This window comes from Plecotus auritus (assembly GCF_963455305.1).
Source record: "Plecotus auritus genome assembly, chromosome: X".
Classification (NCBI taxonomy): domain Eukaryota; kingdom Metazoa; phylum Chordata; class Mammalia; order Chiroptera; family Vespertilionidae; genus Plecotus; species Plecotus auritus.
Window position 1 is genome coordinate 139,512,500 of NC_137784.1, and position 65,594 is coordinate 139,578,093.

The 65,594-nt window shown below is 46.0% G+C and overlaps 2 protein-coding genes across 2 annotated transcripts; both read left to right on the forward strand.

The window, feature by feature from the left end:
* The first annotated feature begins 35,166 nt into the window (after positions 1 to 35,166).
* Positions 35,167 to 43,818, forward strand: UXT (ubiquitously expressed prefoldin like chaperone). The gene is made up of 7 exons (XM_080652940.1): positions 35,167 to 35,273; positions 35,462 to 35,568; positions 36,972 to 37,053; positions 37,188 to 37,255; positions 37,722 to 37,829; positions 43,444 to 43,507; positions 43,715 to 43,818. The coding sequence occupies exons 2-7, from the start codon at positions 35,471 to 35,473 to the stop codon at positions 43,766 to 43,768; spliced, it is 474 nt and encodes a 157-aa protein (XP_080509066.1). The 5' UTR covers positions 35,167 to 35,273; positions 35,462 to 35,470; the 3' UTR covers positions 43,769 to 43,818.
* A 1,154-nt stretch (positions 43,819 to 44,972) lies between these two features.
* On the forward strand, positions 44,973 to 60,705 carry ELK1 (ETS transcription factor ELK1). The gene is made up of 6 exons (XM_080652216.1): positions 44,973 to 45,190; positions 54,517 to 54,760; positions 56,660 to 57,109; positions 57,987 to 58,433; positions 59,122 to 59,223; positions 59,308 to 60,705. The coding sequence occupies exons 2-6, from the start codon at positions 54,551 to 54,553 to the stop codon at positions 59,404 to 59,406; spliced, it is 1,308 nt and encodes a 435-aa protein (XP_080508342.1). The 5' UTR covers positions 44,973 to 45,190; positions 54,517 to 54,550; the 3' UTR covers positions 59,407 to 60,705.
* Positions 60,706 to 65,594: the final 4,889 nt, after the last annotated feature.

Sequence of the window (65,594 nt, forward strand, 5' to 3'; positions counted from 1 at the left end):
TGGAGGATGATCAGGCAGGTGTGATGAGAGGAATAGGGGAATGGAGGGCAGTTGGGCAGGAAGGAGAGAAATGAGGAGTGAGCCAGAAGGGAGGAAGAGAGGAATTCAGTGATTAGGTAGAAAAGAGGAAGCAAAAGGGGATGATCAAGCATGGAGGATGGAAGAAGTTAATAAGCAGGGATGGAGGAATGGAGGTGATCAGACAGGAAGGATAGCAGAACAAAGAGATCAAACAGGAAGAAGAGGAGGGTGGAGGGAAGATCTGACAAGGGAAAGTAGGTGAATGAGTATTGACAAGGCATGGAGGAGGTGAGTAATGAGGCAGGGAAGGTGGGACAAATGGAAGAATGGAGGATGGTTATACAGGGAGGAAAGGCTCTAGGAGATGACAGGCAGGGAAAAGATTGTTGGGGGCAGTTAGGCATGGAAAATAAAGAATGAGGGGAAGTCAGAAAGTGAGGGAGAGAAGAATTGAGGGCAGCCATGCAAAGAGGAAAGGAGGAATGAGGGTGGTTGGGCAGGGGATGGGAAAGGAATGGAGGATGGTCAAGCAAGGAAAAGAGAATGGGAATGGCTATGCAGTGGGGAGCAGAGGAATAGATGGTGGTAAGGCAGAGAGAGAGAGAGAGAGAGAGAGAGAGAGAGAGAGAGAGAGAGAGAGAGAGAGAGTTGGTAAGGTCAGGAAACGCAGGTATGAATAAACAGCAGTCAGGCAGAGAGAAAAGTAAGAACAGGATGTGTTCGGGCTGTGAGGAGGAGGGAAAGTGGGATAGTCTTGAAGGGAAGAGGGTGCATAATGGTTGGTCAGGAAGTTTGAAATCAGTAAAGCAGAATGAAAGGAATAGAGTGGTCAGGCAGGGAGGAGGGAAGGAATGGAGGGTGAGGAAGAATGAGCCTCACCTTGGGGTCCTTTGAGTGCTCAGGGCATAGCACCTGGAGCCGTTTACAGTAATTTTTACTCTTTGGGTCATAAGCATCACAGAAGAGCCTTGTGGCCCTGGGGGGATGTTAAAAGTGAGGTGTTAAAGATCAGGAGGAAGAAGGTCCTATCCTGAACCCTGTCCACACTTTATCCCCATCTTCGCCCATATACCCTGCACCTCTGCCTCTGAGCCCACCAACATCCTGCCCATGATCTTGCCCACCCTGTTCCTGACCCCATCCACATCATGTCTTTGACCCTGACCAGCACCCACACTCACCCCTCAATGCAAGCGGGGTACAAGGACCCGAAGGACGATTTGCATTCATACTGAGAAGCAAGATTACAAATGTGAAGAACTGTAGATGTACATTGCATGCCCTCCCATGACAAAGCCCCAAAGAATACATTTGTCCCCTGTGGACCCTGTGCTACTGTCTGCCCAGCCAATGGCCCCCCGCTTCACTGGCTGATACTCAATCTTCATCCTCATACTGGGGATGGAAGAAAAGCACAAATGAGTAGAACCATGGATGTATGTTGTAGTCCCTTCTACAACAAACACCCAGGCACCAAACCTGCCCCCCCTCCCCATGAACACCACCAAGACAAAAACACCGTTGCCCCCTCAGCCCCCAGCCAATACCCCAACCTTGGCAAAGCAGTGCTCCATGTGGCGGAGAGCGGCTTGCATACTGATGGATTTCCCACAGGAGACACAGAAGATCCGTTGGACTTTTGTGATAACTTTTGTGCTCTGCGCAGGAGAATGGAGGAGCCCATGAAGCAGTGCAGAGTGGGGATGGGAAGGGCAAGATATCAGGTACCTTTCTACCGCATCCTACCTATTTCCACTCACCTCCTCATCCTTGCATATAGCCTGCTGCTTGCCACGTAGAATGATGGCCTCAAGTTCATGGTACTGATGCTCCAGGTACTTCAGGTGGGTGTGGACATCCTGCTGCTCATGGATGATGTTCTCGAGCATTTTCTTGCCATGCTCCTCAGCAATGCAGGGGCTGTTATGCCACTGCTGGAGGCGCTGGGGCAGGATATCATAGATGCGTCTGGAAGGGGTAACAGCAAGAAATGGAATGAGTAGATAGGGGCAATAAAGGAAGAAGAAATGGCTACAGAGGTAAACACGGTACTCTCATCCTCCCACAACCACCTCAAAATTACAACTAAAATACAGAACAACCATTATTCAGAACTACTAGAAACAGAGTTCAAATATAAATATGGTTGAATGGAAGTCCTACAACTGGAGAATTAAAGAAGAAAGCACTTTGAAATGTGTAGGAGGGGCAGAGGCGTGGAATGGGCAGGTCCGACACCCACGTGTGGTGTTTTTTAAATCGGGAGGGATATCTTGGCTTCAGAGGCCACTGATGAGGAGCAAGGGATCCCAGCCCCACAACAGACCCCTCAACCCAGGATCCCAGTGCTGTGAAGATAAGTCCCCATAACTTTGGGTTATAAAATCCAGCAGGGATTGTGGCTGAGTGTCACAGGCTGCTGGAGATTCAGACAGTCCCTCTTAAAGGGCTGGTGCACGGACTTACTTGGACTCCCTCCCTCTGAGCTCCAGCACTGGGGCAGCAGCTCGAAAGGATCCAGGGACATTGGGGGAGGAACTAAATTGTCTGGCATCAGGGCAAGAACATGGGGGCAGCTTTCTCCCAGACAAAAGTGCTCTCAGAAGTCATTGTTCCTATGCTGAAACCTTCACTGCCACTGAGCTGACTGGCAGGTGCCATATCTGAGTCTCCATCAACATGGCTCATACTGTTTGACCCACCCTGGTGATTCCCTGAGACCCAATCCCACCCAATTTGCAGCCCCATCCAAACTGTTTGTAGCAGCTTTTCCATATGAATGGCCTGTCCTGGCTCAGGATTCAGACTTTCCTAAAATCTCTCAAACAAGTAGCGGCTAGACTCAGTGTGCCCCATACTGCTCAATAAGTGTCCCCAGGCCCTGCACTAGCAGCAGCGTGCCTTGGTTCACAGCCTGCCCTAGTTCATAGCTTGGTCTCTCCTGGGTACCTCCAAGCCCAACACAAGTAGCAGCCATCTACAGCTCACTCTCAAGCTTATGCCAGGTGGCCCCAGACAGAGCACAGGCAGTGGCTGACTTTGCTCCTCTCAGGAGGCCCCAAAGCCAGTGCACCAAGTGGACAGCTTCAGATCACACCAGATTACAACTCTACATATTCACCAGCAGCACACTCAAGGGGCAGACTCTGTGAACACCAAAGCCCCACTGAAGCAAATCCTGTTCCACAGAGGTATCTCCTGCACAGAAGCTCTTCCACTGTAGTCCCAGCTGGTCCTCACAGCCAATTGGCCTGGGGGTCTATTCCTCCCAGTGACAGTAACAGCAATCAAGGCTCAACTACAACAAGACTGTGCACACTGCCCACACAGGGCAGCACCTAGAGTACCCAACTCAGGTGACAGGAGAGGCTGAGTCACTGGGCCCTACAGGACACCTACTACATAAGGCTACTCTACCAAGTCCAGGAGACATAGCAGCTCTACCTAATACATAGAAACAAACACAGGGAAGCAGCCAAAGTGTGGAGACAAAGCAACATGCCACAAATAAAAGAACAGAAGAAATCTCCAGAAAAAGTACTGAATGAATCGGAAGCAAGCAAACTACTAGATACAGAGTTCAAAACAATGGTTATAAGGATGCTCAAGGAACTTAATGAGAGCTTCAAGGGACTTAATGACAATTTCAAGGAAATTAGTGAGACTATCCAAGACATGAAAAAGGACCACTCAGAAATGAAGGATACACTAACTGAAATGAAGAATAATTTACAGGGAATCAACATAGAGAAGAGGAAGCCAAGAATTAAATCAGAGCTTTGGAATATGAGGAAGCAAAAACACCAATTAGAAGAACAAAAAGAAAAAAGAATCCAAAAATATTAAGATAGTGTATGGAGCCTCTGGGACATCTTCAAATGTACCAAAATTTGCATTATGGGGGTGCCAGGAGGAGAAGAGAGAGTGCAAGATATTGAAAACCTATTTGAAGAAATAATGACAGAAAACTTCCCCTACCTGATGAAAGAAATAGACTTACAAGTCCAGGAAGCATAGAGCGTCCCCAACAAGAGGAACCCAAAGAGGTACACACCAAGACATGTCATAATTAAAATGCCAAGGGCTAAAGACAGTGAATCTTAAAAGCAGCAAGAGAAAAGCAGTTAGTTACCTACAAGGGAACACCCATAGAACTGTCAGCTGATTTCTCAACAGAAACTTTCAGTCCAGTAGAGAGTGGCAAGAAATATTCTAAGTGATGAATAAAGAGCTTCACAGGTGCCGAAACCGGTTTGGCTCAGTGGCTAGAGCGTCAGCCTGCGGACTGAAGGGTCCCAGGTTCGATTCCGGTCAAGGGCATGTGCCTTGGTTGCGGGCACAACCCCAGTGGGGGGTGTGCAGGAGGCAGCTGATTGATGTTTCTCTCTCATCCATGTTTCTAACTCTCTATCCCTCTCCCTTCCTCTCTGTAAAAAATCAATAAAATATATTTAAAAAATAAAAAAAATAAAATAAAATAAAGAGCTTCACAGGCAAGAAAAAGCTAAAGGAGTTCAATAACACCAAACAGGTATTATAGGAAATGATGAAGGGTATTATAGAAGAAGAAGGAGAAGAAGAAGAAGAAGAAGAAGAAGAAGAAGAAGAAGAAGAAGAAGAAGGAATAATAAAATGGCAATAATACATATCTACCAATAATTGAATCTAAAAATCAAAATAAAGGAACAAGGAATCTAATGAATACAATAAACTGATGAATAAAATAGAAAACATGGAACAGACTGACGAATCTCAGAGGGAAGGGGAACAGGAAGAGATTAACCATATATGCATTACCTATAGACACAGACAATAGGGTGGTGAAGGCCTGGGGCAGGGTGAGAACTAGGTTGAGGGGGCAAAAGAGGGCAGGAAGGGGGACACTGAAATACTCTCAACAATAAAGATTTTAAAAAATAATAACATAAAATAAACTTTAAAAAGAAGAAATGGATGAGTGACCAAATGGTGACTATATAGGATGATAAATGGTAGATGAGTGAATGCTGATGAATAAGTGATTAAATGGTGGATGGATGGGTGGGTAGTACATGGCTGGTTGGGTAAATGACTATAAGGGTGGATGAGTGGGTTGGTGGATGAAATGCGGATGGATGGTTCACTGGGTGTGTGGCTGTAAGGGTGAGTGGTTGGGTGGATGAATGGTGGATACATGGGTAGAGAGTGGATGGACTTACAGATGGCATAGATCATGCCCTACCCCAGGTTGCTTAACCTCCAGGTGCACTCACTCAGCTGCCAGATTCATGCCACAGTCATCTGAGCAGTACTTAGAGCCTGGCCGGCTTGGATTCACACAGCCATGTCCCAGGCACTGCCGCAGCAGGGCTGGGTCCTTGATGTCCATCGGCTCTGGATGTTTCTGCTTTTTCATGAGCTTCTGCTTCTCCTCCTTCTGTGGGACAACCATGGTCAGGACAGGGGTAGGAAGGTTCCCTAACCCTTTACCCCTGCCTTCCATTCTGCTTCCAACCTCTGCCCCATGCCCCCCTCCACCATTTCTGTCACCTTCCAATCCACCTTTTTCTTTGGTTTCTCCATTTTCTTCATATTCACTGCCTGCTTTTGCATGCAGGATCCAGGAGCAGGAACTCCTAAAAAAAAATATATATATATATATATATACACACACACACACACACACACACACACACACACACACACACACACACACACTTTGCTGTGTAACAAGCCACTCTTCAAATCAATAGATAAAACAATGGTCATTTATTAATTCAAGATTCCATAGGTTGACAACTGGGATAGGCTCAGCTGGACAGTTTTGCTGGTTTTGCCTGGGTTTCTCCATATGGTTGTAGTCAGCTAGTGGCTGTTTGGTCCTAGATAGCCTCATTAATATGTTTGGAGGTTGACGGGTCAAAAGAAGTAATGGAGCCATGAGTTTCTTTTTTTAAAAATAAATCTTTATTGTTCAGATTATTACAGTTGTTCCTCTTTTTTCCTCCCATAGCTCCCCTCCACCTGGTTCCCACCCCCCCTGCCCTTATCTCCCCCTGTCCTTGTCCATAGGTGTACAATTTTTGTTCAGTCTCTTCCCGCACCCCCACACCCCCTTCCCCACCGAGAATTGTCAGTGCACTCCCTTTTTATGCCCCTGATTCTATTATATTCACCAGTTTATTCTGTTCTTTAGATTTTTATTCACTTGATTTTTAGATTCACTTGTTGATAGATATGTATTTGTTGATCATAATTTTTATCGTTACCTATTTCTTCTTCTTCCTCTTCTTAAAGAATACCTTGCAGCATTTCATATAATACTGGTTTGGCGGTGATGAACTCCTTTAGCTTTTTCTTATCTGTGAAGCTCTTTATCTGCCCTTCAATTCTGAATGATAGCTTTGCTGGGTAGAGTAATCTTGGTTGTAAGAGCCATGAGTTTCTATCAACTGGCAGGCTAGCCTGTGTTTTTACACATGGTGACTGGATTCCAACAGCACCAAAAAAGCAGAAGCCCCGATGTTTAAATGTACAGTAAACCCTGGATTTTGTAGACTTCAATTTAACGGACTTCTGATTTAAAAGACAAGATTTATGGTCTGTATGTCATATGTGAAAATTAACACTTTGTTAATTTTAAAATGCTTTTAACCAAGATTTTCTTATAATTAAATTAACAGGTTTTTTTTTTTTGTTTTTAATTCACTGGATTTTTTTTTCTTTTGTTAATCCTCACCTGAGAACTTTTTTTCCATTGATTTTTAAAGACAGTGGAAGAGAGGGGAGAGACAAAGAGAGAAACATCGATGTGAGAGGAACACATCGATTGGTTGCCTCCCACATGCACCCCAACTGGGGCCTGGGATGGAGCCTGCAATCGAGGTATGTGCCGTTGACTGGAATTGAACCTGTGAACCTTCAGTCCATGGGCGATGCTCTAACCACTGAGCAAAATCAGCTAGGGCAATTCACTGTTATTTTTTAAAAATATGTTTTTAGCCCTAGCCGGTTTGGATCAGTGGATAGAGCGTCGGCCTGTGGACTGAAGGGTCCCAGGTTCGATTCTGGTCAAGGGCATGTACTTTGGTTGCGGGCACATCCCCAGTGGGAGGTGTGCAGGAGGCAGCTGATGGATGTTTCTCTCTCATCGATGTTTCTGACTCTCTATCCCTCTCCCTTCCTCTCTGTAAAAAATCAATAAAATATATTTAAAAATATATGTTTTTATTGATTTTAGAGAGGAAAGGAGAGGAAGAGGGAGAGAGATAGAAACATCAATGATGAGAGAGAATCATTGATCAGCTACCTTCTGAACACCCTCTGTGCCCTGACTGGTAATCCAACTGACCTCTTGGTTCAGAGGTTGATGTTCAACATATAAATGTGTTTACATAAGTAAAAACAGGTAAACTAATTTGTCCATTTCTTAACACATGCATTTGGAAAACCTACTTTATTATATAGCGAACTTTCTGCTTTAACGGACACCCCCTCTTCCAGGTTAGTCCATTATATTGGGGTTTTACTGTATTTTAAGCCTCTGAGTGCATCATGTTTGCTAGCACCCCAAAGGACATGTCACTCATCCAGAGCTATAGGCCAGGAAAATGCTGACAGATCTCCCCAACTTGTTTCTTAATTGATCTTTGGATACTCCCTGCCTCCTCTCTCTTCATTGCTGACCCTTTCTGCTTTTATTGTTCACATCCTTCTACGCAAGGCTCTGCCAATGCTCATCAGATGTTGATTGTCAAAAGTCCCTTATAAACAGACTGTCAAACTACAGCGGGAACGCTGGGAGGGTTGTGGGGGTGGGAGGAGGTAAGAGATCAACCGAAGGACTTGTATGCATGCATATAAGCATAACCAATGGACGCAAGACACTGAGGGGGGTGGCGAGGGCATGTGCTGGGCGGGTAGGGGAGGCTGGAGGAAGGTCAATGGGGAAAATAAAGGAGACATATGTACTACTATTTGTAATACCTTAAACAATAAAATAAAATTTAAAAAAAAAGTCCCTTATGAAAAAGTCCTGGTATAGTTTTCAGTCCTGAAGCATATCCTTTTCAGTTAACAGCTGGAGTGCGGCTGTTATCTGAGGTGCCTCCTTTACTGCCAATGCCACTGCCTGGTACTTCTGGGATAGCCTGGACTTCTACAGTTGAGGCAGCTGTGGTTGAGTGGGCAGTTGCCAGTGGGACCATGGCATGGTCTCTGAGGGTATTATAGGCAAGAGCTGAGGGGAAGACCCTCACACTAGCTCTACTCCCCCATCCACACTGTGTCCTGGACTCACCAGAGACCAAGGATTACAAGCAGGGCTTCTGTATTTGTGGGACAAAGGCTCTGGATCAGCATTAAGTGGAGGGGAACAGGGTTATCGTGCCCTAACACTCCTGACCTCACCTTCTGGGGAGGGGACCACTGGTTCTGACTGGATACACTGGTCTTGCCTGCCTGGGAATGACTGGCACTACCTGGCCTGCGTGGCCCACCTTATCCAGACACACCGGGCTGGTGTATCTGGCGCCACCTTGCCCACCTGAAAGCATAAGTACCTGCTTGCCTGCTCAGAAAAGCTAGACTCCACTGCCTTACACTTGCTCAGCTCAGCCTGCCCTGCCCCACCCTCCAGAACACACCTGCTATCCTGCTTGATGAGCACCCTAGTCCCAGACGAGCCACCTCTGCCCAGCCCACCCGAACGCACATGGCCCCGCCCCCTCAGAATGCTCCGCTCACTCGCATTTCACACTTAGTCCACCTAGTCTCTGCAGGCCCTCCCTGACCTAGCCCTAGCCTCTTGTACACACTCTGTCTTGCGTTATGCTACCAGCCCTAGGCGACCCGTACACGGCAACAAGGCATACCCAGCCCCGCCCCTTCCCAGATTATCTCTACCCCGTATGTCCCTGCCCCATTCCTGCGCATACCGAGTTCTGCCTTACCTTCCGCGTATTGAGCCATGCCAAGCCTTGTCCCCCTGCCCCACCTGCATGTGCGGGGCTGTGCTGTGTCGGCCCTGACTGACCTACCTAGAATAATTCGACAGTCTTTATTCTGAAATGTACTCCTACCTGTACCCAGTAACACCAAGTAAAATATATAAGAAATGTTTGTGTCTATATATGCACACAGGCGAATGAATCAGCACTCCCAGTGATTAATAGAGCAAGCGCACACACTGAAAGAATATACACATTTTCAATAAGACGATTGTCAATTGGCGAATTCATACTATTTTCAAGCTAGAGATACGATATTCATAAAAACTGACTCCGGTGGCCTTGAAGGAAGTCTAAATATATTCCAATGAATAAGGGGCACAGATAAGTTCCATTAGAAATTAATGAAAGGCTTAATTTTTGAAAATTGAAACAGCACTTCTAACTAACTTCTGATAAACAAAAAAGTAGCAGATTAAAAAACACTCAGAATATAACAAGAAGAAAAATAATGCATACCTAACTACGGTCTTAGATGGAACTTTAAGATGAGAATCTGAGGAAAGAAGAATGACGTAAATTACTGATCTGAGCATTCAACTCAAATTAAAACAAGTCCCCATCTTAACTTCAAAGACCCCCGTTATCAACCCCAAAATCCCCTCACCCACCCTTCCAATCACAAAACCCCAAGTCCCCGGTCAAAGCACTTAAAAATTACCTCAGCCAGCGCTAAACTGTGGAGAGCTTCGAGGTAGGCTACTCCCGCGTTTCGGAATTGACCTTTGCCCCGCCGCTTCTTCAATGTGTTGAGTGTGCGCATGCTCGAGACCCTCTGCAGAGCTGAGATGTGGTCCGAAGTTCTAATAGCGGGGAGCATAGAAACCGGAGAGGTCAAAAATGCACCATTCTGCAGAACACCTCGCCACAGGCGTACATAGATATATTGTCTATTTTGATGCCAGTACCTCATTGTTTTACAGCTGGAGTGACCGATCGTTGCGTTATTTTTTTTAAATATATTTTATTGATATTTTTACAGAGAGGAAGGGAGAAGGATAGAGAGCTAGAAACATCGATGAGACAGAAACATGGATCAGCTGCCTCCTGCACACCCCCCACTGGGGATGTGCCCACAACCAAGGTACATGCCCTTGACCAGAATCGAACCCGGGACCCTTCAGTCCGCAGGCCGACGCTCTATCCACTGAGCCAAACCGGTTTCGGCAATCGTTGCGTTATTTTATATGGCAGGAATATTGATCCCCTTATCCTTTCCAATTATTTCGAATAATTTTATATTATCACTATTTTATTATCTGCTATTATTTTAACGATGAAGTAGACAATGAGATAAACAAGCAAAAAGCCCCACATAAATCCATTTTTAAAAATCAAGAATAGAAAAATTACAGAAAGAGCAGAAATAGAAAGCAAAATGTAAGAAGATAGGAATAAGCTCATATTGAAGTTCATTAATGGAATAAACTCTGCCATTAAAGTCAAATACGGTCATTTCAGATGCAAATGAACAAATCTAACCACATGCTATTTATGTAAACCTAGAAAATCATAAAACTACAGAAATATTTAAAATAAAGGAATGGAAGAAAATTTGCTAGGCACATGTTAATCAAAATAAGCAAGATCAGTTACATTAATATCAAACTAAAAACACTATAACAAAAAATATTAATTGAGACTGAAAGGGCCATTCCATAGTTATTTGATTCACCATGAATACATAAAAATTTCAATCTTACACACAGTTAAATGGTGTAAAATAAATATAAAGAATAATATAACAAAAGCTAAAATAGAAAGATATATTCTCTTTATTTTTTTTATACGTTTTTATTGATTTCAGAGAGGAAGGGAGAGGGGAAGAGAGAGAAACATCCATGAGGAGAGAGAATCATGGATCGGCTGCCTCCTGCACGCCCCCGACTGGGGATCGAGCCCACAACCCAGGCGTGTGCCCTTGACCGGAATCGAACTCGGGACCCTTCAGTCCGCAGGCCGACGCTCTATCCACTGAGCCACACCGGTTAGGATATATTCTCTTTATAGATTACAATCACACTGCTCTTAATTCCCATTCACCCTTCAAGACACAGCTTTGTAATCATCTGGGAAGCCCTTTGCTTTCTTTCTATCTGGATGGTTAGCCTCTCTTCCGAATGACATAATTATAATAGCAAGGGTGTTCCTTTTATTTTAATCTTGAAATTGGGGAGGAAATGTGGATATTGCCTGAATCAATCACACTTATTTTGTGTCTGTCTTACTAGAAATAAGGGCAGGGACAATGACAATGTTGGTCCTGGTCACTGCTGGTTTCCAGTGCTCAGTTTACCTCCCAGCCCAGTGGAGTGTCCAGTAGCCACTGGTGATCAAAGGAATACATCAGGGACCCTCCCCTTATGGTGTTGTTGCAAAATGATAAATTTTACAGTAATCTATCTGGCTTCATATTATTCCTTGAAGATAAAGACAAATATATACTGTAATTTATACTGGAATTACATTTAACTAATCATTGACAAGAAAAGCAAAGTTCAAAAGCTGCTAACAACTTTCTATTAGGAGGCTATTTTCCCTGACTCAAACCTGGCATCTAATGACAGTGTCTCCAGATAAATCTTCACAGCTTATATCAAACCACATTTTGGGATTGAGGCAGTAGGTGAGAAGTCCAAGCTCAACTCAGAAGCAGTCTGTGAGCTCTAAAAAAAGCATAGCCATGAAAGTTTATAAGTACTACTTGTGGTGTTTAAGCTAATCTTTTAACAAAATTGACAAACCATTAGCTAGGTGGACTAAGAAAAAATGAAAGAAAATTTATTAAAATAACGAATGAAAGTGAGGACATTACCACAGAATAGAATAGAAAGTCAAGAAATAAATGTTTGTATATATTGTCATATGATTTTTGAGAAGGCTGTCAAGCCCATTCAATGGGACAAAACAGTCTTTTCAACAAATTGTGCTAGAAAACTAAATATCCACATGCAAAAGAATGAAATTGGTTCCTAACTTAGTGAAGGAAATAGACACACAAGTTTAGGAAGCACAGAGTCCCAAACAAGATGAACCCAATGAGGCCCACACCAAGACACATCATCATTAAAATGCCAGAGATTAAAGACAAAGAGAGTCTTAAAGGCACAAAGAAAAAGCAGTTGCCTATAAGGGCGCTCCCATAAGACTGTCAGTTGATTTCTCAATGGAAACTTTGCAGGCCAGAAGGGATTGGCATGAAATATTCAGTGATGAAAATCAAGAACCTACAACCAAGATTACTCTAGCCAGGAAAGAGATCATTTAGAATTGAAGGACATTTAAACAGCTTCCCAGAAAATAAAAAGCTAAAGAAGCTCATCACCACCAAATCAGTATTACATAAAATGTTAAAGGGTCTTCTTTAAGAATAAGAAGGAAAAAAGATTAACAATGAACAATTAAATGGCAAGAAATGCATATCTATCAACAATTACTTTAAACGCAAATGGATTAAATGCTTCAATCAAAAGACATAGGGGAGCTGAATAGATAACAAAACAAGACCCTTATATATACTGTCTACAAGAGACTCACTTCAAATAGGAAGACACACACAGATGGAAGGAAAGGGATGGAAAAAGATAAGTCAGACAAAGACAAATGCCAGATGATTTCATTTATACATGGAACCAAGCTGGGATAGCAATACTTGTACCAGACTAAATAGGCTTTAAAACAAATGTTATAACAAGACATAAATAAGGACCCAACAACTCCACTTCAGGGTATTTATCCAAAAACCACAAAACACTAAATCCAAAAAGCATATAGATCCATGTTGATTGCAGTATTATTTACAATAACCAAGATATGGAAGTAACCTAAGTGTCCATCAATAAATGAATGGATAAAGAAGTGGTGCATAAATACAATGAAATAGGATTCAGTCATTAAAAAATAGTGAAATCTTGCCATTTGCAACAACATGGATGGACCATCCTAGAGGGTATTAGGCAAAGTGAAATAAGTCAGATAAAGACAAATGCCAGACGATTTCATTTATGCGTGAAATCTAAAAAACAAAATAAACAAACAAGCTGAACAGAAACAGACTTGTAGATACAGAGAACATTTTGACAGTTGCCAGATGGGAGAGGGGTTGGGGGGATGGGTGAAAAAAGATGAAAGGATTTAGAAGTACAAATTGGTAGTTATAGAACAGTCATGGGGATATAAAGTTCAGCATTGGGAATATAATCCATGATATTGTAATAACTATATATCATGCCAGATGGATACTAGATTTATCAGGGTGATGACTTCGTAAGTTATATGACTGTCTAATCATGGGGGTGTACACCTGAAACTAATATATAATATTTTATGTTGTCCTAGCTGGTTTGGCTCAATGGATAGAGCGTCGGCCTGCGGACTGAGGGGTCCTGGGTTCGATTCCGGCCAAGGTCACATGCCTGGGTTGTGGGCTCGATCCACAGTGGGGGGTGTGCAGGAGGCAGCCAATCAATGATTCTCTCTCATCATTGATATTTCTATCTCTCTCTCTCTCCCTCTCCCTTCCTCTCTAAAATCAATAAAATATATTAAAAAAATAAATGAGTAATCATTAACATTAGATAATAAAACATTTTTTAAAAAATAATATTGTATGTCAACTGTAATTTAAAAATTAAAGCCATTTTAAAAAAATTAAGTTGGATCTTTACGTAATACCATATACAAAAATTAATGCAGAATGGATCCATAACCTAAATGTAAGATCTAAAACTGTAAGAAGGAAACATAGGGCAAAGGCTTCACGACATTGAATTAGCAATGATTTCTTGTATGTGACACCAAAAACACAGGCAACAAAAAAAATTAATGAATTAAACTTTATGAAAATAAAAATGTTTTGCATCAAAGGACACTATCAACAGAGTAAAAATAAAGGCAACTCACAGAATGGGAGAAAATATTAACAAATCATACATCTGATAAGGGATTAATATCCTAAATTTATAGAGGACTCCTAAAACTCAAAAACAAAACAAACAAAAAAACCAACCTGATTCAAAACTGGGCACAAACTTGAATAGACATTTTTCTGGAGAAGATATACAAATGGCTAATAAGCACATGAAAAAATGCTCAGTATCACTAATCACTAGAGAAATGTAAATCAAAACTACTATAAAATATCACCTCACACACATTAGGATGGCTACTATTAAAAAAAAACCCACAGCCCTAACCGGTTTGGCTCAGTGGATAGAGCGTCGGCCTGCGGACTGAAGGGTCCCAGGTTCGATTCCAGTCAAGGGCATGTGCCTTGGTTGCGGGCACATCTCCAGTGGGGAGTGTGCAGGAGGCAGCTGATGGATGTTTCTCTCTCATCGATGTTTCTAGCTCTCTCTTCCTCTCCCTTCCTCTCTGTAAGAAATCAATAAAATATATTTTAAAAAAAACCCACAATAAATAACTAGTGTTGGTAAAGGATGTGGAAAAATTGGAACCCTTGTGCACCACTGATGGGGATGTAAAATGTACAGCCGCTATGGAAAACAGTATAGCAATTTCTGAAAACATTAAAAATAAAATTACCATATCCTTTAGCAAAGGCTTCACAACATTTGGGTTTTGAATATATACTCAAAAGAATTGAAAGCATGGTCTCAAAGAGATATTGGTAATCCATGTTCACAGCAGCTCTTTGAAAGAGCAGTGACTTTGCCAAAACCGGTTTGGCTCAGTGGATAGAGCGTCGGCCTGTGAACTGAAGGGTCCCGGGTTCGATTCCGGTCAAGGGCATGTACCTTGGTTGCGGGCACATCCCCAGTGGGAGGTGTGCAGGAGGCAGCTGATCGATGTTTCTCTCTCATCGATGTTTCTAGCTCTCTATCCCTCTCCCTTCCTCTCTGTAAAATATCAATAAAATATATTTAAAAAAAAAAAAGAAAGAGCAATGACTTTGTTCTGCTCCCTCCAGTACCAGGAATGTGGCCTTTTCAAGTCTGCCACTGAACTGGGGACCAGGGGTGAGAGTAGAGTAAGTTAAAGTGCCACAGAGCCCACTGCTATCATTGAACTTCAGCAGATTTTCTTGTCTAACTGCTTCCCAGGTAACTGCAAACCGTTGGCTAATTTCCATAGTTGTGAAAAAGTTCATTTTGACAATATTTGCCAATTTTTTTCATTGCTTTTATGAAGGGACAGATTTTTAGAGGTCTTTACTCCTCCAGTTTTGTTGATATCTTTTTATCCTTTTTAACATCGTTAGTATCTGCAGTGATTTCACCTCTTGCATTTTTAATATTAGTGACTAGTGTCTTTTCTCTTTTTTTCCTGATCAGTCTGCCTACAGGTTTCACACTTTTATTGACCTCAAAAAACCAGCTTCTGGTTTCACTGATTTCCTCTATTGGTTTCCATTTCATTGATTTCCGCTCTGGTCTTTATTATTTTTTTAATGATTATTTTAGGTTTAATTTGCTTTTATGGCTTCATTTTGTTTGTTTTTTAAAAAGGAAGCTGAAATTGTTGTTTTAGGATCACTTTTATTTTCTAAAATAAATGTTTTTAGTACTATAAATTTTCTTTCTTCCTTTCTTTCTCCCTCCCTTTCTCTCTCTCTCTCCCTCTCTCTCTCTCTCTCTCTCTCTCTCTCTCTCTTTCTCTCTCTCTCTCCTTCCTCCCTTCCTTCCTTCCTTCCTTCCTTCCTTCCTTCCTTCCTTCCTTCCTTCCTTCCATTTCTTTTGTTAATCCTCACCCAAGGATATTTTTTTTTCTTTAGAGAGAAGGGAAGAAAAGGGGAGAGACAGAGAGAGAGAAACATGAATGTGAGAGAGACACATCCACTGGTTGCCTCCCACACTTGCCCCAACGGGGCTGGGAATTGAGCCTGTAACCAAAGTATGAGGTATCTGCCCTTGATCCCATGAACCTTCAGTCAACAAGTCAACGCTCTAACCACTGAGCAACCGGCTAGGGCTCTAAGTACTTCTTTAATTGCACCCCAAATTTTTTATATATTGTGCTCTCATTTTCATTTAGGTCAAAATACCTTCTAATTTTAATTGTTATTTCTTCCTTATTCTATAGATTATTTAGAAGTATGTAATTTGGTTTTAAAACATTTGGGGATTTTCCACAGATCTTTCTGTTATTGCTGTCTAATTTAATTCAATTGTGGTCATAGAACATACTTTTTGAGTACTTTGAAATTTATTTGATTGATTTCATGGCCCTGAATATGTTCTACCTGGGTAAACGGGTTACATGTGCTCTTTCTTGAAAAGGAAGTATATTGGTGGTTGGAGTGTTCTTGAAATGTCAATGAGGGCAAGTTGGTTTATTGTGTTACACAAGTCTTCCATATTCTTATCTTCTGCCTTCTTATTCTAGTGCTTATTGAGAGAGCAGTGTTAAAATATTCTATTGTGATTATAGATTAACTAGAGGCCCAGTGCACAAAATTTGTGCATGGGGGGTGTCCCTCAGCCCAGCCTGCACCCTCTCCAATCTGGGATCCCTCTCATAATCCAGGACTGTTGGATCCCAACTGCTCGCCTGCCTGCCTTCCTGATTGCCCCTAACCACTTCTGCCTGCCAGCCTGATCACCCCCTAACCACTTCCCTGCCAGCCTGATTGATGCCTAACTGCTCCCCTGCCAGCCTGATTGCCCCTAACTGCCTTCCCCTACCAGCCTGGTCACCCCTAACTGCCCTCCCCTGCAGGCCTGGTCACCCCTAACTGCCCTTCCCTGCAGGCCTGGTCCCCCTCCACCAACTGCTCTCCCCTGCAGGCCTGGTCCCTCCCAACTGCCCTCCCCTGCTGGCCTGATTGCCCACAACTGCCCTCCCCTGCTGAGCTGGTCCCTCCCAATGGCCCTCCCCTGCTGGCCTGGTCCCTCCCAACTGCCCTCCCCTGCTGGCCATCTTGGGGCAGCCATCTTGTGTCCACATGGGGGCAGCCATCTTGTGTGTTGGAGTGATGGTCAATTTGCATATTACTCTTTCATTATATAAGATTACAGTAGCATTAATGAAGTTCTACCAGGTTTTTCTTGAGATATTTTGAAGCTCTGCTATTAGGTCGCTAAACATTCAGGGTTGTTATATCCTTCTGAAGAATAAACCTCTATTATTACAGAATGACTTGTCAAAAGAAAAAATGTGACTCAAATAGTATTTAAAGATTTTATTCAACTTATGTGCATCAGTTAGAAATTTAAGAACAATTAACTCCCTAGACTGAAGCAGGATTAGTTTATATAGGGCAAGAAAAGGTGTAACTGTGGTCTGTCCCAGGTTGCAATTTTCCTTATCTGTAACTGCTAAAAATTTGTGGCTGGAACTGTTAAGAGACTGTTTCAGTTTTTCATGCCTTTTTCTAATGATCATTGCTGCAAACTCATGTCTACAGCTTTCAGAACAGTTCTTTGAGAGACATTTTTGTAATCCTTAAGGTTTTTCAACGTTTTGGAAAGGAGGAGATTGTGGAGGAAGAAGATTAAAAAGGAAAGGATGCAGAAGTTGAAACAAGAAAAACTGGAGTCTGTTTTAATTCTTTTAGAGCCCTTCCTCTTGGCCAAGATGGGGTCCTTTCTTCACTGGCCAAATCTGTTGGGAGAAAAAACAAAAGCACAGGATGAATAAGTTTTAAGAATCAAGTTAAGAAGGCCCCATAATAAGTTGGAGGGGCAGTATGTTGTTTGACATGTTCCTTAACCATGCTTAGATCATCTGTTTGGACAGGACAGTACTGCTGGTCTTAATTAGACATGACAGAATGCATGTGATTAGTGATACTTCTATCAGGAGATAAAGAAAGGAAGACCCGATAGAGGCACTCCCAGTAGGATTCCAGGGTGGTTTTTTATTGGAGTTTCTTGCTTGTAAGTCATGTAGAGGCTCAGAAGATGATTCCTTTGAAAAGGCAGCTTGAATCTGTTGGTAATGAGTCCTGGTATATGACTTTGGTCCTTTACAGTAGCAATTTTTAACTGGTATGCCATGAGAATTTTTACAACATGTGATACCTGACTATTCAGTCAGGGGCACTGACCTCTTTTCCCTTAGACTGTCAAATAAAAAAATCACAACAGCCAAAACCGGTTTGGCTCAGTGGATAGAGCGTCGGCCTACGGACTGAAGGGTCCCGGGTTCGATTCCGGTCAAGGGCATGTGACTTGGTTGCGGGCACATCCCCAGTAGGAGGTGTGCAGGAGGCAGCTGATCGATGTTTCTCTCTCATCGATGTTTCTGACTATCTATCCCTCTTCCTTCCTCTCTGTAAAAAAATCAATAAAATATATTTTTTTTAAAAATCACAACAGCCAACACAACAATAGTCGTCTGGTGTTAATGAATCAAAATTATACCTATTTTTTGTTAGATTGGCAAAAAATATAATATTTTTTTGGTGTGCTGCAGAATTTGAGTAATTACTTTGTGTGCCATGAGATGAAAAAGGTTGAAAATCGCTGCTTTACAGTATTGAGCCACATCTGCTTGCAACAAAGTGGAATCTAAAATAAGAGATGCAATGTCCAATTTCATTGACCTGGCTGTAACAAGTTCACTAGATGGAAATCCATGCTTGCCAGATGTCCATTAGGGCCAACTGGGGAAACTTAGGCCAAGGTAACTGTAAGTCTTCAGAGAGGTTAGCAAGTTTTAATTAATTTTAAAGCACCTTCCTGTTTTTTTTTCTGAGGATTAAGGATCATGAAGAGTGTCATTTTTGTATGACAGGCAATACCTCAAAAAGTTCCTTAATTATGGTCCCAGTAAATTGAGTACCTCTGTCAGTAGAGAAATAAGTATGGAATTCCCAAGTGACAAAGATAAAATCTACTATTTTTAGCCACAGTAAGAGCCTCTGCTTTTTAATAAGGGGAAGCTTTTGACCATCCAAAGAAAAGGCAGAAAACAATAATTATATATTCAAATCCCTGTAATGTTATTTAAAGTCCATTTATAAATATTCTGAAGATCCCTGAGACTATAGTCCTGGCCATGTCCCATCTTTATAGTTTTCCAGAGCTGTGAGTCTAGCAGGTGGAATGTTCACCAGAAACTTTCTCTACCACCTGATTAAAATTATTCACCAATGTTGTCTCAGAATAAAGTTTTCTTTGCTGTGATGAGTCATTGTGTGGAAATTTTTTCACCAAATTTCATTTTTAGATAGTCTGGGGAAATCAAGCAGTTACCTAGATGTCTTCATAACCCATCTGATTGGAAAGCATATCCAGCTTTCTCCCAATATGTTCAGGATCTTGTGCTTGTAACATCAGAGTGCACAAGATTTCATAGAAGTGATCTGGAGTGATCAGATATCTTTACTTTGTTGAACTAACTGTATTTGGGTGAGAGCCATTGCATGGAAAGGAGCAAGACACATAGTAAAGCTCAAATTTGCTCACTGTACTTAATGTACCAGCAGCAGTTAAGAAATTCTGTTGTTTTGACAGATACCATGTGGAAATCATGAACACACCAAAGCAATAGCTGTAGTTTGTGTATATGTTAACTCTTTTATCCCTGGCTAGCTGCCAGGTTTAAGTCATGCTTATAAGTTTTGCTGACTTGACTTTAGGAAAGGGATTGGATTTTATAATATCTTAGGAAGTAGTGACAGCATAGTCAGCTTGAAAATATTCTTGTTCAGTCGTAGATATGACCCATCTACAAAAAAATTCTAAGTCTGTGTCTTATAGAGTAGTTTCAAGGAGATCAGAGTGAAGCATAGAAAATTCTTCGGTTAAAGTTAAATGATCATGAAAGATAGCTAGATTGAGAGGGGTGATGCCTATGTATGGTGATATGAACTGGGAATAGAAGCAGCAATTCACAGGAAGTGAGGCCAATTTAAAATATGGAGAAAAGATTTGAATACATATTTCACCAAAGAAAATATACAGATGGTAAATAAACACATGAAAAGATGGTCAACATCATTAGTCGTTAGGGAAATACAATTTAAAACCATGATGAGATAACACGATTCACCTATTCAATTGGCTAAAATTAAAAAGACCAGCTATATACCAAGTGTTGACAAGAATGTAGAAGATCTGGAATTGCTAATGGAAATGTGAAATGGTACAACTACTTTGGAAAACATTTTAGCAATTTATTTCTTTTTTTTTCTTTTTCCTTTTCTTTTATTAATCCTCACCTGAGGATATTTTTTCCATTGATTTTTAGAGAAAGTGGAAGGGAGAGAGAGAGAAACATCGATGTGAGAGAGACACATCAATTGGTTGTCTCCCACATGCTCCCAACCAAGGCCTGGGGGCTGCAACCGAGGTATGTGCACTTGACTGAAATTGCACACGGGACCCTTCAGTCCACAGGCCAATACTCTGTCCATTGAACAAAACTGGCTAAGGCAGCAATTTCTTAAAATGTTTAACAAATACCTACCATATCATCTAGCCATTCTACTCCTAGATAGTTACTCAAGGTGAAAGGAAATATAGCCATACAAATAAATGTACACAAATGTTCAGAGCAGCATTATTTGGAATAGCCAAAAACTGGAAATAACTCAAATGCCAGGTGAACAGATGAATAAGCTGTAGTATATCTATACAACCAAATACTACTCAGCAATAAAAAGTAATAGATTATTAATATACACAACAACATTGATGAACCTTAAAATATGCTAAGTGAAAGAAGTCAGACTTAAAGGACTACATGATGTATGATGTCATTTATAGACATTTCTAGAAATTGCAAACTAATCCATAGGACAGAAAACAAGCGACTGGTTGCCCACATATGAGGTGGGGGAGATAGAAGGGATTACAAGAGTCAACCTGGAGGAACTCCTCCTGGAAATTTGGACAATGAAATAAACAATTATAGTATCCTATATAATAAAGATGTAATATGCAAATGGTTGTTACGCCATGAAGCGTAATGACCGACCATGCAATGACCGGATCACAGATCAGCAGGAGGGTGGGGCAGTGAGCTACAAGTGGCGGCGGAGAGCCACAGGAGGGGGCAGGGCAGCAAGCTATGAGGGGGGGGCAGGGAGAGGGGAGACGGGGGAGCTACAGGAGGGCGGGGCAGCAGGTGGAGAGCTACTGGAGTGAGGCAGTGAGCTACTGGCGAGCTACTGGTGCACGGATTCATGCACAGGGCTACTAGTTGGATTATAATTCATAGAATAAAATAAATATCCACCTGTTTACAAAAGGTACAATGAAAACCTAAGTTCCCAGAAAGATTGAAAATAAAAGAATGGAAAAATAAAATATGGTGAAAATGGTAAATGTTATGTTTTATATTTATACTAGAGGCCCAGTGCACAAAATTTGTGCAGGGGGGGGTGTCCCTCAGCCCAGCCTGCACCCTTTCCAATCTGGGACCCCTCAAGGGATTTCCGGCTGCCTGTTTAGGATCGGGCCTAAATGGGCAGTTGGACATCCCTCTCACAATCCAGGACTGCTGGCTCCCAACTGCTCGCCTGCCTGCCTTCCTGATTGCCCCTAACCACTTTTGCCTGCCAGCCAGATCACCCCCTAACCACTCCCCTGCCAGTCTGATTGCCCCTAACTGCCCTCCCCTGCAGGCCTGGTCACCCACAACTGCCCTCCCCTGCAGGCCTGGTCACCCCCAACTGCCCTCCCCTGCAGGCCTGGGTCCCCCCCAACTGCCCTCCCCTGCAGGCCCGGTTGTCCCCAACTTCCCTCCTCTGCAGGCCTGGTCACCCCTAACTGCCCTCCCCTGCAGGCTTGATTGCCCCCAACTGCCCTCCCTTGCAGGCCTGGGTCCCCCCCAACTGCCCTTCCCTGCAGGCCCGGTTGTCCCCAACTTCCCTCCTCTGCCGGCCTGGTCACCCCTAACTGCCCTCCCCTGCAGGCTTGATTGCCCCCAACTGCCCTCCCTTGCAGGCCTGGTCCCTCCCAACTACCCTCCCCTGCTGGCCTGATTGCCCCCAACTGCCCTCCCTTGCAGGCCTGGTCCCTCCCAACTGCCCTCCCCTGCTGGCCTGATCGCCCCCAACTGCCCTCCCTTGCAGGCCTGGTCCCTCCTAACTGCCCTCCCTTGCTGGCCATCTTGTGGTGGCCATCTTGTGTCCACATGGGGGCAGCCATCTTTGACCACATGGGGGCAGCCATCTTGTGTGTTGGAGTGGCAGTCAATTTGCATATTACTCTTTTATTATATAGGATTTAACCACAATAAAAAGAATGGAAAAAAAGATATTCTGATTTGCTCATGTCAGAAACATTTGGCCCCTTCTTTGTGCCATTCTTGACTGCTTTTTTTCTCTCACATGCTATATCTGACCCATCAGAAAATACTGTTGGGGGTCTACTTTGAAGATGAGACACTAACAAAAGCAATTCTATATTTATAACACTTACAAGGTCTCATTCCTATTTTAACTTACCTTGTGTACAGTAAGTGAAAGCATCCATAGTTTTTCTCTGGCATGAGTTCTCCCATGTTTCTTAAGGGAAAAGGAATCATCAAAGACTTTTCCACAAATCTTACATTCCTAGGGTTTCTCCCCAGTATGTATTATCCTGAGCCCTCAGACTGGAGTCTTTTTCCAATTGCTTATACTCACAAGGTTTTTCTCCAGTGTAAATCATCATGTGACTCCTAAGGGATGTAGGAAAACTAGAGGCATTTTCAGTCCAACGTTCATAGAGTTTCTCCCCATTACATATTCTCTTCTGCTTTTTAAGGTAAGAGTTTTTGCTGCAGGCTTTTCCACATTAATTTAATTCATAAGATTTTGCTCTATTGTGAATTCTCATGTATGCCTCATGGATATACTCACGCTAAAGGTCTTTCCACATTGAATACACCCAAATGATTTCTCCCCAATGTGAGTTTTCACATAATTATTAAGAGAAGGGTTATCCCTGAAGGCTGTCCCAAAGTTATTACAGTCAGAGGCCTTCACTCTGATGTGTATTCTCCTATGTTAAGGTTAGCCCTCATGTTAAAAATGTCAGAAGAAATATTATATTCATTGGGTTTCTCTCCAGAATAAAGTCTCCTCTGTTGATGAAGAGATGAATGATGACTGGACAAAGTTTTCTATTCAGTACCATCATGGAAATTGTCCCCTTCTGTTATATATCTGATAGACATTATAATCTATATATACGGTATGTAAGGTTAATATGCAAAGTGTCCCCTCAGGAGTTCAACCGGGAGACCAGGAGTTTGATCACTCGCTATGGCATGCGCTGACCACCAGGGGATGGCACAGAACGAAGGAAGGCCCTAGCTGGCAGCCGGAAGGCCCCGATTGGCCCTGATCCCTGGCCAGGCCTAGGGACCCTACCCATGCATGAATTTTGTGCACCAGGCCTCTAGTCTTTAATGATTTATTGTGCATGCATATGGTTCCTGCCTTAAGATTTTTTTCAAGTTGAAATGGTAACTCTTCTGCAATAAGGCTCTATCATGCAGAGATTTTCTGGTAATTTTTAAAGCTGAATAATTTTATAAAGGCTTAATATCAGATTCAAGTTAATGAAAATATTTATAAATAAATTTCCAGTGAAAAACATGTTTTGAGCTATTATAATATTCATAGTATCTTTCCTAAGACACTGCTTTCTCCCAAGTGAATTCCAGTTACCTAAATGGCTTTTCTAGTTCTTAGATGGTACATTAGTTTCCTGTTGCCTCTTTAACAAGTTACCACAAACGTAGTGGCTTAAAACAATAAATTTTTAAAATCTTATAGTTCTGGGAGTCATAAGTCTGAAATAAGTTTCACTGGCTAAAATCAAGGTGTTGGCAGGGCTGGTTCTTTCTAGAGGCTCTGAGGGGAGAATCTGTTTTCTTGCCTTTTCCAGCTTGTAATAGATGCCTGTATTCCTTGGCTGAGGGTACTTCCTCCATCTTCAAAGCTGCTTCTGTCATCACATCACTGTTTCCACTTCTGTGACCAAATCTCCCTCAGCTTCCCCACTGATAAGGACACTGGTGATTACACCTGCAGAATCCAGCATAACCTCCCCATCTCAAGATCCTTAACCTAATCACAGCTGCAAAATCCCTTGTTGCTATATAAGTGAACATTACAGAGACTGTAATATAACTTCTACCCACATTCCAACCTGGCAGCACAGTCTTTGCTTTCCCCAAAGACGTTTTCCCCAGAGAACGGCCTGGTCACCCCTAACTGCCCTCCCCTACAGGCCTGGTCCCCCCCAACTGCTCTCCCCTGCAGGCCTGGGTCCCCCCCAACTGCCCTTCCCTGCATCATTAGGGACCACTACTCAGCCTGTCACGCGTAACTTTTCTAATTCAGGGCCTTTCCAATATTAAGGCCACAGTATCATCCCTTGTGACTTTTACCATGTCCAGATAACTCCATAGTTGTTCCCCAAATATGTCCTGCTGAGAAGTTGACCATGGGTGTTTAAATAAACTCCCCACCTGGAAGAAATATGATAAATATTAAAAATGTAGAGCCCGGCTGGCATGCTCAGTGGTTAAGCATTGACCTATGAACCAAGAGGTCATGGTTTGATTCCCAATCAGGGCACATGCCTGGGTTTTGGGCTCAAACCCCAGTGGGAGGCGTGCAGGAGGCAGCTGATCAATGATTCTCTCTCATCATTGATGTTTCTATTTCTCTGCCTCTCCCTTCCTCTCTGAAATCAAATATATATATATATATATGTATATATATACTTTTTTTTTTAATGTGGAAAGCGCCTAGCCAGAGTGACTCAGTTGGTAGAGTATCGTCCCATGCACCAAAAAGTTGCTGGTTCAATTCCCAATTCCTGGTTAGGATACATACCTGGATTTTGTGTTGGATCCCTAGTCAGCGAGGGTACTGGAAACCAATCAATGTTTCTTCCTCACCTCTCTCTCTCTCTCTCTCTCTCTCTCTCTCTCTCTCTCTCTCTCTCTCTCTCTCTCTCTCCCTTGCCATGTCCTCCATGAGGATTTTTAAAAAAATTTAATGTGGACAAAGAAATGCCAAAATAAAGGTTTAATTTCCCCAAAGACATTTTCCTCCAGAATTTCAACAGTTCCCAAGAGGTTTCCACTTACCAGGTGGGTCTGCTCTGAGAACCTTCCCTCCTTCAGGGCCTGGGGAAAACACCAAACAGACCCCTCAGTCTCTCTCTTCCATCACCTTCCACCTGGCCTGGGGCAGAAAAGGGCAACTCCTAACAACCACTGCACCAACCACCGGTACAACAGCTTCTTGGTGCCTCAGTTTCCCATCTGTAAAATGGGTACCCATGGCCATTGGTGGGATTCTTTGGAATGTCAAGGGGCAGAGGTATAGAGCACAAGTCACAGCAGAAACTGTTTTTTATACATTTTTTAGAAGGACCACTTTGGAAACAGGCGTATTTCCTCCAGTTGGTTTTAATGAGTGGCAATATTGCATCACATGCCACACAGTTCAAGGTGAGAATTTTCTAATAAACCTTTTTTAAAAAATGAAGAATCTTGAGCCATAACCCCGGCCTCCTGAATAAAAATGAGCATTATCCTAAACAAGATCCTCAGGAATTTCAGGTACATGGTTAACTTGCATAAGCATTAGGCGGGAACTCTGCCTAGCAAATGAATTGTTCCCGCCCATTCAGATATCCTGGAGCTCCTCCTGCTGGCAAAATACCCATGTTTCAAGCCACAATGCCTGCATTCAGGCCATTACTGCAATTTATGAAATCCATCCAGCTACCTATACAGAACTTGCTACATAAAGGTACTGAAGATTCATCAGTGAAGAGTCCCAATATAGCACATATGGAGAACTTACATTCTACTGGTGGAAGTCATCAATTAAACTAATAATAAGTTATATACCAAGTGGTGTTAAGTTGTTTTGGAAAAACAAAGCAGGCTGGGAAAGCATGAAGTGACAAAGACATGCACACATCCAAGAGTATTTGTATTGAGAGGCAGGACTGATTCGGAGTCAGATAGGAGAAATAGATCATTATCTTTCTGAGAAGAAAGATAAATAACCATTTCACAGAGCATTATAAATTGAAACCTTGCTTGCTCAAAAAATTGTTATTGAAACCCCAAAGCATTAGAAAGAACTAGAATGTCATGGCTTTGCAAAATCTCAGGAAATATTGCTGATATTGGTTTACTTCAACTTACCCTAACCAGGAGGTGCTGGACTCAAATAGTTCTTGGCCTTCTCCACCTGCAGAGGGCAGGACTTGGGTCTTCTCCCAAGATGAAGAGAGGCAGGACAATGAGTATCTAAAGAGCCCCCATACCAAACATACTTTCTACTGTCACCCGCTCGCTCCTACCTGTACTCCAGTCTAATCAGAAAAACCATCAGAAAATAACCCAGATTGGGTGACATTCTACAGGTGGCCTGGCTAATACTCCTTAAGACTGTCAAGATCATTAAAAACACGGAGGGAGGGAGAAATTGTTGAAGACAATAGGAGACTGGTAACTAAATGAGACATGATAACTAAATGCAATGTAATGCCTGGATTGGATTCTAGACCAGAAAAAAATAGCATTAATGGAAAAAAAAAACCTGGCGAAATTAAAATAAAGTTTGGAATTTTAGTTAATAACAATATATTACTGTTGGTTTTTTCATTTTGACTAAGATACTGTAACAGTGAGAATTATAACCCCCCCCCATTCATTTGACATTGTTTTTGTAAATACTGTTGATTCTCTTCCAGGAATAGATTAAACTGTTTGGAACACATTAAGCTGTTTGACATCAGAGAGATTTTCATACAGACCCTGGGAAGCTGAAGGACTTGTTACAAGAAGGAGAGCAGGCCCTGAAGATAAGGCAGCCTTAAGCCCAGATCAAGGACAGAACCTATCTGAAGGGACAGAGTGTTCAGGGCTAATCTTTGCAGCATTCCAGGGCCAATTTTTGCAAGGGTAATGAAAGAAGGCAGACCCTGGGAACTCACTAACTTTATATTTTTTCCCATCTACTAACCCTATATAAGAATTTGTGGCTCAATGGTTGAGCGTTGACCTATGAACCAGGAGGTCACGGTTTGATTCCCAGTCAGGGCACATGCCCAGGTTGTGAGCTCTATCCCCAATAGGGGACAGGCAGGAGGCAACCAATCAATGATTCTCTCTCATCATTGATGTTTCTCCCTCTCCCTCTTCCTGCCTCTCTGAAATCAATAAAAAATATATGTTTTTTAAAAAGAAACTAGACATCACAGGGGTCTACTATTTGAGCAAACATCTGATTATGTCAATGCATTAACCACAGATGCCCATGGAAAGGAGGCAATATTTCATCTGTTATGAGGGATATTAAAGGAGAAAAACGATTTTTTCCTGGAAGTGAGAAAAGAATGTTAAACAGAAGTAACATGTGAAAAAAAACCAACAACAAAGAAACTAGTCCCTTAAATAAAGGCACCATTAATAAGGGAGAGTAATAATATACTCATTTATTAAAGCTTTAAACTATTATCTTCCATTGTTTGGAATAATACAATATCACTTCGTTCTTACGCATCACAATCATCACCTACACAGTATATATTAATACATATAAAATACAGACACTGCATGGAGACTGTATTTTTGGAACAAAACAAGAGTCAAAGCAACAGTATATATAAGTCATTCATATTTAAACTGTTTATACTGGCATAAATTTTCATTAAGCATACTAACATTTTTAAATGATGCAATCAAAAATCTACTTGCAGGAAGGAAAATACTTTCTTTGTTGTTGTTAGCCCACCATTTTTATTGAGCACCCAGTATGCTCAGTACCTTGGGAACACAGACGTGTACTCATCCCTGGCCTTGCCCTCCAGAAGCTTACAGTCCAGCCAGCTGGGCCAAAAGAGGGGGGTAGGACAGGACACCTGGCTGGGGGCTCACCCTGTTGTCTTAGCAGTGTCTTCTTCAATAACACCCACAGCTTCCCACATGGTGCCACCCAAATCAGTGCCCAGGTCATCATGGGTTTAGTGACACCCTCCCCCGCCATCAGCTCTGTCTTCTTGCCCCTAGTGCCCTGGTCCCTCGCACAGGCTCTTGGACTAGGCACTGGGGGGAGGACTCGCACCTTGGAGAGGATGCTCAGCAAATCCTCATGAAATGGTGGGAACGTGACTGAATGTGGGGCTCCCGCCCTGTCTTGGGCAACCACTCCTGGGATCCGTGGACCCCTCCCTGAATCTTTGCAGGCTCTTGCTACTTTCATGGGGATGAAAGAAAGTCTTAAGAACAAGTTGTTTTCAGTAACCAAACCTGAAGAGCAACAAGAAGCAGTTTGCAAGAGAAAATGAGGAAAGGGGTTTCTTGGTCCTTAATCTGCTGTCATGCCTTGATTTCTGCTGCTGAGACATGCGCCGTGCTCACCTCCCATTGGCACTGTCTCTGCGCTGGGCATCCTGGAGGCCACTGGGCACCCTCATCCTTGCCCCACCCTTTCCTCACACCTGGCACATAAAGCAGATTAGATTAATGCTCGGGGAAATAAATCTTCCACAAGCCCACCTAGTGAAGCTCCCTCCCCTAACAGCACGGAGCTCTGGCTGCATCCAGTCCCTGTAATTGGAGGCTTTGGAGATGAGAGCCCAGGAGTGGAGGCGATGGCTCCCTCCCTGGCCTGCAGAGCCCTCAGGTCATTGCTTCTATCTGCCCAGAGGTTCCCAGGCAGAGCTGGCAAGGAGGCAGGCCAAGGAGGGCTGGGAAGGCAGTGACCAGTCAGAGCAGATGACTGCACCTGGCTCAGGTGAGCTCTCAATGCTGAGACAGGTGTGTTGGCTGCCTGGGCATCTGGGGCTGGCCCAGGCCTAGAGCTACTTCCACCAGTGGGGGTGGGGGACTTCACTCTCCTCTGCAGCCACCCACCCCTTCTCCTCCAGCCCAGACACCCTCAAGTTGGGGGTGAGGCAGGGCTTCTTCCCTCATTTCCTCAAGCTGAGCTTCCCTGGCCTTCAGTCAGCCACACAGATCACAAACATCCAGGCTGCGCCCTGGCTGTGGGTGCTAAGTTGGATGCTCAAGACAAGGCGGGAGCCCCACTGTTGGTCGTGTTCCCACCATTTCATGAGGATTTGCTGTGGTAGGAACAGCAGTTGCCACCAAAGCTTCCTCAGTCCTCAGGGGCAGTCAACAGGATCCATGGACCGGCCAGGGGCCTACCAGGGCCATCAGAGGCACAGACATCCAGGGTAGGGGGATCCGGGGACAAAGGGGGAGGTGGATGGTGGAGAGGGCAAGGGTGGGCTGCCAGGAGTGCCGCAGTGCATCCGCCACAGGTGCTCCAACTGGCCAGCGCTCAGGGTGGGCTCCAGGGCATGGTGGGCGGGCAGCATGTGAGTCAGTTGCTGCCACCAGGCAGGAGGACACAGGTAGCCCCTGTAGGAAGTGCACGGTCATTTCCAGGATATCCGGCTTCTAGCTTCTAGCACCTGGAGCTCTCCCTGTCCAGCAGGATGAGCCCCTTGAGCTGCCTCAGGCTCTCACCGATGCACTTCTCCAGCAGCAGCTCCAGGCTGGTGCGAGGGAGACCCATGTGGAGCAGAGATCGAGACCCTGAGGAAGTCCCCTGAGTACGCTGCCTGAGCCGGTACCAGTGGGCAAGGAAGAGGCTTCTTGAATGGCTAGATGAGGAGCTTGGCAAATCCTCTCCCCAAAGAGAAATTACAAAAGTGGACAAAAATGTCCAAACAACCAGTTAAAGACTTGAAATTGACCAAAGTCATACAACAAATTGAGAAGTGCTTATTCAAGAAAGTCTACTGAATCTCAGTGAGAATGGTGAGAATCTGTTTTGTTTTAACCTGGAGCTTTTCCTGTCTCTCCCCCTCCCCCAGCTCTGAGACACAGACGTTTCACCTGGAATGAGCAGGCCCAAAGGACAAGCATCTCTTCTGCAGGAGGCGCCTGACTTTGTTTAGAGCAGTGGTCGGCAAACTGCGCATGTGGCTCACGAGCTGTGGTTTGCCGCTCTGTTGACTAATGAGTTTGCCGACCACTGGGATAGGGGCTTAATCACAAGGAACAACAACAGCCTGTAATTATTGGAATCGAGAGTCTAGGTCAGTGGTTGGCAAACTCATTGGTCAACAGAGCGGCAAACCGTGGCTCGTGAGCCGCAGTTTGCCGACCACTGGTTTAGAGCAAAGTAAGGAATTCCATGCTAAGGGCATTATCAAATACAATGATTTGAGTGGCTAACATTCAGGAAAGGCCAAGATCACAGCTAGCTGATCTCTCAATACTGATTGGGGCAAGCAATAAACCAACATGTCAGTCATAAATTCAACAAGACCCAGGGAATGGAACAGACAAGAAAGACTTTGATGAGTTCCTACTTATCACCAGAGGTCTTGAAGATTGTGCACACACGACTAAAGAACACAAAGAGACATTCCAACAAAGAGGATGTTAGGGATAGTGGAAAGAGGAGGAGTCCGCAGTGACTATAAAAGGGTAGCAGATAATCACAGTGAAAGAATATTTCTGTATTGTGGTAGAGGATACTTGAATCTACACATGTGATAAATAGCAGAGACCTATATACATACTGTGGTGAGCCAGCACAGCCATGGCATACTCAGCCCCACATTGGGTGCCTTATGTGACAAGCCAGCTCAGCCAGGTTCGATGAGCCTGAGAGGGGGCAGTGAAGGATTGAGAAAAGACAGACAAGAGAATAAAAGCTGGGTCTGGGTCGGACGCTGTCCTCTCTGATGGAGAGCTAGTGACAGCGCCATGAACTACAAGCTGTGCCTTTATTTTATAGCCAGATTCCAAAGTAAGGATGTGGTCAAGATGTTTACAACATTCTTGTGGGTTTCGATCCTACTCAATTACATGCACCTGAACTCTATCAAGACCACATCACTCAGGCACGTGGGGCCACGTGTTCAGACCATAGGTTCAAGCTTACAACTATAGCTGTGGGCTATAATTGTGCTGGGAGGGCTCTGCCCTCCAACCTGGCACTTGAACAAGGCAATGAGAGGACTGTGCCCTCTCATTAGTCCAAGGCTTGAACCTGTCCAAACACTGTGGCAGTTCTCCACAACATACATTGCACTGATGTCAATTTCCTTTGACATCATACTAAGTAACATAAGATTTAACCATTTTAGCAAACTTGGTGAATGGTATACTGAACCCTTCTGTGCTATTTTTTAAAATTCTAGTGAATAAGCAATTGTTTTAAAATTTTTATTTTTTACATATATTTTTACTAGAGGCCCAGTGCATGAATTCATGCACTTTGAAAGGAACTGTGGGCTGGGAGGCTGCAGTGGGCACAGGGGCAGGTCTCAGTCCTGCCCGTGCCCTCCCACCACAGCCCCCACCCCCTGTCTGCTGGCATCCCCGCTCCTGTCACTGCTCCCACAAAGCACAGAGCAATTGGGGCTGGCACCAGCAGTCACAGAGCAATTGGGGCTGGCACCAGCAGTGGGTGTGAGCAGGGCGGGCGCTGTCAGCATTTGCAAGTGGTGGCTGCTGCCCTGATTATCCCTCAGGAGCAGGGGGAGGTGGAGAAGCCCTCAGGGGTGTTTGGGGCCGGCAGTCACCGCTCACACCCCCTGACGGTGCCAAGTGATTGGGACCAGCCCTGGGCACCGGCAGCAGGTGCGAGCGGTGGCTCTAATGCCAGCTGCAGGTGCAAGCAGGGCTGGCCCCAGCAGTGGGTGCAAGCAGCAGCTCCAGCACTGGCAGCTGGTGCAGGCGGGGCCATTGCTGGCAATGGGTACAAGAGGCAGCTGCCAGCCCTGATCACCCCTCAGGAGCAGCGGGAGGTAGAGAAGCCCTGAGCGGTGATCGGGGCCGGCAGCCACCACTCACAGTGCTAACAGTGCCGAGCAATCAGGGCTGGTGCTGGGCACTGGCAGCAGGTGCAAGCTGGGCCAGTGCTGGCAGCAGGTGCGAGTGCCTGGCGGACTGCGGCACACAGGAGCATAGAATTTTCAGTAACCACCAGAGGCTCACCCCCATGACAGCAACCAGCGTCCCACCTTGGTCTGGCACCCCCCCTCACCTGCTCCACCATCCCGCCACGGCTGATGACCGCCATGTTCTGTGTTCTGCCGTCTGCTGCCGACACCCACCATGCTCTGCGCGCGTCCCCTGGTGGTCAGTGCACGTCATAGCGACTGATTGTTTGGTTGTTCCGCCGTTTTGTCTATTTGCATATTAGGGTTTTATATATAGAGATTATTGACAGTATTACAGATATCTCCCAACCTCCCTTCCCCCGCTTTCCCAACCCCTACCCTTCCCCCTGCCCCCCAACTATACATATAAGTATGTAAGTTCTTTTGTTTATCTCTTCTCGTCCCCCCGCCCCCACATTGAGGTATGTCAGTCTGTTCCATGCCTCCCTGCTTCAGGTCTTATTTTGTTGTTCAACTCATTTTGTTCATTAGATTCCACAAATAGTGAGATCATGTGATCTTTGTCTTTCTCAGTTTGGTTTATTTCACTTAGCATAATATTTTCCAGGTCTAATAACATTTTTTAAAATTTAATGAAGGCAAAATACATTCCTAGAGAACCAGAGACAGAATTTTTTGCTGGGTTACCTGGTTTACAAAAAAAAATATTAAAAGACGTTTTAGAATTTTATTTTTTAAGATTTTATTCTTTTCAGGCCATGTTCTTAGGTACATACAGGTCCTGGATTATAACTCCTGATGCACTGTTCATGTTCTGTTGTAATGACGTACCTTTCTTAATTAGAGACATCCATTATTAATGGGTATTTTGGTTATTTCTAATGTTTTGCTGTAACACGAAATGCTGCCAGTCAGAAAGCGCCTCTGCTTTCTCTCGGGTAGTTGAGTCCCTCTGCTCGACCTTGGTCCACCTAAGTTTCAATCACTGTCACTTCAGTCAAGGAGCTCGTTATGCTGGCAGCATTTCCTCCTGCTGCGGACGTGACTCCCCAGGGTGCTGGTGCTGCCACACCGCCAGCATGCTTCTCCAGGCTGTCGGGACGAGCTTGTCCTCGGAACTCTCGCGTGGGTTACTTTTGGGGTGGAAGTTGTGAACTCATGATAACTGTGCTCTTACGTTTGGTAATATAAAAAACAATGGTGCTAATATGTTTTATTGAGTTGTACACTTGAAAGCTGTATGATTCTGTGAACCAATCTCACCCCAATAAATTAAATTAAAAAACACACACAGGCCATCCAAAAGCTGGAATGCTATTGTCATTATATGTCATAATGTCAACATGATATGTCAACAATTATCCTGTGGTCTCGAAAGAAAGTACATGTGGTCAAATATTAACAACTGGTGAGTCTAAGTGAAGGCTGTATGGCTGTTCACTGCCAACTTTTCTGTAGGTTTGAAATGTAAAAATTGTTCCTGTGAAAAAGGATATTAACATTTATTATCTTTATGTAACAGGGAGAACAGAGTTCTGGTGAGCTGGAGATGGGTCTAAGTCTATTAACTTGCATTTCATAAAAATAATTTTTACTTTAAAAAATTTTATTTATTCTCTTTTAATCTTCACCCAAGGATATTTTTTTCCATTGCTTTTTACAGAGAGTAGAAGGCAAGAAGGCAGGAAGGGAGGGAGAGAGAGAGAAACATCTATATGAGAGAGACACATGGGTTGGCTGCCTCCCGCACGAGCCCTGACTGGGGGCCCAGGATTGAATATGCAACCCAGGTATGTGCCCTTGACCGGGAATCGAACCCACCACCCTTTGGTGCACAGGCCGGCGCTCTAACCTCTGAGCACACTGGCCAGAGCAACAATTTTTACTTTTTTTTAAAATATATTTTATTGCTTCTTTACAGAGAGGAAGGGAGAGGGATAGAGTTAGAAACATCGATGAGAGAGAAACATCGATCAGCTGCCTCCTGCACACCTCCCACTGGCGATGTGCCCGCAACCCAGGTACATGCCCTTGACCGGAATCGAACCTGGGACCTTTCAGTCCCCAGGCCGATGCTCTATCCACTGAGCCAAACGGGCTAGGGCCAATTTTTAATTTTTAAGACCATGTTACCAACTTTATTTTTACATTTCAAACCTACAATGTCTGTTTCAATCACTCTAAATATAATTTAAATTATATGTAGCATGAAAAGATTTACCCCCAAAATGTTTAAATCTCAATGTTTCTTTACAATCATTTTGTTCTAAGGGCAAAGAAAAGCTTGACTTGCTCTGGCCCTACAGGTGGGAATAGCATGTGGGGAATCCCTGCCTCTGGATTCTCCTCCAGGCTCAGGCCTGGACTTGCTGGGTTAAATGCTATTATTTAAAAATCGAACTTGGGAAATACATTCATTCAGTAACCTGAATGCAAAAAGAAATTAATAAAAGCTTACATATATAAAAAATATATGGAAACTATTTCTAAATACAAGATAGCCAATCTTGGACAGAGGACTTCTGCAACCCTCTATTTGATGCTTCTATTAAATGAGGTGATTAAACAGTGTGTTGTCAATTTCTGCTTGAACCCCAGTTATGCACTGGGAGCCACAGAGCTGGAATTATCAAGGGTGAATTTTTGAAAAACTGTCTCCGTTTAAAACTTTTTAAATGCTCACATTCATTCCCATTACCAACAGCCAAACTCCCCGTGTAAAAAAATAAAAACCCAGGGCGATAGATCACAGGGTTGTACTCCCCTTTTACAGATCAGAACCATAATCCACTCTTGCACTCCCGCTTCCAAGGCTCTGGCTTTTCTTTTTTCTTTCTTTCTTTTATTTTTATTTTTTGGTGTTTTGGGGGGGCCTGGGGTGGGGGATATTGTGATTGATAGCACATTCTTTAACCAAGAGCAAACATTACTTGCGTTGGCTAGTGGGTGGACTATTTCAATTCACATTGTTTCTAAAAAGTGATGCTCAACAGGTTTGTTATCAGATTGCATAATGAGTCAATTTTCAATTATCCACGTAAATAAAAACGGCTGTCAGTACAGAGAACAGAAAAATGACAGATTCTACCATCGTGGTTAACCATCGGGCAGAGTTGCAAGGCTCTGGCTTTTAGATACAAAATGCTTTTTATTCCCTTTGTCTCATGTGCGTCCCGGCGGCTCCAGAACCCGCCAAATCCCACTAAGGCCCGCCCCCAGCCACGCAACGGTCCCCAGAGGCTCCGCGCGCGCGCAGGCTGGGTTCCCACGCTCGGCCACTTCCGCTATCTCCCGGGATTCCGCTAGCCCCGCCCCTCTCTTCTCCGCCGCTCTTTTTTCTTCCGCTTCGGACAGCCCCGCCCCGCCTGGCTATTTGGTTGGCCCGCGCCCTCTTCGTACGTCATTCAACCGCGCCACCCGGAAGCCATGGTTCTTACCAACCTTTCCTATTGCCGGCGGCTCTAAGGTGAGGGCTGCGTTTGGGTATCCCTGGGTCGCGGGCCCCCGAGTTGGAAGGGAAAGGAGGCGGACGCCCCCCCACCACCACCAGCGTTAGCCGGACGTGCCCACTCCTGACGTGGAGAGGGGGCCGATGTACTGTGTCTGAGGACACACTGAGTGTTCAACGTGGTCTTCCCCCTCCCTGTTCCTCAGGAGCCCATCATGGCGACGCCCCCTAAGCGGCGGGCCCTGGATGCCACGGGGGAGAAAGTGCTGCGCTATGAAGCCTTCATCTCTGACGTGCTGCAGCGGGACCTGCAGTGAGTGGCAGTGGGGGGCGGGGGCGGGGCGTAAGGAACTTGCCACGTGGTGAGCTGGGCGGTAGGAGTCAGGGCCTAGCCTTCTGATTGGTGGGCAAGGTTTTTGGAGCCCGGCCCTACGCGCCATTCAAGAGGGAAGGAGGGGCGACAGTTGGGGTGCTGCTTGACTGGGACTTGGCGTCTTACTTGAGGATGTGTCCGCGCACGCGCGGCCTTCGATGTCACTGAACAGTTAAGAGCTGGATTTCCTAGGCCAGAGTTCTCGGGTTCGAAGCCAGTTTGGGCCATTTAGCCATCAGTGGGAACACGTGCCTCGCCTGGCCTTTATGGTCCTCAGTTTTCTCATCTGTGAAATGGGGAAGTTGATGGATCCTTCCATTTTACTCTTGTCCCATCAGTGGTTTTGGGCAGTTCTTGTAAAGGATTTAATGTGGATACTAGAGGTTCAATGAGTATGAAAAATTATTATTACAATCTGAGCAGGAAATAGAGTGTTCAGAACTAGTATTAAGAGCATCCTAGCCTCACCGGTGTGGTTCAGTGGTTGAGTGTGGACCTATGAACCAGGAGGTCGCGATTTTCAATTCCCCCTCAGGGCACATGCCTGGGTTTTGGGCTCAGTCCCCACTAGGGGGCATGCGGGAGGCAGCCTATCAATGATTCTCATCATTGATGTTTCTATCTCTTCCCTCACCTAACCTCCCTGAAATCAATAAACAATTTTTTGAAAGAGCATCCTAAAAGGGATGGAGGATTTTTCTAGGGTGAGAATAAGACATTCTGATTGGAGGGAGGTATTGGGAGTAATATAATAATACTAATAAATAATAGCTAACACATATATGGAGCTTACTATTTGACAGGCACTATTCTAAGTACTTTATAGTAAACACTCATTCAATCCATCTAACGACTCTAGGACAGCCGTGGGCAAACTACGTCCCGTTCGGCTGTTCTATCCGGCCGTGGAGCCGAAAGAGCGGAGGGTTCTCTTGCTCTCCCCTCCGCTCCTTTACTTTGAATTTATATTAGTTCACACAAACACTCCATCCATGCTTTTGTTCCGGCCCTCCGGTCCAGTTTAAGAACCCATTGTGGCCCTCGAGTCAAAAAGTTTGCCCACCCCTGCTCTAGGAGGTAATGCTTGTCATCCCTATTTTATAGATGGGGAAATTGAATCCCAAAGGGGTTATTTACTTGCCAAAGCCACACAGCTAGTAAAAGGAGAGCCTGGATTCAAACCCAGGCAATCTGACCCAGAGTCCAAATCTTAACTTCTGCCCTAAAGCCCCTCTTTAGGGCACGGTGACTTGAGGGTCTCAGAGGGTCATAATATGAGGTATTCCAGGGACAGGACTTCCTGTTGGTCACCATTTTACTCTTGTCCCATCATGTCCCATCAGAAAGGTACTGGACCATCGTGACAAGGTATATGAGCAGCTGTCCAAATACCTTCAACTGAGAAATGTGATTGAGCGTCTCCAGGTAAAGATGCCAAGGTTGGGTACCTTCTTTTGTGGGCAGGGGAAGGGCATGGGAGGAGATAACCCAGACCAAAACCTGTCATGTGGCCTAAAAGTTGACCACTAACCCCTACCTCTTTTTCTCTGGCCCCACAGGAAGCCAAACACTCGGAGTTATACATGCAGGTGGATTTGGGCTGTAATTTCTTCGTTGACACAGTTGTGTGAGTGTCTTCCCGCCCCTTTAAGCCCACAGGGTTCAGCTTTCCCCTTTCCTCGTTCAACAAATATTTTTTTGAGTATTTTCTATGTACCAGACCAGCCTTGGGCAAACTACGGCCCGCGGGCCGGAGCCAGCTGTTCTATCCGGTTCTCTTGCTCTCCCCTCCGCTCCTTTACTTTGAATTTATATTAGTTCACACAAACACTCCATCCATGCTTTTGTTCCGGCCCTCCGGTCCAGTTTAAGGACCCATTGTGGCCCTCGAGTCACAAAGTTTGCCCACCCCTGTACCAGACACTGTGCTAGGTGCTGGAGATGTGACAGTGAATAAAATAGGACAAAATTCCTGCTCTCGCAGAGCTGCAATTTGGGGAGGGGCGGGGAGTAAAAAAGTCTTAAATAAACCGTATGGTATGCTAAACAGGGATAAGAACTTGCCCTGCTTCCTCTAACCACTGTTTCCCTAGCTCAGACACCTCACGGATCTACGTGGCCCTTGGATATGGCTTTTTCCTGGAGTTGACATTGGCAGAAGCTCTCAAGTTTATTGATCGTAAGAGCAATCTCCTCACAGAGTAAGTCTATTCCATGAGGATAGTGTCTAAGAACACCACCATTTGCAACACCTCTCCTTTTCCCCATGGCTTCCTGGCATACTTGGGGACCCATCTCCCCTCCGCCTCAGGGGTAGGGCTGAAGAAAGGGGGGATGCAAAGCTCAGCCCTGGGTGTAGCACATATTAAGCACTCAATAATGGTCTTTGTATTTTTCATTCACACAAACATGTATTGGGCAGTGCTGTATGGCAGACTCTGTGCTTGATGGTAGGGAGGCAGCAGTGAACAACACTGACCTTCACAGGCTTCTTGAAGGCTTACATTCTAGAAGACCTATACTGTTATACATCACTAACAATAAAACAAGTTACCTCTGACTTCACCTGATAATATTTTTAAGATCCTTTATTTATTTATATTTTTAATTGATTTCAGAGAGGAAGGGAGAGAGAGAGAGAGAGAGAAACATCAATGATGAGAGAGAATCATGGATCGGCTGCCTCCTGCACGCCACCTGCTGGGGATCCAGCCACAACCCGGGCATGTGCCCTGACCTAGAATTGAACCATGACCTCCTGGTTCATAGGTCACACCCACCAGACCTGCTAATTTCTTTTTTTTTTTTTTTTTTTTTTTTTTTTTTTTGCTCATTCAGTGCTTTCACCACACTGACCTTCACAGGCTTCTTTAAAAACCCCAGAATGATCCCACCTCAGGGTGACTGCAGTGGCTGTTCTCTGTCTGCAGTACTTCTTCCCCAGGTACCTGCATGGCTCCTTTCTCCTTACTCAGTGTAAGTCTTGCTTAAATGTCACTTCCTCGCCCTGGCCGGTGTGGCTAAGTGGATAGAACATCAGCCTGAGGACTGAAGGGTCCCGGGTTCAATTCTGGTCAAGGGCACATGCCCCAGTTGCGGGCTCCATCCCCAGTGGGGGACATGCAGGAAGCAGCCAATCAATGATTCTCTCTCATCATTGATGTTTCTCTCTCTCTCTCCCTCTCCCTTTCTCTCTGAAATCAATAAAAATATATTTTTAAAAAATGTCACTTCCTCAAAGAGGTCTTCTGTAACGTAACTTTAAAATTGCAACCCCTGGCACTCCTGATACCCTTCCCTCACTCTACTTTTTCTTTCTCCCTGATACTTATGACCCCCTAGTGTTTACTGTGCAATTTACTTCTTTCTAATGTTCATTGCCTCCTCCTACTGGGATATAAGGTTTATAAAGGTAGATATTTTGTCTATGCCCCAAGTGACTAGAATAGTACATAGTATATAGTAGGCAGTCTGTGTTTGTTGAATGAATCTAAAAGTGAATGCTGGTAACAGGTTAAAGTGGGGATTGAAGCAGGCCTCTGTTGGTGGTGATGGGGAGGTAATGTGGGAAGAAAGTATGGGCTCCAGTTGCTTTTAAGGTTTTGTGCAGGGAAGGGGAATTGGGAGTGTGGATGAGAGGTTTGAAATGTAGCTAGGGAAGTGACATTCGAGTGACTTGGTTGAGTGAACAAGGTAGGGGGCTGTTCAGGGAAGAACAGTCCTGGCAAGGGGACCAGTGTGCCTACTGTGTGAGAGGAATTGCCAGGAGAGGTGAGCATGGCTCAGGTGGAGTGAGTGAGGGGACCCTGAGCAATAAACTTAGATTAACACCTCATTAAAGTGAATATCACTGATCTAAAATGCCTTCCGGGTTATATTGATCTTTATTCCTATATTCATTTCTTCCAGAGTTGCCTCCCCTCGGGTTTCAGTACATGTCTTTTCAAACCTTTCCAGGGTCTCAGTGTTAGACAAAATAGAGCCTCAGACCTGCTGAGATTTCTAAATCTTAGTGATCAGGCCAGTTGGTGAACAGTTTACTTGAGGGGCCTGCTCTCACAGGCCAACGCAATTCTGAACTGGTGGTCATTTAGACCAAGACCATTTTCTATAACAAAGCTCTCCTTGTTTTGTCACAGGATTTATGAGCCTTTCACATAGATTTTAATTTTAGGAGACTTGATGTCTTTAAGCTGTCAATGCCTGCTCCCTTGTCTGGTCTTTTTGATATACTGGTGTGGTCCTTTATTGTGATGAGAAATCTGGTTGAATCTCTATTAATTATAATTAGTGGGAATCCCTAGAAGTTTATTCTTTCTAGAAGATGAGGATTTGAGCTGTGTTGCTTGCTCTCTTTAAAATGTGTGGTTTCTTATGGCAAACTTTCAACTTTCTTTCAGGTTATTTTATATAGCAAAAATGTCCTATCAGTCCTTCCTGTTCTTAGTATATTTCTTTGTTTGGGGAGTGGGAGGATCAGGTCTCTTTGTGTATTCTTTCCTGATTACACGCAGAATACACATTCACACCCATAAACAGACATGTCATTATAGAAGTAGCAGAATAACCATATGACTATTAACACTGCCTTACATGTTAAATCAGTAGCAATACATTAAACATATCCCTTTTGTGTTACAACTAGCATTTGATGACTTTTCTTTTTTCTTTTTAAGTGTTGAACTCATAGCCTTTCATAGATTAAGCTTGTACCATTAAGTAATTATTTTCTTTGATGTTCAAATTGTCCCTGATTAAGGGATCGAGCTGATCAATTTCATTCCTCTATTCTTTTTTTAAAAATACACTTTATTGATTTTTTAGAGAGGAAGGGAGAGGGATAGAGAGTTAGAAACATCGATGAGAGAGAAACATCGATCAGCTGCCTCCTGTACACCCCCTACTAAGGATGTGCCCGCAACCAAGGTACATGCCCTTGACTGGAATTGAACCTGGGACCCCTCAGTCCGCAGGCTGACGCTCTATCCACTGAGCCAAACCGGTTGGGGCACATTCCTTATTCTTTGATCACTACCCTAGATTTTCTTTTTTTTCTTTTTTTAAATATATTTTATTGATTTTTTACAGAGAGGAAGGGAGAGGGATAGAGAGTTAGAAACATGGATGAGAGAGAAACATCAATCAGCTGCCTCCTGCACACCCCCTACTGGAGATGTGCCCGCAACCAAGGTACGTGCCCTTGACCGGAATCGAACCTTGGACCCTTCAGTCCGCAGGTCGATGCTCTATCCACTGAGCCAAACCAGCTAGGGCTACCCTAGATTTTCTTAAAAGCATTCTTGCTTTCTGGCAGCAACACCCTCTATTTACTTCTTGTCCATAAGCATGGACTCAACCATCATTTGAGGACTTCACGTTCCTTTGAGTAGAGCACTCATTCACTTATTCCTTCAATATACATTGGGTGCTTACTATGTGCCACACACTCTTTTGGTTCCTGGGGATACAGCAGGGAACAAAGCAGACCAAATCTCTGCCAAATCTTACACAGTTTACATTCTAGTCAGGGGAGACAGATGAAAACATGTATGTGATGTAGTATGTCACAAACCATTCTACAGAGAACAGCATGGAATGCAGATAAGAAAAATTGTAGTTATGATTTTAAATAGAATGCTTGATTGGCTATGGGGTGTGCGTGAAAGAGCAGTTCAGGTTGTGGGCTGAAAAACTGGAAGGATGAAAAAGAAAAACTGAAAGGATAGAGTTGCCATTATCTGAGATGGAGAAGACAGGGGTAGGGAGCAGATTTAGAGGAGAAGATCAGGAGTTCACTCTAGGATCTGTTAAGTGTGAGGTGCTTGTTAAACACTGAGGTTGAGTTTTTGAAAAATGTAGTGAAAACTCCCAAGGCTGGAGTTTGGGGGAGAGGTCTGGACTGAAGATATATATTTGGGAGATATTGATATGCAAATAGGTTTATACTATTTTTTTCTAATTTATCATCCTGTGTTGTTGCTTTCTACTTTCTTACAGTATTTAGTTTCCCTAAAACCAGTGGTCGGCAAACTCATTAGTCAACAGAGCCAAATATCAACAGTACAATGATTGAAATTCCTTTTGAGAGCCAAATTTTTTAAACTTAAACTATATAGGTAGGTACATTGTTATTAACTTAATTAGGGTACTCCTAAGCTGGCCTTTGCTAAAAACTCAAGGGGCCAAAGAGCCGCATGTGGCTCGCAAGCCGCAGTTTGCCGACCACTGCCTAAAACTGACTCCTGCATTTACAGATAGCTCAGCACAATGAAGTCCACATTCCTTATCATGATATCAAGATCCTGCATGATCTAGCCCCTTACTTCTTCTTGGACCCAATTTTCTTCCATCATTCACTTAATTTTCTAATACTCTCGCCTGACTGCTCCTCAAAAAGCTTTTTCCTGCTGTCTGGTCTTCTTTGTGGAAAAGACCTTCCTACTATTTAACTCTTACTCATTCTACATGCTTCAGAAAGGCCTCCCGTGACCCTTTGTCACTGAGGATTCTTTTGAGTGAGAATGAACCCAGTTGGCTTATTGAAGGAATGCACTGGTTTGTGTAACTCAACATTCCAGAGCCAAAGTGGTTTCAGGCAACTCCAGCTTCGCAGTTGCTTAGGCCTTTCTTGAGTACTCTCTATGACACCCAACATCTCCAGCCGTGGGCAAACTACGGCCCGTGGGCCGGATCCGGCCCGTTCGGCTGTTCTATCCGGCCCGTGGAGCCAAAAGAGCGGAGGGTTCTCTTGCTCTCCCCTCCGCTCCTTTACTTTGAATTTATATTAGTTCACACAAACACTCCATCCATGCTTTTGTTCCGGCCCTCCGGTCCAGTTTGAGAACCCATGGTGGCCCGCGAGTCAAAAAGTTTGCCCACCCCTGATACCCTTTGGTAAATCCCGTTGACTCTACCTTCAAAATATATCCCAAATCCAGTTATTTCTCATCACCTCAACTGCTGCTACTGTGGCCTGAGTCCATGTCTCACGTGGACTATTGCAGTAGCTTCCTCGCTGGGCTTCCTGCTTCCATACCAGCTCTGCTTATCCCCAGTCGATTCTCCGTAGAGCAGCCAGGTGGATCCTCTAAAACCCTAGTCAGTTCACATTCCTGCTATGATCAAATCCCACGTACAGTAAAAGCCAGAGTCCTTAACCATGACCATGTAGGTTTTACGTATCTACCTCCCGCTCTCTGACCTCACCGCCTGCAATCCGCCTTCACTTATTCTCCAGCCACACTGCCTCTGTTGTGCCTCAGATGTGCCAGGTACACCCCCACCTTGGTGCCTTTGCTGCCCCTTGTGTCTATAACATTCACCCTCCATATATCCAGATGATTCAGTTCTTCATTTTAAGTCTTTACTCAAATGCTTCTCAGTGAGGCCATCCCTAAGCACTCTGATCAGAATTGCAGCCCCCACTCCTGTATTCCCTCTTCCCTCTTATTGTCTAATTTTTTTTTCATCATACTTAGAACCATCTGACATACTCTGTATTTTACTCCATCATTTGTCTCTCTCAGTGAGAATTTGAGGTTCATGAGGCCGAAGTTTTTGTTTGTTTTCTGCTGTCTCCCCAGTACCTAATACCACCTGGCGTTGAGTAGGGATTCAGTAGTTCATTAATTCTTTTGAGTTAGTGCAGCTCAGATGATGGCCAGGCATTTCCGGATAGGAGCAGGTCAGATAGTGGGTGTCCTACCACCTGCCGTGCGGAAGTCATCCAGGACACAGGTAGCTCTTGAAATGAGGAGGAAGCCTCGTCCTCTGGTCGTGGGGCCCACTTCGCCCTTTCTTGTTTCTTTTCTCCAGGCTCAGCGACAGCCTCACCAAGGACTCAATGAATATCAAAGCCCATATCCACATGTTGCTAGAGGTGAGAGCAGCTCACCCCACTCCCAGACTCTGTCTCCAAATGCACTTAGGGTGGTGACCTGAGGAAGGGAGAGAGCCAGGGACTGGAAGGCCCACCTGTCCCCCTCTAAACGGAGCCAAGCTGGAGCCAGGGTGGCTCTGAGGGAGGGGAGGTCAGAGCAAGCCTGGGGTGGGGCCTCTGTTCAATCTCTTCTGTCCTCTTTTTCAGGGGCTTAGAGAACTGCAAGGCCTGCAGAATATCCAGGAGGGGCCTCATCACTGACTTCTTCCCCCCTCTCCAGACATTAAAGAGCCTGAATGCCTTTTTGAGTCACACGGCCCTTCATTTCCCCCCCTAACCCCTGCTGTTGGCTAAGGTGCCCTGTGTCTAAAGCACAAAGTTACTAGGAGGCCCGGGGATCCAGTCTGTGTGGAATCTTTAAAGCACCCCTGAAGTCCTGCCTCCAGCCTGATACCTGGCAGCATTTGCTACTAGACTTACTGCTCTGCCCTCTCTTCCGTTGTCTTGGCAGCCTGGGCCCCCACCTGACCCTTCCTCTTTTTTTTTTTTTTTTTTTAATCTTGGGCACTACTCTTTTAATTACGATAGCGAATGGGCCAATTGGATGGAGGTTTGTTCCCAGGGCAGTCGGCATTTCACTCCTGGCCCTAAGGTTTACGCCTCTCCCACATCCTAATCATTCCTCAGGAACCTTAAATTACAACCATGCCCGGCTCGGCCTAAATTGGCCTCACTACTGCTTCTAAATAGTTCAGTTTCCACCAGTGGGCACAGAGCCAAATCCCGCCCTCCCTGGTCCTGCCCTTAGTCTATGTTTTGTCCAGCTTCCAATAAATACAGAGCCAAGTTCAACCCCTTTATAACTCTGGCTGCAGCCCGACCCTGCCCTCCTCGGCATTTAGTTTCCGCCACTCCGCTCCTTCACTTGTCTGGCAGCTGTCCTGCCCTGCCTCTGCTTCGGTCTAAATTTGTCTTTTCTAGCCAATCACTATAGAGTTACCCTACCCGCCTAGGCAGAGCTCTGGCCCGACCCCTTTACTGCCGGCTGCTACGCCCACTTCCATATAAGTCCTGCTTCCGCTGAGCGGCAAGGAGGGCAGCACCGCCCTGTCGTGTTTTGGCAGCTGTCTAGGAGACCCTCATCCTCCAATCAGCAGAAAGCAGAGCCCACGCACCCCAATCCTCAGAGGTCTTCCATCCATCCCGTATAGGCCAATCTGCTAGGCTGGCGCCCCCAGAGCCTTGTCAATTACCCACCGATCAGTCTTTCTTGAGCCAATCAACGTGTAGCACCGAGGGGGGCTGAGAACGCCCCCTTGGACCCCGCCTTCTGCGTTCCATCAGTTCCCCTTGGGCCAATCATGTCATAGCTTGTGGAGCAGAGCCCGCCTCCCCGTTGTGGTCAATCTATGACCCTTGGCCAATCAGCGAGCCGCGAAACGCTCGGCTCCTCCTCCAAAGGCCCACGTGAGCGGTAGGGAAGCGCAGGGGCGGCCTCTAGGTGTTGCCGCTGCCACCACCACTGCCGCCGCCGCCGCCGCCGCAGCCGCCACCGCCGCCACCACCACCGCCGCCGTCACCGCCGTCACCGCCGCCTCGGAACCCGGGCCTGGGGGGCGGTGGGGCCGCGCATGGAGCCCCCGCCCCCCGGAGCTGCCAACACTGCCGCTGCCCTCCGCACAGGTGAGCCGGGGCCTGGAGGGTGGAGGGCTAGGTCCGTGACCGCACGTCTCCTTCCCGCCCCCGCGCGAGGGATGTGGCTTGGCCCGTGGCCTGCTGGTGTTCGATTCCCCACCGCCACCACCACGGCTGGTGGACCTGCCTGTGGCATTGCCCCCTTCTTTCGCCCCTTGTAATGTATCTGACCGTGGCCTACCCCCCCTTCCTGTTTAGTAGTGGATCGGTCTGCGTGCTTACATTTCTCCCCACCTCACTTTACAGTGGACTCGTCCATGGTCTCCCCCCCCCCCCACCCGCCGCATCCACACTCATAGGGGACCAGTTTTCGGCATTGTCCAACTGTGACAGTCGGTCCTTCTGAGTGGATTTCTCCTTTCCTCAACTTTCAGGGGCCCCGTCTGTGACCCTGTTTGTTCCATCCCTCCTGTTCCTGTAGTGAATCAATCCGTGGCGTTGTACCCCCTCCACTCCTCTTTAACGTTAAATTAATCTGTGAATTTGTATTCCTGCCTCCTCCAGTCCCCCAGTACATCTGTCCCATGGCTCTGTCACACACGCGCGCGCACACCATTTTCCAGTGGGTCAGTCTAAATGCTTGTCTTCACATCTCCCTGCTTATCAGCCTATTGCCCTATCCTCCCTCTTTTGTAGACTGACACTCCTTCGGTCCTTGGGCTTCTCCCTTCCTGTTAACAATGGGTCAGTTTGGTGCTTCATATCTCCCCATAATCAGCAGCCCAGTCCATGGCCTTGTCCCTCTCCTTTTAATCAGTCCCTGTGTGATGACCCCCCCCCCCCCCCCGCCACTATTGGGCAGCAGTCGATCTATTTTTCTACACCCCTTGCTCCGTAAATAAGATACGCCTTTACACCGCCACCACCCCACCTTTGCAATGGATCTGTTCATTAGCCTTCCGGCTACCCATGTGCTTGCCTTCACAGCCCAGTGCTTTGCAATCCCTCCTCCAGGAGGGTCAGCCTGTGTGCTTTCATTTTCCCTCTCCTTTCCTGGTGGTGTGGATCAGTTGTGGCCTTCCCTGAACCCCTCTCTCCTTCTTAATAGTGGATCAGCTTGTCTGCTTGTTGAACCCAAGTCTTTTTTACTCTAGAACACCCCCCTCATGCACACTGTTAACCATTAAGATGTTCTTCCTCGCAGTAAGTGAATATATTAGTGATAATGCTAACAGGAGCCAGCATTTATTGAGCACCTACTAACATTTCTGAGTACCAAGCAAAGTGTTGTATCTTTTTTTTTTTAAATATATATTTTATTGATATTTTAAAGAGAGGAAGGGAGAGGGATAGAGAGTTAGAAACATCGATGAGAGAGAAACACCGATCAGCTGCCTCCTGCACACCTCCCACTGGGGATGTGCCCGCAACCAAGGTACGTGCCCTTGACCGGAATCGAACCTGGGACCTTTCAGTCCGCAGGCTGACGCTCTATCCACTGAGCCAAACCGGTTTCGGCTAAAGTGTTGTATCTTAATGAGCTCATGTAATCCTCACCATAACGCTGCTAGGTAGGTACTGAGGAAACTTTGGCATAGGGATGTTCACTTACTCAAAGGTGACCCAATAAGCACCAAGTTCGGGTGCCCCTCAGGACACAGGCTAATTTTTGAGGCTGCCCTTTCTGCTCATCCCATTCCATGTGAGGCCCCACTCCTTAAAAACCAAATGATTTTTTAGTGACTTCAGAGAGGAAGGGAGAGAGATATAGAAATATCAGTGGTGAAAGAGAATAATTGATTGACTGCCTCCTGCGCACCCCACACTGGGGATCGAGCCCACAATCCAGGCATGTGCCCTGACCAGGAATTGAACCATGACCTCCTGGTTCATAGGTCCACACTCAACCAATGAGCCACGCCAGGAAGGCTCCATTGCCTATCTTATCTCAGCATCCTTCCATCCCCAATCCCAGAAGCTGTGTGACCTTAATAATTTAACCATTTTCTCTCTGCGCCTGATTCTTCCTTTGTAAAATGGGGGGGGGGTAGAACTAGACTCCCCTCCAGTGTAAGTAAAGAATACCTGTGAGTTAATAACGAAGCAAGTAGCCCTAGCTGGTTTGGCTCAGTGGACAGAGCATTGGCCTGCAGACTGAAGGGTCCCGGGTTCGATTCCGGTCAGGGCTCATGTCCAGGTTGTGGGCTCAATCCCCAGTGGGGGTCGTATAGGAGGCAATCGATCAATGATTCTCATATTGATGTTTCTGTCTCTCTCTCTTCCTCTCCCTTCCTCTCTTTTATATATATATATATATAAATAAAATAAGGAAGCAAGTAACTTCTCTGGCCTTACCTCCTACACTCCCAACTATGTTCCAGCCACACTGACCTCATTTGTCCCCAAGTTCACAGTGGTCCAGCCTCAGGGCCTTTACATTGGCCATTTTTTCCTGCCCAGAACACTTTATCCCCGGTCATGGTTCCTTTTGGGACTCTGTTCAAATGTCACCTCATCCCTGACCATCTGAACCTGCACACCTAGCAGGGCTGAGGCCCCTTCTCTGCTTTATTTCTTCTTTTGCCCTTTATTGCTGTGGATCACACTGTGTAGTTGACCAGTTTGTTGTGTTGTCTCTCCCCATTAGAAGTCCCATGAAGGCTTACAGTTTTTGTCTGCTTAGTCCTGCTGGGTCTCCAGCACCTAAAAATATCCCTAGTATATAGTAGGTGCTTAATACAAATTTATTGCATGAATGAATGGGAAAAATATAATTTCAGACAAATCGGGGCGGGGAGCAGGTGGGAATGAAGAGGGCATTTGAGAACTAGTTAAGAGGCTAGTTAGTTGGGACTGTTCATTCATCAAACACTTTACTGAGCACCTAGTAAGTACCAGGCACTCTTGTAGGGACTGGAGATGTGGGAGGGGAAAAAATAGGCAGAAATTCCTGCTCTTGTGGAGCATACATTTGTTAAAAGTGGAGGAGACAGACTACATAAATAAAACAAGTAAAAATAGTATTTTAGACAAGTGTTAAGGAAGAAAAATGAAGTAGGGAAGGTAGGAATAGAGTATTAGGGTGGTTAAAAATCTTAGGCACAGGGAAGGGAGAGAGATATAGAAATATCAATGGTGAAAGAATTATTGATCGACGGCCTCCTGCACACCCCACACTGGGTGTGCAGGAGGCAGTCGATCAATTATTCCACACTTTCTCATTTAGAAGGGGGCTCCTGAATTAAGGCCTGAAGGAGGTCAGAGAGGGAGGGAGCCATAATGTCTAGTGGAAGAGTCCACTGGACAGAAGGCACAGCTGATGCAAAGGCCCCGAGCCTGGATTGCACCTGGCATGTTCAAGGCACACAGAGGAGGCCAGTGTAGCTGGAGCAGAGTGGAGAGAGCGATTGCAGGCGAGATCTGAGATGTAAGGGGAGCCAGGTGGTAAATAGGTCATGGTGATACATAAGGCTGGGGTGGAGGGGTTTGGGGACGGAGCAGGATGACACACTAGCAAATAGCGAACACTTCTTGAGTGTCTCCCATGTGCCAGCGATACTCTTCTAAGTCCTTTACATATATTGCCATTTAGTCTTCACAAAAGCCTTTGGGAGGAGGTATATTTGGAGGATAATGTACTCTGAGAATGAAATAGCCCCATTTTACAGATGCAGAAACAGACTCAGAGAGGTTGAGTGACTTACTCAAGGTCACACAGCTAGAACAGGGCCAAGGAGTATGAGGCTGAAGACCCAGAGAGAAGAACAGCTTTGCAAGGGCAGACAGGTTATTCGGTGCATTGAATCACAAGAGGAAGAATTAATTCTGCCTGGAAGGTACTGGAACTTAATGATTGTGTGATAAGAGGGTTCATCGTAGGGAAGGGAGAAGAGTTCGTACATATCCTCAGAAATGGGAACTGGGTGAACTCACAGGGTGTTCTTGATGTAGTGTGCCAAGCGTGTGCCCACCGCAGAGCCTTTGTACATGCTGTTCTCTCTGCCCATCCTTCCAGGTGATCAGGCCACAAACTTAGAATCACCCTTGGTTCCTCTCTCACCCCTATCTTGCATGTCCGTAAATCCCGCTGCTGCCACCACCAGCTCTCACTTAAGACTATGGCAGTAGCCGAAACCGGTTTGGCTCAGTGGATAGAGCATCGGCCTGCGGACTGAAGGGTCCCAGGATCGATTCCGGTCAAGGGCATGTACCTTGGTTGCGGGCACATCCCCAGTAGGGGGTGTGCAAGAGGCAGCTGATCGATGTTTCTCTCTCATCGATGCTTCTAACTCTCTGTCCCTCTCCCTTCCTCTCTGTAAAAAATCAATAAAATATATTTTTTTTTAAAAAAAAAGACTATTGCAGTAGCCTCTTCAGCCACTAGTCAGTCCTCCTCACAAGAGCCAGATGGATCCTGTTCACAACATCCCTGTCACTGCCCTCTTGTGGCTCTTGTCTCACACAGGTCCAAGTCCTGACAGGGCCCGAAAAAGGCTCCCTCAGTCTGGCCGCTGTTGCCCCTGTGTTCTCCTCTCCTACTGGCCCCTAACGCCCTCCTGTGCAGCCATGCCAGACTCTACTGTTCCTCCAGCCTCAGGCTGTTTCCTCTGCCTACAGAACTGCTCCTTCACCTCTTTTAGGTCTTTGCTCAAATGTCACCTCCTCAGTGATGACCTTTCCCTGACTAGCCTTTAAAAAAATAACTCCTTCCCTGTTTCAGTTTTTCCCCCCGTGGCTCTATCATCATCTGACATTCTTTACTTGTTTATCTTGTTTCTTGTCTGTCTTCCCCACGGAAATGTCACTTTCACTAGAGCACCTGGCCTGCAGTAGGCACTCGGTAAATGATTGCTGAGCCCTGACCGGTTTGGCTCGGTGGATGGAGCGTCGGCCTGAGGACTGAAGGGTCCCGGGTTCGGTTCCGGTTGGGGGCATGCGCCTTGGTTGCGGGCATATCCCCGGTGGGGGGTTGCAGGAGGCGGCTGATCGGTGTTTCTCTCTCATCGATGTTTCTGGCTCTCTGTCCTCCCTTCCTCTCTGTAAAAAAATCAATAAAAATTTTAAAAAAATAAATGCTGAATAAATGAGATGAAGAAAGGTGAACACATTCGAATAAGACAGGTTACTAGAGCTTTTATTAGGGGTCAAGTGGGAAATGTAAAACAAAATATAAAACCCTGTGTGCTATTGCGGCTTGAGGCTGTCAGATTGCACCTACATTGGTAGATTCTGTTGCCCCTGAAAGAGAAACTGCTAAAATTGCCTGTCTTTGCCACCAGGAGTCACACTGAACTCTTAGTGCCTCTGAAACAAGCAGGCCTTCGAAATAAGCTCAGTGAGAGCGCCGATGCCAGGACTTTCTAATCTGGACACTGCGTGGCGTTGTGGCTTGTATAATTGCCTAAAATTGTGTCTGCTGAATGAACTTTGAAACAGCTCAGACATAAGAGGATCATACTCGCCCTGCTGGTGTGGCTCAGTGGTTGAGCCTCAACCAGTGAACCAAGATCAATTTCCGGTCAGGACACATGCCCAGGTTGCCGGCCCGATCCCCAGTAGGGGGTGTGCAGGAGGCAGCTGATTGATGTTCCTCTCTCATCAATGTTTCTATCTCTCTATCCCTCTCCCTTTTAAAAAAATCAATAAAAACATAGTTTTAAAAAAGAGGATCAGCCCTGGCTGGTTTGGCTCAGTGGATAGAGCGTCGGCCTGCGAAGTGAAGGGTCCCAGGTTTGATTCCTGGTCAGGAGCACATGCCCGGGTTGCGGGCTCGATCCCCAGCAGGGGGCGTGCAGGAGGCAGCTGGTCAATGATTCCCTCTCATCATTGATGTTTCTGTCTCTCCTCCTCTTCCTCTCTGAAATCAATAAAAATTAAAAAAGAGGATCATACTCTATATTTAATTATACAGATTAAAGAATCAAGCTATAAATAATAGAGGGAGGTACTTTGACACCTGATTTGGAAGGTCTTATTCTTAACCCAACAATCGCAGCCAGTGAACAGTTGATTGACGAAACCTCATTCTGTAAGGAATAGGAAGCTCGTGTTTATTTCCAATTCATGCTCAGCAAAGAGAGCAGTTTTGGGGGTACAGGGAAGGTCCTGTTCTCTGCAGGACACACCGAAGGAGCAGTCAGTGTGAAGGGCGACTTAGCCTAACGGTTTGAGAGCTTAGGCAACTAGAACCTGACTGCCTGGATCCAAATCCTGGCTCTGCCACCTTCAGAGCCGTGTGGCCTGTAGAAGTCATTTAGACATTTTGTGCCTCGGCTTCCTGCTCTATAAATTAGCAATCATCAGAGTTCCTACATCCCCGAGTTGTGACGAGGGAGAAATGAGTCAGTACTTAGAAAAATAACAGTACAGGTCTGTGTGCCCTTATCTGAAACCCTTGGGGCCAGATGTTTCAGAATGGCACATTTTTCAGATTTGAAAAGGGTGACAAGGTGCACATCCCAAGTTGTTACATAACACCCTTAGTGAGCTCTGTAATCAGCCGCATTCAGATTTCTGCAGCAAAACGTACGAACAGTCACACTAAGGAAGGATCAATGAGGACCACACAGGACCATGTTTTGTGTCAGATCAGGTTTTGCTGCCAAAATGGTTACAAAGAAGCCTTCTGTTCTTAGAGCTCTTTGGAATAGTGGATAAAATAGATTATGAACAGATCAGAAATGAATATTTGTTTAGAGCGTATCGTATCCCTGGCGTATTATATTTATTCTGTAAATCCTATATTTATTCTGTAAATCACCCTACGAACTAGGTGGTATTATTATGATCCCTATTTTTGCAGATGGGGAAACTGAGGCACAAAGTTAAAGAACATGCCCAGGGATCACACTGCTAACAAGCTGCAGAACCAGGCAGGATTCCAGCCCTGGCAGTCTGATTGTACAGCCTGGGTCAGGCGTCCTCAAACTACGGCCCGCGGGCCACATGCGGCCCGCCGAGGACATTTATCCGGCCTGCCTGTCCTGCTTAGCAGCCGACTCGTCCCGGGCCCGCAGTGCACATAGGAATTTGTTCATAGTTTTTTTTGTTTTTTTTAAACTATAGTCCGGCCCTCCAACAGTCTGAGGGACAGTGAACTGGCCCCCTGTTTAAAAAGTTTGAGGACCCCTGGCTGGGTGATTGTCCAATAAGCCATGTTGCCTGATTGGAACAATGCCTGGCATGTATTAAGCACTCAATAAATGGCAGTATAGCTGTTACCACGAAGGACAACATACAGGGACAGTAGCAGGTCTGAGGAGTGTGGGTAGAGGGACAGAGGAAAGCAGGCATTCGGCTCCAGAAAGGCTTCCTAAAGGCAAGGCCCCTGGTGCAAGGACTTGAACGATGAGGAAGGCTTCTAGGCAGAGGAACGGAGCCCCACATGGAGTGAACAGCCTTTGAGAGGAGCTGGCAGAAAGAACCTCCTGGAAAACTGTGATGTTTGATGTGGTCGAAAATGCAAATGAAAATGCTCAGGCTAGGAACGTTAGACTAGCTTTCAATTCCTGCTGTAACAAATACATTTAGCTGCTTAAAACAACACAAATGTATTCTATCACAGTTCTGCGCATCAGAAGCTCAGCACCGGTCTCAGCAGACTAAATCCAGGTGTCAGCAGCGCTGCATTCCTTTCTGGAGGCTCCAGGGGAGGGTGCGTTTCCTGCTCACTCAGGTTGCTGGCAGAATTCAATTCCCTGAGGTGGGAGGATTGAGGTCCCTATTTCCTTACTGGCTGTCAGCCAAGGGCCATTCCCAGCTTTAAGAGGCCACCACATTCCATCTTCAACTAGCAGTGGCAGGTTGAGTTCCTCTCATGCTTTGAATCACTCCTGCCTCTTCTGTCACTGTCTCTCTCTCTGAGCTGCCTTTCTCCCGCTTTCTTCTACTTTTTTTTTTTTAAAGCATTCTTTTTTTTTTTTTAATATATTTTATTGATATTTTACAGAGAGGAAGGGAGAGGGATAGAGAGCTAGAAACATCGATGAGAGAGAAACATCGATCAGCTGCCTCCTGCACACCCCCCACTGGGGATGTGCCCGCAACCAAGGCACATGCCCTTGACCGGAATCGAACCCGGGACCCTTCAGTCCGCAGGCCGACGCTCTATCCACTGAGCCAAACCGGTTTCGGCTCTTCTACTTTTATTAAGAGTTCATGACTCTCTCTCATCGATGTTTCTAACTCTCTATCCCTCTCTCTTCCTCTCTGTAAAAAATCAATAAAATATATTTAAAAAAAAAAAAAAAAAGCCGAAACCGTTTTGGCTCAGTGGATAGAGCGTCGGCCTGCGGACTGCAGGGTCCCAGGTTCGATTCCGGTCAAGGGCATGTACCTGAGTTGCAGGCACATCTCCAGTAGGGGGCGTGCAGGAGGCAGCTGATCGATGTCTCTCTCTCATCGATGTTTCTAACTTTCTATCCCTCTCTCTTCCTCTCTGTAAAAAATCAATAAAATATATTTTTTTAAGAGTTCATGTGATTAGCCGAAACCGGTTTGGCTCAGTGGATAGAGCGTTGGCCTGCGGACTGAAAGGTCCCAGGTTCGATTCCGGTCAAGGGCACGTACCTTGGTTGCGGGCACATCCCCAGTAGGAGGTGTGCAGGAGGCAGCTGATTGATGTTTTTCTCTCATCGATGTTTCTAACTCTCTATTCCTCTCTGTAAAAAATCAATAAAATACATTTTAAAAAAAGAGTTCATGTGATTAGATTGAGCTCACCCAAATAATCCAGAATAATCTCCCCATTTTAAAGTCTGGAACCTTAAATTCATCTGCAACGTTCCTTTTGACATGTAATATAATATACTCACAAGCTCCAGAGATTAGGATATGAACATCTTTGGGGGGGACATTACTCTATCTACCACAGTCTGCGTTCTGGCCCCCAAAGATTCACATGTATCCCACATGCAAAATTCATTCATACTCTCCTAGTGCCTCCCGAAGTCTCATCCCATTACAGGGGTCATCCAAAGCCAGGCTGAGAGCCCTAACCGGTTTGGCTCAGTGGATAGAGCGTCGGCCTGCAGACTGAAGGGTCCCGGGTTCGATTCCGGTCAAGGGCATGTACCTTGGTTGCGGGCACATCCCCAGTAGGAGGTGTGCAGGAGGCAGCTGATGGATGTTTCTCTCATCGATGTTTCTAACTCTCTATCCCTCTCCCTTCCTCTCTGTAAAAAATCAATAAAAATATTTTTTTAAAAAAAGCCAGGCTGAGGAGTTTAGGATTGAGTTTGAGGGTGTTGAAGGATTGATAGTGGGCTTTGGGGACAGAGGTGGAAGCAAGATTGCAAGAAAAGAATCTTCCTCCTGCTGACCTCTGCCCCGTCCTGTGTCCACAGCCTCTTAGCTCTGAACCATCTGCCCTCCAGGTACCCCTGGGATGGCGTGAGCACTCCCCCAGCGATGGACCCCTCGGTGACGCTGTGGCAGTTTCTGCTGCAGCTGTTGAGAGAACAAGGCAACGGCCATATTATCTCCTGGACCTCACGGGATGGCGGTGAGTTTAAGCTGGTGGATGCTGAGGAGGTGGCCCGGCTGTGGGGACTGCGCAAAAACAAGACCAACATGAATTATGACAAGCTCAGCCGGGCTTTGCGGTACTACTATGATAAGGTAAGGCCTCACGGATTAGGGCAGGGAACCCCAAATTTTATATCAGTTATTTCATTTTCTTAATTGCTATAGCTATAACTTTGAAACCAATATTAAACTTTATCATTTCTTACCTTATCCTCTGGTACTCTCAGACCAATGTTGGGCTCCCCCAAACATTTTATCTGTTATTTTCTTGTCTTACTGCTTTGGCTAAAACCTTCAAAGTAATGCTGCCCCACTACACCCCACATAACATTTTATTTTCTTACCTTATTCCTATAGCAGAACTTTTGAAAATAGTATTAATAACTTTTTCTCATCCTGCGCTTTGGAACCCCTGAACAAGTCCTAGATTCCTCCAGTTATTTCATAATCTGCTGTTGTTCCAGAATAAGAATTGCAGAAGATTCTTATTCCTAGAATCAAAACCTCCATGACAGTATCATGCTAAGCTTTCCCTATCTCCTCCTCTGAGACCCTTAACATTTTCATCAATTATTTTCTTTTCTTCTATTATTCCTTTAGCTAAAACCTCCCAAACATACATAATGCCAGCCCCACACCCCATCCTCTTGTGTTTTCAGAGCAACACTGGTCTACCCCAATGTTTATATCAATTATTTTATCATCTTATTCTTGTAGCGAAAATTTGAAACTTTCCTCATCCTCTCACGCCAGCGCTGGATTTGCCCTTTCCCCCAATATCTATAGCAGTTATTTAATTTTCTTTCTTTACCTGAAACTTCCAAGACAATATTAATGAGAAACACAAACCCACCCTGACCAGCATTAAGATGTCCCCAGGGTACCGCAGTGCCACCCTTCCGGTGTCTCTTGTCCCCCAGAACAGCCCTGGACCTAAGCCGCACACAGTTCATTGATTCCATTTTCATATTTTCTTTCTTCAGCTCAAACCTCCAAAACAATATTACTCATGAGGCTGCCTCACTGGGCTCTGAGATCCTCTAGCTCTGTCCTGAAATATCCCAAACCTGCCCACCTAAGCCAGCCTTGAGATTCTCCCAAATGTATGTCAGCATTTTAATGTTCTTGTCTAGTTGCTCTCAGTTACTTCATTTCCTAATCGCCTTAGCTTAAACCTCCACAAAAGTTTTAAGAATGTGGCTCCTCACCCTGTCCTCCCTAGTGACCTTGTCCTGTTCCACTTCTGTGTCAATAGCTTCAAATAATCCTCTATATTAGTAATTCATCACCACATTCTTCTACATTAATGGAGTCTCTTCCAACACTTATATCAGTTACTTCATTTTCCTGTCTTACCACATTAGCTAGACTCCAAAACTGTGTCCTGGCAGCCACCCCCAAGGTGTGACCCTGTTAACCCAAGACACCCCTGGTTCCTGGAGCCAGGAGGAAAGTCTGCTTCTGCACCTACTCCCCTATGTGGGCCCCATCATGGAAGGGAGCAACTAAGTGTGAGGGGGTGTCTGAGATGCGGGTAGGGGAATCAGACGGATGGAGATGAAGAGTGACAGAGGGAGACTTAGGGGGGGTTGGATGGGGGAGATACAGAGAGGAGACAGGGAAAGGGGAGAAGGGCAGTAAACTACAGGAAGAATTGTGGAGGGGAGAATACAGAAGGGGGAGAAACGGGGGGAAGTACAGAAAGGGGAATCGGAATGGGGAAGAAAGAGGGAAAAGAACCGGAGGAGGAGAAGGGAAGAGCCCCCAAGTTGAGAGAGATGGGTGAGATGTGAAATAGGCTAGGAGGGGGAACATATGGACGGACAGACACGGAGGCGGCATGGTGTGTATGTAAAAGGACAGGAGAAGGACAACAGGGGAAAAAAAGGCACTAGGAGACACACCCCCTTCACCCACCCATCCCAAGCCACACTCCCCTTCCACCCTGGCCCTTTCTTCTAAGGCCCCCTATCCTGTCTCCTCCCTTCCCAGAACATCATCCGCAAAGTGAGTGGCCAGAAGTTCGTCTACAAGTTTGTGTCCTATCCCGAGGTCGCAGGGTGCTCCACTGAGGACTGTCCGCCCCAGCCTGAGGTGTCTATCACCTCCACGGTGGCAAATGTGGCCCCCGCTGCTGTACATGCCGTCCCCGGGGACACTGCCTCCGGGAAGCCAGGCACACCCAAGGGTGCAGGAATGGCAGGCCCAGGTGCCTTGGCTCGAAGCAGCCGGAACGAGTACATGCGCTCAGGCCTCTATTCCACCTTCACCATCCAGTCCCTGCAGCCACAGCTACAGCTGCCCCTGCATCCGAGGTCCATCTCAGTGCTTTCCAACACCGCCCCAGCAGGAGCCGCAGTGCCCCCCTCGGGGAGCGGGAGCACCAGTCCAAGCCCCTTGGAGGCCTGCCTAGAGGCTGAGGAAGCTGGCCCGCCTCTGCAGGTAAGGGCTGGAATATGGAAAGTCAGTAGGAGGAGGGATGTACAGTTTCCTGAGGAGGAGGGGTAAGAGAAGGGACATAAATGTTCTATTAAAGGAGCTGTGGTTGGAGGGGGGACACAGAAGTCCCCTTGGAGAAAGGGGAGGTGAGCTATGCTAGTACTGAGGAGGAAGGAGAGTGAGTATGCTACAACTAGTAGTACACTCACCTTCTGTTAGGCATGTAGAACTTTTTATATTTGCTTAATGCACTGGTTCTTTCACTTTAGCGCTCCCACAATCAACTGAAGGGCTTTTGAACCCACAGGTTGCTGGGGTGCACCCCCAGAGTTTCTGATGATACGGGTCTGGGGATGGGCCCAAGGATTTGCATTTTTATTTATTTATTTTTATTGATTTCAGAGAGGAAGGGAGAGGGAGAGATAGAAACATCAATGATGAGACTCATTGATTGGCTGCCTCCTACATGCCCCCCTCCCCCCGACTGGGGATGGCTGCAAGTCAGGCATGTGCCCTTGACTGGGAATCGAACCCTAACATTCTGGTTCTTAGGTCCAGGCTCAACCACTGAGCCATGCTGGCTGGGCTAGAGTTTGCATGGTTAACCAGCTTCCAGATGCTGCAGATGCTGCTGGCCCTTAAAGAAAAGTTTTTGAGAACTACTGCTTTCATGACTTAGGGCAGTATCCCTGGGAGTCCAGCCCGGTCCCCAGAGAGGAGACGCTGCCCCAAAAGAAGCCCTGCTTCCTTGGCGAAGGCCTAGCCCTGTTGGGGGAGCCGCCCCTTGGGCAGTTATGCCCCCAGTACCAAGTCCCACTTTCCAAAGGGGAGTCATTGCTTCGCTACCCCAGCAATCCATACATACTCCCTCCTCCCCCAGGTCATTCTGACCCCGCCTGAGACCCTGAACCTTAAATCGGAAGAAGCGAATGGGGAGCCCTGCTTGGGTCGGTCACTGCCCCCAGAAGTGAAAGTGGAAGAGCCCGAGGAAGAGCTCCACGCCGCAGCCAGTGGGGAGGCGGGGTATGCACCGGAAGACCCGAGGGCCGGGCGGGAAGTCCCTCCTGCGGAGGGCGTGTCCGCCCGGCATCCTGCGGTTGTCATGGAGACTGCAGGGCCTGTGGGCGGCCTCGGGGCTTCCACAGCTTCCTGCACGGAGATCGCCCAGCCTCAGAAGGGCCGCAAGCCCCGGGACCTGGAGCTCCCACTCAGCCCTAGCCTGCTAGGTGGGCCCGGGCCCGAACGGACTCCAGGATCGGCCACTGGCTCCGGTCTGCAGGCACCGGGGCCAGTGCTGACGCCATCCCTGCTGCCTACGCACACATTGGTGAGTGCCTGCGCAGGGGCGGGGCTGGCTCCCGGGGCGCACACATTGGCTAATGCCTGCAGAGGGGCGGGGGCTGGCTCCCGGGACCAAGGGGATTGGTGGAGAGGCAGTAGACTGACCCCAAGGGCCCACGGCGTTATCTATGGGAGTGAGCGGGGAGGGTGCAGCCTTCGAGGGCAACTGGTTGCAGGGACAGGGCTTGATTAAAAGAAGGGCAAGAGCGAGACTCCAAGGCTGAGGGCTCTTGGTCAGACTGAAGGGCAGGTGTGGGGAGTTTTGTGGGCGGATCAAAGGGCTTGAGAGGCCTTGTGTAGCAACTGTTTCTAAGAGGCATGAGGAACCCGAGCGGGGCTGTTTGGTCTGGGATTTGCTTAGCGGGCTTCCTGTGAGTTTAAAGGTGGGACAGAGGAATTGGAGGTTGAGCCTGAGCTATTGGGATGATGACTTGTGAGGTTTGAAAGCGACAAGTGAGGCTGGCGCGGGCTTTCAGGAGTTGAAAGGGTCGTCCATGTCAAGTTGAAGAGATGTCACAGGCATAGCCTTAGTAGTTACGGCCTAGGCCTGTGCACTTTGCGTGCGTGATCTCCGAAGGCTGAGTAGGCTATCTGGCGGGACTGGAACCAAGTTACTTCCATTGTCCCACCTGCCCTCTCTGCTCACTTGAGCTCCAACCACCCCTTCCCCACAGACCCCGGTGCTGCTGACGCCCAGCTCGCTGCCCCCCAGCATTCACTTCTGGAGCACCCTGAGTCCCATTGCACCCCGTAGCCCGGCCAAGCTCTCCTTCCAGGTAGGCTCCTCCCTCCATCTCAGAGTGGGTGAGAGAACCTGGCACGGCCCCCAACCCATGACCTCTCCCTGTTTCTGTTCCCAGTTTCCATCCAGTGGCAGCGCCCAGGTGCACATCCCCTCCATCAGCGTGGATGGCCTCTCAACCCCCGTGGTGCTCTCCCCAGGGCCCCAGAAGCCATGACAACCACCGCCACCACCCCTTGCTGGGGTTACTTGTGCCCTGAACTTCTCTCCAGCCAGCCGTCTCAAGGAGAAACACAGTTCAGCTGACAGACTTGTGCTGAGGTCACGGTGGGGTGGGGATTCTTAGGAAGAAGGATCTCAATAATTCTTCCACAGAAAACATAGTTTCTCTCGGTCAGTCCCCCAGTGGCCGCCCTTTCACGTCTCCTACCGCAGTGGTGGGGGCGGTTTATTTATTTATTTTTTGAAGGCCACTGGGAGGAGCCTGACCCAACTTTTTTTTTTTTTTTGCGGGGGGGGGGAGTGGTGAGGACATCTCCCCCAGCTCCACATTTTACCCCCAAGATGAGACAATCAGGGTCTGGCTTGAGAAGGACCTTTCTTTATTTATTTCTCAGCCTGCCCTTGGGAAGCTGAGGGGGCCCTGTCTCCATTTTGGGGTGTGGGTAGAAGAGCTACCTTGTGGTGGTTTCTTATTTCTAGCTATCCCCAAGGGTCCAGGAAGAACTTGTGCCATTAAATGGTTTGGGGGTCTTGACCAAGTCAGACTCACACCCTTGGGTGAAGGATTCTCACCCCCCACCCCCAGCCTTTTTCTCAGACAGCCTGTCATTTGTCGGCCACCTTTTTGGCTGGGGGCGAATGCCCTTTTCTTCTGTCCCTGAGAAGCCATTCCTGTGTCTGCCAAATTCCTGGGGTCCTGCCTCTTACCTCCCAATGGAGGGTTTTTTTGTGGGAGTGGTCCCCGTCTGGGGGACCCCTCCAGCCAGTACTCCAGGTCTTCCTGTCCCCCACCCTCTGCCATTTTGATAGTATAATCTATTTTTAAACTGGGCTTTTAGACGGGGAGAGGGGGCATCTCTTCCTATATCTGAGATGGGGTGGGTGGGAAGGAAGGGATTTGGGGGGGAATCTTCCTGCCGCCCCCAAGTGTTTATTTTTGATATCACGTGTATTTTCAGCTCCCTCCCTCCCAGCCCCCCAATTTCCTGCGGGCGGGTACAAAGGACCCTTTAAGTGTCCCTGGAGTTGGGAGGGAGGAACAGGAGGGCATAAAGCCTGTCCTATCTGAATTCCAGGCTGAAGAGGGTGGGTTCAGAGGACTCCTGGGCTCACCGCCTGTCAGCACTGGCCCAGCCCAGGCCTGGGGACCTGGGGGGGTGGTGATTTGGGGGACAGTGCTACACCTGTCTCCACTGTTTGTTTTACTTCCCCCCAAATGGACCTTTTTTTTTTCTAAGAGTACCAGAGAATGGGGAATTGTTCCTGTAAATATATATTTTTAAAGGTGATGCTGGAGGCTGCTTGCATTTTTTCCCTCTGGGGACTGAGTGTGACAGGCATTATATGTATAAAAGACAGTGATGGTGTGAGATTGATTGTGAGAGAGAAAGTATGATACTGTGTGTCAGAAACAGTAGTAGAGACTGCAGATAGGCAACCAGGTGTGAAAAAACCCCCAGAAAGCTGTGATTGTATGTATGTGTGTGTGTGTGTGTGTGTGTGTGTGTGTGTGTAAAACCGTGTGTGAGAGAGTGGAAGTTATAACCACAAACTTGACATCGTGTCTTTGTGTCAGGAAATCACCGGAAAAATGAATGAGTGGTTAAGGTACTGTATAAGACACTGGTGGTGTGTGTGAAGTAACGTTTATGAGAAGGTAGTGGGGACTGCAGACCGGACCAGTCACTGTTTGACAAGATGAGCAAGACAAATGGAGTGATCAAAACAAGGTGTGAGTGCCCTAGCTGGTTTGGCTCAGTGGGTAGAGCGTCATCCTGCAGACTGAAGGGTCTCAGGTTCAATTCCGGTCAGGGCACATGCCCGGGTTGCAGGCTTGACCCCCAGTAGGGGGCATGCAGGAGGCAGCCCATCAATGATTCTCTCTCATCCTTGATGTTTCTACCTCTCTCTTCCTCTCCCTTCCTCTCTGAAATCAATAAAAAATATAAAAATAAAAAAAAGTGTGAGAGCCTGTGGGTATAAAAGTGTGGTAGAGCTTGCCAGGGACTGTGTGCAGGTGAAAAACTTCATTGTATGTCAGCAGGTGGCTCAGTGTCAGGAGATGGATTGTGTGTGAAGCTATTCATGCAAGGGTGTCGTATCGGCTAGAATCATGGGAGCGTATGTGTGAGAAGTTGATTGTATAAGAAAATGGCTGTGAGGCTGAATGGGTGTCTGAGACAAAATATGAGAATGTGTGATTATATGTATGAAAACTGTTCATGTGAGACTAGCAAAGACAGAGGAACTGGAAAAATATCTGTGACGGAGAGTATGAGAGGCTGTGATCGTGTGTGTTGCGTGTGCGCGCGTGCACTTGCACGCACGAATGTAAAACTAGTTGCAAATTAATTGACAATTAACTACTCCTGTCTAGCCCACAGGTTCAGGGACTGAGAAAATGATGAGACTAAGTGTGTCTGAAATGTTACAAGAGGCCACATAACCGTAAGAGAGGATAAGTAACAAGTCAGAAAGAAAATTGAGTGAGCAGTCGTGTGAGAGTCTGTGGGTCTGTGAACACATTTCATAGAAGAGTGTAAGTCACAGACTATATTTTTGTGAAAACGTGAGAATACGGGACACTGAGAGACCATGTGATTGGTAGGTAAAAGAAACCAGCAAGGCCCTGGCCAGTTGCTCAGTGCTTAGAGTGTTGGCCCACAGATCGAAGGGTCACGGGTTCATTCCCAATCAAGGGCACATACCTCAGTTGCAGGTTCCCCAGCCCTGGCAGGTGTGTGTGTGGGAGGCAACCAATCGATGTATCGCTCTCACATCAATGTTTCTCTCTCTCCCCGCCCCCTTCTTCCCCTCTTCCACTTTCTAGAAAATCAATGGGGAAAAATACCTTCAGGTGAGGATTTAAAACAAAGATTTTAAAAAAGAAACCAGCAAAGCTATGATTATGTTTGAATGTATATGATAAGCTGACTGATGAAAACGATGGTGGCAATGGCTGAGACAGGCCATGAGAGACTGTGTCTAAGGCTTATTGAGAGCCTAGTACCAATTGTGAATTGGTGACCACAGATGTCAGAAACTGACCGAGGGAAAGTGATCCTGACACTGAATGGGTGACTGGGGCAGTGTCTGAGAAGCCGATTGCATGGGTATGTGTAAAACTTTGCAAGAGACTTTCTTAAAGGCTGTTAATCAAACACTGGTATGTTGGAAGCTGCTTGAGAAGAAATGTGAGACAAGGCGACAGACAATGTCTGAGATACTGTGTGATTATGTATGTTTGTGAGACTCTGAGCTATAATCAGAGACTGTGGGGCCGTGAGTGTGAAGAGGTAGGAGAGAGGGTGATTTTGTGTGTGTGAAGAGACTTCATGAGAAGCCAGTGGTAGCTATAAATCAGTGACTATTTGTGTATGTGCGAAAATGACGGCCTACGTGGTTGAAACATCAATAGGTGTGACTCTGTTGCATGTGGAAAACTGACTGGTGCGAGTAAATATTGGTCATATTGGCCAAATGAGACAGGCTATAAGGCGTGATCATAGCCCTGACCGGTTGCTCAATGGTTAGAGCGTCAGCCCATGCACTGAAAGGTCCCAGGTTCGATCCCGGTCAAGGGCACATGCCCAGGGAGTGAGGCAACCAATAGGTGGTTCTCTCTCATCATTGATGTTTCTACCTCTCTCCCTCTCCCTTCCTCTCTGAAATCAATAAAAATATATTTTTTTAAAAAAGGGCACATACCTGGGTTGCAGGTTCGATCCCTAGCCTGGTCAGGTTGCATGCTGAAAGCAACCAATCAATGTGTCTCTCTCACATCGACGTTTCTCTCCCCCCCCCCCCCGCCCCCGCACTCTCTAAAAATCACTGGAGCCCAGCTGGCGTGGCTCAGTGGTTGAGCATCGACCTGTGAACCAGGAGGTCATGGTTCAATTCCCAGTCGGCACATGCCCAAGTTGCGGGCTCGATCCCCAGTGTGGGGCATACAGGAGGCAGTGGATCAATGATTCTCTCTCATCATTGATGTTTCTCTCTCCTTCTCCCTTCCTCTCTGAAATCAATAAAGATATATTTAAAAACATCAATGGAAAAAATATTCTCCAGTGAGGATTAACAACAATAAAAAGACATGATCATGTGTATGAATTGTTAGTAGGAGACAGTCATAAAACTAGGAATCAGTGACTGAAAATTACTCCTTGAGTGAGTGACTGAGACAATGTCTGAGAAGCCGTGTGACCCAGTATGGATGTGAGCCTGTTTCTAAGAGACTACAGGAGAGGCCATAAATCCAGGACTGTGTGTGTGACTATGTCTAAAAATAGTAAGGGAAAATGACAGACTGCATGAGAGAACACGGACCAAACGTGCCAGGCCTATGGGAAAGTCCTCTCTTGCTTGTCCTCGTTCTCCGAAGGCCCCTCCTCCTCAGCCCATGCTCCATTTCCCCTCAGTTCTCCAAAACTTGAAATGCTGGACTTCCCCCCGGGACTTGGCCTGGGTTCCCTTCCCTCTTCTCAGGAACTCTGGTCCAATCCGGGCCCTGGGGACACTATTTATCCCCCACCCCGCTTAATGCCCACATTTTTCTCTCTAACCCAGTCTCTTCCTCTTAGCACTTCACAGAATCTCTAAAGTTTTGTTTATTTCATTTATTTCTGCATTCAGCAAAAATGTTTATTGAACTCTGCAGACAAAGCAGTTAGCATGCGAGACAAAAATCCCTACCCTTGCCTTAGCCAATTGGCTCAGTAGATAGAGCAGTCGGCCTGCAGGCTGAACGGTCCCGGGTTCGATTCTGGTCAAGGGCACGTACCTCAGTTGCAGGCTCCTACCGTGCAAGAGGTAACCAATCGATGTGTGTCTCTCACATCGATGTTTCTGTCTTTCCCTCTCCCTTCCGCTCTCTCTCAAAATCAATGGGAAAATATCCTCGGGTGAGGATTCAATAATAAAAATCCCTACCTTTGTGGAGCTGGTATTCGAGTGAGGGCCACAAACAGAAAACGGGTACATACATCATACAAGGTAGCAGTGCAATAATTACCTGAGATGACTTTTTCTCACTCTTTGTTTAAGAAATCTGCAGAGTCATTTTATTGCCCAAACATACAGGAAGAGATGAAAGCGCCGATGATCAGCCCTCCACAGGGAATCCTATGAGTGTTTATACAGCTTAGAAACAAAGGGAATATCAGTTATAACATTATTACCAGGGCAACGGGTGCTTAGATAAAGCCAGAAGTACAGGTTTCTTGAATTTGTTTTCACAGGATAACAGCGCTGCTGTCTGAAGTCTTGGAATACTAACAAGCCCTCTTTGTTCAAAGCACACTTTCTGAGACAGGCTTATGTTCCAAGGAACAGAGTACATCTCAATGTCAACACACCTTATCGCCCATAAAACAAGATTAATGAAAAAAAAAAAAAGATTAATGTTCTTGAGAAAGTTCTGTTTTAATGTTAACCCTGACCAAATCAACTTCTTTTACTTTGTTTTAAGTTGTGGGGTGGCATTTCTCCCTCTGAATGCAGGAGACGTGGCCTTGCTACCTTTCTTAGACACCTGATTGTTACTTTAAAAGATTCTTGTTTTTTGCCCTAACTGGTGTGGCTCAGTGGATAGAGTGTCGGCCTGCGGACTAAAGGCTCCCAGGTTCAATTCCGGTCAAGGGCACATACCTCAGTTGCAGGCTTCTCCCTGGCCCGGGGCCCTGGTCAGGGCACGTGCAGGAGGCAACCAATCGATGTGTTCCTCTCACATCAATATTTCTCTCTTTCCCTCTCTCTTCCACTCTCTCTAAAAATCAATGGAAAGATAGCCTCAGATGAGGATTTTTTTAAAAAAAAATTTTAATATATTTTATTGATTTTTCACAGAGAGGAAGGGAGAGGGATAGAGAGTTAGAAACATCGATGAGAGAGAGACATCGATCAGCTGCCTCCTGCACACCTCCTACTGGGGATGTGCCTGCAACCAAGGTACATGCCCTTGACCGGAATCGAACCTGGGACCCCTCAGTCCCCAGGCCGACGCTCTAGTCACTGAGCTGACCCAGTTAGGGCTAAAACAAATTTTTTAAGGCACATTCTTGACTCCAGACCTACAGAATCAGAAATGGGTTCAGCCTAGCAATCCATGATTTCATCAACCTTCTGGATGATTCTGATGCACACTAAGGTTTGAGAGCCACTGGGTTAGAGAGTGACCGGGGTGCC

What these genes read in the sequence shown, in the direction of transcription:
- UXT (XM_080652940.1), top strand. Translation starts at nt 35,471, where the DNA reads ATGGCGACGCCCCCTAAGCGGCGGGCCCTGGATGCCACGGGGGAGAAA. An exon ending in TTCTTCGTTGACACAGTTGT is followed by an intron (nt 37,256 to 37,721) that starts GTGAGTGTCTTC and finishes CTGTTTCCCTAG; the next exon opens with CTCAGACACCTCACGGATCT. An exon ending in ATATCCACATGTTGCTAGAG is followed by an intron (nt 43,508 to 43,714) that starts GTGAGAGCAGCT and finishes CCTCTTTTTCAG; the next exon opens with GGGCTTAGAGAACTGCAAGG.
- ELK1 (XM_080652216.1), top strand. Translation starts at nt 54,551, where the DNA reads ATGGACCCCTCGGTGACGCTGTGGCAGTTTCTGCTGCAGCTGTTGAGA. An exon ending in AAGCTGGCCCGCCTCTGCAG is followed by an intron (nt 57,110 to 57,986) that starts GTAAGGGCTGGA and finishes CTCCTCCCCCAG; the next exon opens with GTCATTCTGACCCCGCCTGA. An exon ending in TGCTGCCTACGCACACATTG is followed by an intron (nt 58,434 to 59,121) that starts GTGAGTGCCTGC and finishes CCTTCCCCACAG; the next exon opens with ACCCCGGTGCTGCTGACGCC.